The 72,089-nt window shown below is 43.8% G+C and overlaps 2 protein-coding genes across 3 annotated transcripts; both read right to left on the bottom strand.

Annotated features, from left to right (window-relative positions):
- Positions 1-26,401: 26,401 nt before the first annotated feature.
- Positions 26,402-41,674, bottom strand: donson (DNA replication fork stabilization factor DONSON). Of its 2 annotated transcripts, XM_030087160.1 has the most exons (10): positions 40,994-41,674; positions 40,305-40,490; positions 40,040-40,218; positions 39,891-39,966; positions 39,716-39,818; positions 35,055-35,127; positions 34,857-34,979; positions 34,592-34,790; positions 32,295-32,364; positions 26,402-27,072 (listed from the first exon to the last, which is right to left on the bottom strand). In XM_030087160.1, the coding sequence occupies exons 1-10, from the start codon at positions 41,549-41,551 to the stop codon at positions 26,795-26,797; spliced, it is 1,845 nt and encodes a 614-aa protein (XP_029943020.1). In that variant the 5' UTR covers positions 41,552-41,674; the 3' UTR covers positions 26,402-26,794. The 2 variants fall into 2 exon arrangements, with proteins under 2 accessions (XP_029943020.1, XP_029943022.1); XM_030087162.1 differs by lacking the exon at positions 34,857-34,979.
- A 7,402-nt stretch (positions 41,675-49,076) lies between these two features.
- On the bottom strand, positions 49,077-65,926 carry runx1 (RUNX family transcription factor 1). Its single transcript, XM_030087159.1, has 8 exons — positions 65,552-65,926; positions 63,814-63,965; positions 63,634-63,744; positions 62,680-62,836; positions 55,629-55,733; positions 55,271-55,492; positions 50,965-51,111; positions 49,077-50,889 (listed from the first exon to the last, which is right to left on the bottom strand). Exons 1-8 carry the CDS (start codon positions 65,577-65,579, stop codon positions 50,342-50,344), a joined length of 1,470 nt encoding a protein of 489 aa, XP_029943019.1. The 5' UTR covers positions 65,580-65,926; the 3' UTR covers positions 49,077-50,341.
- Positions 65,927-72,089: the final 6,163 nt, after the last annotated feature.

The following is a 72,089-nucleotide window of genomic DNA, read 5'->3' as shown; positions in this document are numbered from 1 at the left end:
GAGTTCAGCACAGGTGACACTGTGGATCTCAACACATCAACATATTTGAGATTTTAGCATATGTAGCTTAAGTCCTGGACCTGCGGCCACCTATGGAGGATGTAGAATTTGATTTTGTAAAGATCTTTACCAGGCAAACCTTTGCTTGCAATCAAGCTAATGTCAGCTGCTTGGAGATTATATTTAACATCACTGACAGCACAGCATGGTCACTGTTGCTACTGGTACCCGCTAAACGAGGGGCAACTTGATCCAGGCTGCGTGAGGTGGCTAACAGCTAAGCTAACAGTTGATGAGATCCTGGTAACTAAGCTATCAGCTTGCTGCCAGCACGCAGAGGTTTTCAAACGGGTAATTGAGGCAGTTTAGGACGAGCTGGATAAAAATTAATGGACGATGTTACTGCCTCTGCGAAACAGGTGCCTCAGATTTTCAAAATCGTCGGGCGGGTCAGATATCATTTGGCAAGCGGGCAGCCATATTGCCAAACGCTGCACTAAGTAGTGGTGACACGGGGTTACGTTTTTCAAACATAGCATTGAAAAATCTTTGCTGTGAATCACTTACCGTTTGTGATGTAGAAGGAACCCGTGGAGCAATACTTTGAAGAGCAGCCCGTTCACCGGCCATTACCGCTCTCTAATTCGCCAGATGGGAGTTCACCCGCCATGTCTCTGTCTCTTCCCCGCTGCTGCTGTGGGCGGGGCTTCGTGATCTGAGGCTTGTGATCTGAGGCTTGTGATCTGAGGCTTGTGCTAGAGGCGTGGAAGACCTGCCTACTTTGCATAATTTCTAAACATTTAGATTAAACATTTAGATTTAGATTTAGCATTTAGATATAGATTTAACATTTGAATTTAACATTTAGATTTAACATTTAGATTTAGATTTAGCGTTTAGATATAGATTTAACATTTAGATTTAACATTTAGATTTGGATTTAACGTTTAGATTTAGATTTAACATTTAGATTTAGATTTGGATTTAGTGTTTAGATTTAGATTTAACATTTAGATTTATATTTAGATTTAACATCTAGATTTAGATTTAGCATTTAGATTTAACATTTAGATTTAACATTTAGATTTAGATTTATATTTAACATTTCGATTTAGATTTAACATTTCGATTTAGATTTAGCATTTAGATATAGATTTAACATTTGAATTTAACATTTAGATTTAACATTAACATTTAGATTTAACATTTAGATTTAGATTTATATTTAACATTTCAATTTAGATTTAGCGTTTAGATTCAGATTTAACATTTCGATTTAGATTTAACATTTCGATTTAGATTTAGCATTTAGATATAGATTTAACATTTGAATTTAACATTTAGATTTAACATTAACATTTAGATTTAACATTTAGATTTAGATTTATATTTAACATTTCAATTTAGATTTAGCGTTTAGATTCAGATTTAACATTTCGATTTAGATTTAATATTTAGATTTAGATTTAGCATTTAGATATAGATTTGACATTTAGATTTAGATTTAGCATTTAGATATAGATTTAACATTTGAATTTAACATTTAGATTTAACATTAACATTTAGATTTAACATTTAGATTTAGATTTAACATTTAGATTTAGATTTAGTGTTTAGATTTAGATTTAACGTTTAGATTTAGATTTAACATTTAGATTTAGATTTAGTGTTTAGATTTAGATTTAACATTTAGATTTAGATTTAGATTTAACATCTAGATTTAGATTTAGCATTCAGATTTAACATTAACATTTAGATTTAACATTTACATTTAGATGTAGATTTAACATTTAGATTTATATTTAGATTTAACATCTAGATTTAGATTTAGCATTTAGATTTAACATTTAGATTTAACATTAACATTTAGATTTAACATTTAGATTTAGATTTAGCATTTAGATTTAACATTAACATTTAGATTTAACATTTACATTTAGATTTAGATTTAACATTTAGATTTATATTTAGATTTAACATCTAGATTTAGATTTAGCGGCCATTACCGCTCTCTAATTCGCCAGATGGGAGTTCACCCGCCATGTCTCTGTCTCTTCCCCGCTGCTGCTGTGGGCGGGGCTTCGTGATCTGAGGCTTGTGATCTGAGGCTTGTGCTAGAGGCGTGGAAGACCTGCCTACTTTGCATAATTTCTAAACATTTAGATTAAACATTTAGATTTAGATTTAGCATTTAGATATAGATTTAACATTTGAATTTAACATTTAGATTTAACATTTAGATTTAGATTTAGCGTTTAGATATAGATTTAACATTTAGATTTAACATTTAGATTTGGATTTAACGTTTAGATTTAGATTTAACATTTAGATTTAGATTTAGATTTAGTGTTTAGATTTAGATTTAACATTTAGATTTATATTTAGATTTAACATCTAGATTTAGATTTAGCATTTAGATTTAACATTTAGATTTAACATTTAGATTTAGATTTATATTTAACATTTCGATTTAGATTTAACATTTCGATTTAGATTTAGCATTTAGATATAGATTTAACATTTGAATTTAACATTTAGATTTAACATTAACATTTAGATTTAACATTTAGATTTAGATTTATATTTAACATTTCAATTTAGATTTAGCGTTTAGATTCAGATTTAACATTTCGATTTAGATTTAACATTTAGATTTAGATTTAGCATTTAGATATAGATTTAACATTTGAATTTAACATTTAGATTTAACATTAACATTTAGATTTAACATTTAGATTTAGATTTATATTTAACATTTCAATTTAGATTTAGCGTTTAGATTCAGATTTAACATTTCGATTTAGATTTAACATTTCGATTTAGATTTAGCATTTAGATATAGATTTGACATTTAGATTTAGATTTAGCATTTAGATATAGATTTAACATTTGAATTTAACATTTAGATTTAACATTAACATTTAGATTTAACATTTAGATTTAGATTTAACATTTAGATTTAGATTTAGTGTTTAGATTTAGATTTAACGTTTAGATTTAGATTTAACATTTAGATTTAGATTTAGTGTTTAGATTTAGATTTAACATTTAGATTTAGATTTAGATTTAACATCTAGATTTAGATTTAGCATTCAGATTTAACATTAACATTTAGATTTAACATTTACATTTAGATGTAGATTTAACATTTAGATTTATATTTAGATTTAACATCTAGATTTAGATTTAGCATTTAGATTTAACATTTAGATTTAACATTAACATTTAGATTTAACATTTAGATTTAGATTTAGCATTTAGATTTAACATTAACATTTAGATTTAACATTTACATTTAGATTTAGATTTAACATTTAGATTTATATTTAGATTTAACATCTAGATTTAGATTTAGCATTTAGATATAGATTTAACATTTGAATTTAACATTTAGATTTAAAGGGATTTAAGGCAAGATTTGTGAAAAACTACACATGCATTTCCGGTTTATTCAATGCTAATGGGTCGTGAAGCATTAAAAACCTAAAATAACAGGCCAATCCGCGTATCTGTCTGTTGCCTTATACAGGCTGTGTGCCAAATAATTTGTTGCTGTTCGGGGTCCGAATTTCCCGCGCAATCGTGGGGATGTGACGTAAATTGACGCTGTATGCGCGCTGCCGACAGCTCTGGAACAGGAAGAACATGGCCGCCGTGGACACGGACTCAAACACTGCTGGGATCAGGGGCGGGCAGTGTTGCTTGGTGACTTTCTCGCTAAATCTGGCGACTTTCCAAAGCCTCTTTTCGACTTTTTTTTGTCAAAAGTAACTAGCGACAAATTTAGCGGCTTTTTCTGGTGCTCTGGAGACGTGACAGGACGTCTCCGCTGTTCTCAGCAAGCAGCGGTGCTGCGTGAGCCCCTCCCCCGTCCCAAAGCACTCACAGGCGGCCAGTCTCAGCAGCGCTCCCTGCTGAGTTGGGGCCGATTGGGTAAACGGCCCGGAGCTGCTCCACGGCGGCGACGGGAGAGCTCCAGCAGCCGCGCATACGGTGCAGTTACACAGCTGACAGCAGCTGTCAATCAAACTCTGACACTCAGTGCCTTCATTCAGTGACTGTCAAAAGCTGATGGGAGAAGCTAACAGCTCCATGTTAGTGGATGGTAAATGCTAATAACTCCATGTTAATACATGGGAAATGCTAACAATTCCATGTAAGTGGATGAGAGATGGTAACAACTCCATGTTAGGGAGTGACAGAGGCTAACAGCTACATGTAAGTGGATGAGAGATGCTAGTGGTGCTAAAAAAAACCCATGTTAACAGATGACAGATGCTAACAGCTACATGCTAGTAGATGGAATGCTAACATTTCCAGTGAAATGAATGGAAGATACTAACAGCTACATGCTAATAGATGAGATGCTAACATCTTTATTTAAAAGGATGGGAGATGCTAACAGTGCTAAAAAGAACAATGCTAACGGATGACAGATGCTAACCAGCTAGTTATTATTCCGTCGTGGAAACAAACTCAAATTTGACCCCCTAAACATGCACAAAAACGCACCAAAGTTGGCACGCACATCCATCCAGACTGGTGAAAAATTTTATGAAATAGAAAAATTTACCCCATCTGCTCTCTAGCGCCACCTACAAAAATGAAAATGGTCGCCACGGCCAGCAGGAACGTCGTAGAAAGATCAAACCAACACTCATGCATTTCTCTCATCGAGGTTTAAAAGGTTGCTGGAGTGTCAAAATAAGAGTCTCAATCCCCTTCAAAATAAAAGACAAAATTTTGCGAAAATGACTTTTCAAACAACACACATTGACAATTTTGGGTTCACCAGTGTTAATGACAGCATGTACTACTTTTCCAAAATAAAAGCCCAAAATTCCCTCAAAATAAAAGCCCTTTCACAACAGAAAATGAGATAAAATCAGGAAAATGGATGTTTACAGGGCAGCAAAACTCTCGGTGACCTGGATTTTGGCCAGCAAGGTACGAGGACGTCTCAGTCGTGGGCCGGCGAGGAGGCTCGGTCCCGACCAATGCCGCTTGCGGCTTTAATGAATCTTTTTTTATTTACAGGTGAGATAAACCCATCATCTTTTGTCTTTCTGCTGTTTTTCTTATTCTTTTGTGTGTGTGCCTTTCCCTTCATAGCTTACGGCTTGGGATGGGGGGGGGGGATGTTTTGTTGTTCTGTTGAGGGCCAGCAATACTCAGGACTTGTAGATTCTTGTAAGTTTTGTACCGTAACAAATTCTAGCACTTATTTTCTTACTTTTTGCTCATGGTTATGAGCACTTTTGGTAATATTCTTTTTCAATGTATTGTTGCCATTTGTACGGAGCCCCGGACATGACATGGTAAAAAAAAAAATTTAAATTGTGGCCACGAATTACTAATTCGTTCCCTCGAATTAATAAATCGTGCGCACGAATTACTAATTCGTTCCCTCGAATTAATAAATCGTGCGCACGAATTACTAATTCGTTCCCACGAATTACTAATTCAGCAAAATAAGAGTATAAACATCTGCACAGATCACCAACCTTACCTTGTTCCACAGAAACTGACAGCTTTCCCGTACAAAGATGGCCGACCTCTGCGGACGTCGTGGAGTCTGCCATGTTCATAAGATATCTATGGGCAGATGCTTCAGGGGCTCTGCCAATGACGTATAGAATTACCGTAATTCTATACGTCATTGGGCTCTGCGGCTTCTGATGACGTCTTCTATGGCAACACCACATGGACAAACTGCATTACGGCAGAAATCGATACTGTGTGTTAAGTTTTATTTATGTATTTACTTTTCATTACTAGCACAAATGTTTGCTGTGGATTGGGACCTTCTATCAGCTTATTGGTCATCTTTAATCATTCAGTACATTAGAAAATTATACAGTGTAATATATTCAGAGCGACACATCTTCAAGCAACATTTTAAATCCTCAATGCAGTGGTTTTAGGATGATTTTAATAAAAAAAAAAAAAAAAGCCTGTTTTGCTGAAAACCATTATTTTAGCAATGAGTCCATAAAGATATTTATTGAATACACTCTTATAACGCAAGAAAAAAAATGTCCCTGTTCATCTATGCTTTTCAAAGTTGGGTCTGGGATGGAAGCCATGAAATTCACTTTGATATATTTTATTGTGGCTGTATGCCTGGCCCAGCCTGGCTGGATAACGCGGTGGAAGGCGTGAACTGAACCTGTCCTGCCCCAGTCCCACAGCGCTCCAGCTGAGCGCTGGACACACACATTTTGAATGGCCTCAGCAGACTTCAAATGAGCCATTTTAATTGCGAGTATTCACAATTAACTCCAGGATTGGGGTGCGATTAATCACAATTAAGAAATTTAATTGTTGCCCAGCTCTTTAATGAAATACTGACATCTGTGCAATTGTAGAAACTGATTTGTTACTTCTTGTACATCAATTACTTTCACTCACTTGTAAAGACATTTCAAACACACCAAGCACAGATCATCATTCAGAAAAATATCAGGAGAAAGTCTATGGAGTGAAATTAATGCCAAAACCTCTCCAACACAAAAGACGTGTTTTATTCACAGCCGATGATTCACACACAAACACAGTGTGTTTTGCAAAAGCAAAATGTCATTCACAACTAATGCACTCAGGTTTGTCCATCAAAAAAACGTTCCACAAATTAAAAAAATATATATATCTGCACTTACATTAAAATATTCTTTAAGTGCAAAATAAAATCTTTCAAGATTAATTTTTTTTTTCCGAGTACAAAAAACAATTCTGCGGGTTGGAGAAAAAAATCTGCAGGTTGGAGAAACTTTTCTGCGGGTTGGAGAAACTATTGGCTCCCCAGCGTCACGTGACTTTTGGCAGTGATTTTGCACCTTCCTGATTCGCATCCGCAGGACTTAGGATTTATTCACAACTGCCAGTGTTGTGTAATTTGCATGCCACAACAGGAGGTGGCGCTGTGCGCGTTCACGTTTACAGTGTTTACAGTAAATGATCATGTACTGTGCTTCAGACAGAATTAAACACAAGGAGAAATGGACCAAAACAGAAAGGCGATGGACTGTATGAAGACCAGCTGGACCCGGTTCAGACCCGGTTGGGCTCACTTACCGCTCCTGTTGTGGAAAAGGCTGCCTGGAAGTGAAATGTCCATCAAAGCATCGCAGCAGCACGGCGCTACAGGCTGTCAGGGCACAAACTTTTGTCTGGATTCAGTGATGGCATTTTGTCTTGAAGAAGACAGTAATACTACAGCCAGACACAGTAACACTACAGCCAGACACAGAAACACTACAGCCAGACACAGAAACACTACAGCCAGACAGACTCACATCTTTGTGACAGCTGCAAAGTTTTGTGACTTAGTTGTGTGGACGCCGGTGGACTGCAAGGTGCACAATGTTTTCCTTCATTTTATTTGCAGTGTTATTTGTTTATGCACAATCTAATCGTACTTTATACAGTTGCAATGATATTTGTTTGCACAGACTTTTACACCTTATTTGAACTGTAACTGTAACTTTAACAGTGTGTTGCACTACACAAGAAGGTTGGTAATAAACAGAAGACTTTGAAACCAGAAATGGTGACATTATTGCAGCATGGGTAAATGGCACAGTCTCACAGAGGATTTCCCATTAAAATGAAGTTTCATAAATAGCTACTGAGCAACAATATTTAATTTCACCATAGTCTTATTAACTTATTAAAGCAGAGGCTGGTTTTTGTCACCATATGAGCAGTAACAGGTGAGGAGGTTTACCTGTCCTGACAAAATGAAATGTTCAGGATAAATATTAGAATGAAGCAGAGGAAGACTGTTAGCCATCAATTTTATTTACAGAAAAACAGAAGTTGGCCACATATAATCAAGATAAACAAAACAAGCGGTTCATCTCAGCACACATGGACTTAATTTCACCATTCATTCGTTTACAACTGACACACTGCTCATTCTCCACCATGTCGTTCTGTTGTGGAGCTTGATACACATCAGGTGTGTGAGGTTCAGGTGTTGCAGCTGCAGTAACTGCCGTCACAGTCTCCTGTCTCCTTTTTCTCCGTTGGAATCTTTCCGCAGCTTTCACCTCCGTGTGTTGAGATGTGATGACAGGTGCGCAGTCTGGATGAGGTTCATTCACTTCATCAGCAGCTCTCCTGAAAAACACACTTGCCCATTATGACTTTTAACATGAGGTCAGTTACAATGTACTCTCAAAGTCAGTCTCCTATGAGTGAGGACAATTATGATATAAATTCAACAGTAGAGGGAAGTGGAAGTGGAGGAAAGAGTGTTTGCTTTGCCACTACTGCCCTGAGCTAGCGTGGCTAACGCCAGCCCCAGACAGCAAGACGACATTGAATAAACGTTGATATTTCATCAGAACCATCAGAATGGTTGATATCAATTTTTCAACCATAAATAAACATTGAATCATCATTGCAATATAGATGGAACCTGATGTTGATGACTATGACATGGAAACAACGTTGATTTATAATCGCTGACTGTGGTTGATTTAGCATCTATATCTGGTTGATCTGGTGATGACACCACTGTTGATAAACAGTTGAAGAATGGTTGACCTCAAAAATACATTGATTGAAAAACCATCGATTTATGGTTGACAAGGAGACTGCATGCAAGACAACATTGAATAAATGTTGATATTTGATCTGAGCTGTGAGACTGGTTTATATCGTTTTTTCAACAATAAATAAATATTGACTCATCATTGCAATATAGATGGAACCTGATGTTGATGACTATGACATGGAAACAATGTTGAATTATGATCGCCGACTGTGGTTGATTTAGCATTTATATCTGGTTGATCCTGTGATGACACCAGTGTTGATAAACAGTTGAAGAATGGTTGACCTCGAAAATACATTGATTGAAAAACCATCGATTTATGGTTGACCAGGAAACGATAAGCTTGCCCGGGAAATATGATCGAAAAATAGATGATGTATTGTTGCCTGGGAGATCATCGCCTGGACACTGAAGCCAAAGCACCAGGTAAGCAGACATTCTTCCATCTATTGTCAAAAATCTGGGAATTTCTATACATACGCCGAGGTTATTGTAACAAATCTGTGATCCAGTTTCGATTTAATTTGTAAGCTGTGCGATTCGAGGCAAACTGTAGGAGTATGGAGATTCTGTGCCTGTAACAGTCCACCGGCAGCTGTCGGTTGCCCCCTCCGCCCGTTGGGAGCACGGCTTCGCAGCGGGGCATTCGGGGGACCCTGTCCCGCTCCCCATTCGGGACCAGCCGGAATGGTTAGCGGGACCGGGTCAGCTGATCGCCCAGCCTGTCCGTGGCTGCCAGCACTGCTATCTTAAATCCATCATCAGTTGTGGTGTTCTGATGATCTAAGGGCCCGGTCACACCGCCCGAACTTTGCTGGAGCGTTCCTGGAGCGGTGAAAAAAATTAATCACCGCTCGTAACCGTTCACCACCGTTCACCACCGTTTAACAGAAGTTGGCCCCGTTAAAGCCACGCCGTGTACGCTCGGCCACCGCTGATGTTACCGGAGGGGCCCTCCCACCGCTCCGAAAGTTTTGAGCTGCACAAACGTCCACCCCCGCTCCACCAACGCCCAGTCCAAGCTTGGCACCGCTAGACGCAAGTTCGTGGACGCTCGGGTCCGCCAGGCCAACGCAATCTAGGACGCTGGACCACCGCTGCTTCGCTGCGTTGCCCAGGCGGTGATTAAACGTTGCACAAACGTCTGTGGAGCGGTGGGAAGCGTTCTCCGAGCGGACACGGGGTTGGTGGAATAGTGGAATGGAATAATAAATGAAAAAGGTTGAAGTAATATATATAAAACAGTATTTTTTTCACAGTTGTTAACACCAGAACAGCCAAGACGTTCTGACAGACCGTTTGGGTTTTTATAATTCTAATAAATCTGTTAAAATAATTCCCCTGTCCTCTAATTCTTTGACTTTTCCTAAATATGTGTCTTGTATGTTTTTCTGAAGCAAATAAGGTTTCTGAAGCAAATAAGGTCCTAACAATGACACACATAATATTACAAAGCATTTATACCTCCAAAAGATAAAGAAGACGCACTTCGCGTTGCTTTTTTTCTGCGATTGATTTGTTTTGGTTCATATGCGCGCATCTGAACAGGGAGCTAGCTCTGACAGCAGACAATCGGCCAAAAATATCAACCAAACTCTCTCTCTCTCTCTCCCCCCCCCCCCCAAAAAAAAAAAAAAGACAATAAAAAGAGGCATAACAGAAGCTTCAGCAATGATACAGGAGGTCAGTGAGGGGGAGTCTGATGGCGGAGACGTGTCGGACAGTCCAGCAGAACCTGCAGTGGCGCATGAAGCGCTAAGCTTCACCTCCAGGTATAGAGAATTACTGTAGGCTGCTGTCAGTTTACAACTAAATAATAATAACATAAAATGGTGTGAAAAAAAATAAACTAATGTAATAAATCTCTACACAACAGTGAACACGGTAGTTGGAGCACTGCAGCGTCTCCAGAGGTGCCAGTTACAGATTCAGGTAAAATATTATATCCTCCATCAAAGTACAGCAAACCAAGTGTTTTTCGTTTCCAAAAATTAATTTGAGAACGAACATATTTTATGAACAAATACCTTTGTCCTGTCGAGCCTGCAGTCCCAGAATCAAATGAACAGGGTCAGACAGACTGTATGTGTGTGGTGGTGGTGGTGGTGGTGGTGGTGGTGGTGGGGGGGGGGTGTCCGTCCTGGTGCGCAGCCAGGGAGACTTATTTTACAAATTTTAATATGTTCTTGATTACTATTGACGGTTAATAACACAACTGTTGTGTGTGTGTTGTTGTGTGTGTGCGTGTTTATCAAGGAAACGAGTGCGCAGAGTGTGAGAGGTGACGCTGCGCAAATGCGCTGTAAAAAGTCAAATAAATTTTAAAACCTGATTTGAGGCATTAATACAGCAGACATGAGGCATTAAAAGGTTTGCTGATCCTCTTGACTTAATATTTTGTTCATTTATGTTAATTTCTAATACATTAGATTACAGAAAAACAACCTGCTGCTGTGCTCCTGCGCAAAAACACAAAAAAATGTATGATGGTCTGGCTGATCGTTGCAGCCTTTGGAGGGGGTGTAACATCAGCGGTGGCCGCCGAGCGTTTACTGCGTTGCTTTAACGGAGGCCAACTTCTGTTAAACGGTGGTGAAGGGTTACAAGCAGTGATGGATTTTTTTCACTGCTCCAGGGACGCTCCGGCAAAGTTCAGGCGGTGTGACCGGGGCTTTAGCTTGTTCCATGTGTATTAGCATATCTGGCTTCGTCCGAAATCTTTGCTTGATCTTGCTAGCTATTTTTGTGCGTGTGTGTGTTGGTGTGTGTGGAGTAGCCACTGTCACTACCCGATGTAAGGTCTCACTGTTAAAAACCCCTTCTTAAAAAGCAGGCCCGCCCACAGCCGGTCAACATCTCCAGATGCATTTATGAAATGTGCAGATGCATTTTGCAAATTCCACAGACACACTATGTATCGTTAGAAAGCTTAAATTCTCATGAATCCGTTGGTATAAACCACTTTCAGATGTGATTACCACAGCGGGTAATATAAACACATTTGTCCAACAAACAGCAAATAAAGTAAACAGCGCAACTCACCTTTGGAGGCTCATAACTGATCATAGATGAAAATATTCCAGCAAAAACTGAAACAGTCCAAACGTATGCATCCAGACAAAGCTAGAAAGTATAGCATTTTGTCCAAAACATGTCTTGAAAGAAGCAAATAATCCAGAATTTGACGCGCCTCCGCGTGCACGTCCCATAATAATCCATAATTTTATCAGATCTATGCCTGTCTATCTATTCCTTGGACTGCTCTGTTTCGTCCACACTCCCGAGCCAAGGTACCGCAGCCGCACACGGACTAAAAGCTCGCTGCGCGTCTTCTGAAGCTCTCTGGCGCCCCCCAGGGGAGGCGCGCCTCACACTTTGAAAACCGCTGGTTTAAGTGATAAAAAGCAGATATTGTACGAGCACTTTTATTTTTCAGAGCTTTAAACACCATTATATTTTCTGAAAGTTACAAGGTTTCAGACATTCTGTTGCACTGCTTCTCTTCATTTTCAGTTGAAATTAAAGCAGGCTATGTAACATTGTCCACACGTCCCTCTATTTTGTTCTTCGTGTAGGTAGGCGTGGGAAAAAAAATATTTAAAAATGTGAGGACCAAGCAACAACCCAAGGTTCTCCCCTGAGAACCACACAAAAAATATTATGTGCAACCCTGTATCTAGACCAACATTAACATAGAAAGTTGCAATTCCTGTGGAATATGGGTGTGAATGCTGTGACTGCAATTTCAAAAGAATCATGAAAGAATTGAAAGGTTTATGATTTTTTTTAATTAAACAAATCATCCAGCATTCAGACAGACAGAGAATATTGACATGGGTGAGCTCAGGTTGATCAGGCATGGCAGATGACGTTGGAGGCTGTTGGTAAGGAGGTGGAAAGAGTGAAAAGAGAGCAAATCTGGAAAAACAGACAACCCCCCCCCCCCCCCCCCCCCCAACCCTCCACCAAGATAAATTTTTTTTTTTTTTTTTGGGGGGGGGGGGGGGGGGGGGGGGGGGGTTGAATACAGGTGCACATTCTGGCAATGTTTAGCAACACTAATGTTTGCTTTTTCCTTTCTCTTACAGATCAAAATAGAAAACAAACTTCACTTCAAGAGAAAGCAAAAAAAAAAGGTAACGAAAAGCAAAATGGAATCACGGTGGACAAAGAGACGTAGGGTTTTGTCTATGGTAAAGGCTTGTGAGTCAGAGATACTCAATGACTTTGAAAAAGCCAACACTGAGGTGAAAATTTCACCAGTAGCCAAGGGCCAGGCAGCTACAGGAGCTGTGAGATCAACAGTGGGTGAGAGCCATGCATCATTGGATGCTGCGCCTGAGTGCACATCAAATTCCAAGCATAATCTTGATCCAGATGATCATCACTATCAAGAAGATGATCATCTTGATCATGACGATGATCGTCTGGATTGTGATGATGATTATCTTGACCGTGATGATGATCATGACACTGATCATTTTACTCATCACCATGATCATCATCAACATGATGAAGATGTGGATCATGTGGATGATGATCCCCCAACAATACAAGTCTTAATCTCAAGCCTGAGATTCTGGGCCTCAACATTTTCAGTATCATTAGTGGCACTGACTGCTCTCTTGAGCATTTTGCGTGCATTTCATCCCGAGTTGCCAAAAGATGCTCGCACAATTTTAAGGACACAAGGTGAAATACAAACAATAAAAATAGAGGGGGGAGAATATTATCATGTTGGCCTAGCCACAGGATTGATGTCAAGACTAAAGTCTCTGAAGCTGCCTGATAATTTGTCTAAAATTAAGCTCCAGTTTAACATTGATGGTCTGCCACTATTCAAAAGCAGCAAAGTTCAGTTCTGGCCTATCCTAGCAACAACTAACCTACATTTGAGTAGATCCCCATTCCTTGTCGGCCTCTTCTGTGGCTTTAGCAAGCCAAAAAGTGTCTTTGAATTCCTGGGCCCATTTGTTAAGGATCTTGCTGACATTCTAAAAAATGGAGTTGTTCACAATGGGAAGCAGATACTGGTTGAAGTGTGCTCATTTGTGTGCGATGCCCCAGCTCGGGCTTTCATAAAAAATACTAAAAGCCACAATGGTTACTCTGGATGTGACAAGTGTTTTCAAGTTGGTGAATGGCACAACAAAATGACCTATCCAGACACAAATGTCAAATTGAGAACGGACACAGACTTTAATTCTATGATTGATGAAGACCACCACTTGTGTCAAACACTGCCCCCACTTGCTGGTCTGGTGAAGACGGTGACAATGTTCCCATTAGACTACATGCATCTATGCTGTCTGGGGGTAACTAGGAAGTTGCTGTATATTTGGATTAAAGGCAGGTCACTCGCCACTAGGCTGCCCAGTAAAACAATTGAAGATATTTCCCTAAAGTTGATGAGACTAAAACCTTATACACCTGCTGAATTTTCTCGCAAACCCAGGCAACTGTCAGAAATAGATCGGTGGAAGGCAACAGAGCTGCGGTACTTCATGCTTTATGCTGGCCCAGTAGTACTGAGAGACATAATTCCTCTTGCAATGTACAACAATTTTATGTTGTTTTCAGTGGCCATGCATCTACTTTTGTCTCCACAGTCATCTAAACAGATAATTGATTTTGCTCAAGAACTGTTAATTTCATTTGTGAGGCACTTTGGGCAGTTGTATGGCAGAAATGAAATAACATATAATGTACATCAGCTGACACACTTGGCAGCAGAATACCATCTCTTTGGTCCATTAGACAACATATCAGCCTTTCCATACGAGAATTACTTGGGTCAGCTGAAGCGCCTGTTGCGCAAGCCTCACTTGCCTCTACAACAAGTGATTAAAAGGCTTTCAGAAAAACCTGTGCAGACCACAATCTCTGTCAAGACAGGACACAAATTCATGCATCCTCACCATGACGGCCCACTGACATCTTGCACTAGACATGGAGAGCAATACCGCAAGCTCCAAACAGAGAAGTTCACTTTGTCATCCAAGTCTGGGGATAACTGTTTTCTGATTCTTGACGACATTGTACTTATTGAAAACATTGTCAGGATCCCAGAGGCTCAAGAGACCTTTGTCATCTTTCGAAAGTTCACCAACAAAGAGTCCTTCGCCCAGTATCCGTTTCCCTCTGAGAGGATTGGGGTGTTTACAGTTTGGGGGCTGAACATGGCAGTCAGTGTGGCAAAGCTTCAGCATATTGTCAAAAAGTACATACTTTACCTTGACAAAACACAATTTATTGCTGTCCCAATTGTCCATACCAATTAATAAAGACATGAAGTTTCCAAAAATTTCATTTGATCTGTCTGATAATTAATGAAATCGGTTCCCTTTTTTTTTGCTTGTGTGTTCAATAGTCTGCCTCAAGATGAGTGAGAGGACAAACAAACAATGGTACATAGTTAAATTTAGTAGTGGTGCTGTAGAAATTATTCCAAGCACTTGGATTGATGGGGATGAAGTGTTCTGGCCCCCACTCAACCCCAAGGACACCAATAAGCTCCATTCAGTCATCAGAAACAGGGAGCAGCCAAGGCCTGGATGGCAGATTCATAAGCCTGTGAAGGTCCTCAGCAGCCATGGTGGGTTTGACTCAGACGTCTGCACACAGGTCCATGTTTGAATGATATGAAAAATATTGATTACATTATATTACATTATAAACATTGTCGTCAATAATATTAAAATACTACAGGGCCTACACAGTATATGAATGTAATTTTTTGTTCTTGACATTAACTGTACCTGGATGTTGTACTGTAATGTAGGTGACCATGCTGAGGCAAACAAATGGCTGTCCAGGTATCTCAGCGGAGACTGTGACACAACAGACATTCAGTCCGAAGACGAGTGTACTCCTCAGCTGAAAAGAACAAGAAGGTGATACGATCTGTTAAAGTTAATACTGTTTATTGATGTACTAGCAGACACTTCTGTCCACAGAAAGGTGTTAATTGAATCATTTTTGTTGATGTTTGGGCCAAAGCCTTCGGTTTCCATGCCTAACAATTAAATGTATAATTTCCTCACTTTTGTCGAGGGGTTTGCAAATGCTCAACCTTTCACATATTTCATGTTACCTCTGTGGCATAAATGTAAATGTGCAGTTCAGGTTAAGCTTCATTACCCCTTCTGTAAACAAACAGCCACTTGATTTTCTAAACTGAATGACTCCACAAAACATGCTAAATGTGGAACATGCAGATTAATTTTCACTGAAAAAGCAAATGCCAAACTAACAGTCGTGGGTGTAGCCAGATTAGAAGTGTGTTTGAGGCAAAATATAGCCCATTTGGAAAACAATTGGTTTACTAACAACCACTATCTATCCGCATGCCTGATGGTTGCCCAAACCCTGGTAGAAGTGGTCGAGGGGGAGTTTGACTAGTACTTGTAGTCCCCAAAAAAAAATCATTTAAAGCTAGCTTGAGTCTCGAAGTTCTAAACGACTGCAGTGAGAACCAAAGAATGCTCAGCAAGCTTCCTGATTGGCTTACAGCAAGATGGAATAGGAAAGTCATTCAGATTGAAGAGGAATGTGGTTCATTTCCAACATTCAGCAATTTTGTTGACTTTGTCACAAGAGAGGCCAAGATAGCATGCAACCCGGTGACATCGCTGCATGCGCTCAAAGCAAATGACTCGGAGAAAGTGAAACTTCCTAAAGCTCGAACTATTGGAGCAAAGACGTTTGCAAGTAATGCAGAAGAGAAGACAGATACAAGCAAATGCATTTTCTGTGAGAAATTAAACCACAAAATTCAGACATGTCGAAAGTTCATGGAAAAGCCAATATCTGAAAGAGTGAAGTTTGTGCAGTCAAAAGGACTGTGCTTTGGATGTCTCAGTTTTGGACACTTTTCCAAGAAATGTGAAAAGAGAAGTATTTGTAATAAATGCAAGGGAAAACACCCAACATGTTTACATGAAGAACGAGACAAAGAGTTGAGAAAGAATGATGGTGACAAAGAACAAAAGGAAGCCAAACAACCTAAAGAACAAGTTAAAGAAACATCAAGCGAGGCAATCTCAAATCGTGTAATCCAGACTGATAATAGTGATCTCACTTCTACAATAGTTCCAGTTTGGTTGTCCACTGCAAGCAACCCAGAACAGGAAATGCTGGTTTATGCCCTTCTGGATAGTCAGAGCGACACAACATTCATTCTACAAGAGAAGGCTGATGCTTTAGACACTGAGAAGAAAGATGTACAGCTAAGGCTTTCCACATTATCCTCCAAAGACGCGGTTGTTCCAAGTCAAAGGTTATCGGGGTTAAAAGTCAGAGGCTTCTACTCATCAAAGAGAATCCCTCTTCCCAACACATACACAAGAGAGTTTATTCCTGCCAATACAAGCCATATTCCTACACCCAAGACAGCAAGAGCATGGCCACACTTAGAACACCTCGCTGAAGAAATCGCTCCACTAATTGAATGCGATGTTGGTCTGCTTATCGGTTACAACTGTTCACAGATGTTGATACCCAGAGAAGTTGTGTCAGGAAAAGACAATGAGCCCTTCGCTCAAAGGACAGATCTTGGCTGGACAATAGTTGGAGGTGCCGATCCTTGTGTGGATTATGGAGATGCTATTGGATGCAGCCACAGGATCATTGTCAAGGAAGTGACACCCATCTCACCATCTGATCAGCTGTCAACGGAGGTGCATTACATCTGTCGCACACAAGTCAAGGAAGTAATCACACCATCAGATGTGATTAAAATACTCGAGTCTGATTTCAATGAAAGGAAAGTAGAAGATTCTCATTTCTCACAAGAAGATTTGCGCTTCATTTCGTTAATGGAAGAAGAAGTGAAAATACAAGAAGATGGTCATTGTGAGCTACCGTTGCCGTTTAAAGAGGACAGACCAAAACTACCGAACAACAAGAGCTGTGCAGAACACCGACTCAAGTGTCTAAAGAAAAGATTTGAGAGGGATAAACAGTATCACAAAGACTACACAAAGTTCATGAGTGAAACCATAGAGTGTGGAGATGCAGAGAAAGTGCCACTTGAAGAACTGGAACGAAGTCCAGCCTGGTACATACCACATCATGGGGTGTACCACCCCCAAAACCGGGAAAGATAAGAGTGGTATTCGATTGTTCGGCGAAATATGAAGGAGTCTCTTTGAATGACCACCTGTTGACAGGACCAGAGTTAACCAACACACTGGTTGGAGTCCTGTGTAGATTTCGTAAAGGTCCAGTGGCTGTGATGTGCGACATTGAACGCATGTTTCATCAGTTCAGAGTCAGAGCTGAAGATCAAGACTACCTTCGCTTCCTCTGGTGGGACAATGGAGATTTCCACTCCACTCCATCTGTCTACCGCATGCATGTGTGTACACCTGTTTGGGGCTGCCTCATCACCGGCCTGTGCCAACTTCGGCCTCAAGTACATTGCAGCACAAGGTCGAGGTCAGTTCGGTGAAGAAACCATAAGATTCATCGAGAGGAACTTTTATGTGGACGATGGTCTTATCAGTTTTCATTCAGAAGAAGAAGCAGTCCGTTTGGTGCATCAAGCGAAGCAGCTCTGCAATTGTGGACAACTACGGCTTCATAAGTTCATTTCAAATAGCCAGAAAGTACTCGATTCTCTTCCTAAAGAAGATTGCTCAGAGACGATGCAAAACCAAGGCCTCACACTTGGTGAGCAACAGATTGAAAGAGCACTAGGCGTCAAGTGGTGTGTCGCCTCAGACCATTTCCAGTTTCGAGTGGTTGTAAATGAGCGTCCACTCTCCAGAAGAGGAGTGTTGGCTACCGTAGCTTCCGTCTACGACCCACTCGGGTTTGTGGCGCCTTTTGTTCTACTTGGCAAGCAAATACTACAGCAAATGTGTCGTGACAAGGCGGACTGGGATGAGCCACTTTCAAGTGAACTCAAGCAACGGTGGGAGTCCTGGTTGTTGGATCTCAAGAACCTTGCCGATGTCAAGATCGACCGTTGTTACATTCCCAAAGATTTTCAAGCAGTTCAGAAATATGAACTCCACCATTTCACCGATGCAAGCGTTGCAGGATATGGAGTTTGTACCTATTTAAGAGCCATCAGTGAATCGGGACAAATCCACTGCTCTCTTGTATTTGCGAAGTCCAGAGTGGCACCCACGAAAATAACTACAGTACCAAGGTTGGAGCTGTCTGCAGCAGTTGTTGCTGTACGCACAAGTGACATGCTCAAGACTGAATTGGAGATCGAAAATGCAGAAGAATTCTTTTGGACGGATTCACAAGTTGTCTTGGGATACATCAACAATGATGCCAGACGCTTTCACATTTTCGTTGCAAACCGCATTCAACGGATCAAAGAGAGTACTGAACCAACACAGTGGAAGTATGTTCCATCAGAAGACAATCCTGCGGACCATGCTTCCCGTGGGCTAAAGGCAAAAGAGATCATCGCTTCGAACTGGTTTAGAGGATCAAATTTTCTCTGGCAGAAAGAGCTTCCCAGCGGAGAGGTTAAGGTGGGAGAACTTGACAATGAAGACCCTGAAGTACGCAAGGTTGTTGTACATCACACAGCAGCAAAGATGGATTGTCTGGCAGAACGTTTTCTCAAATTCTCCAGCTGGCCAAGATTAGTCAAAGCTATTGCAAGACTCATCAGATTTGTGAAAGAGTTTAAGAACAAACAAACGAAAATCAACGAAACAACAAGTCTTCAAGAGAGACAAGAAGCTGAACTAACAATCATTGCCATTGTACAAAGAACAGCCTTCTTCAAAGAAATCAAAGAGCTTCAGTCCCAAAAGGAGTTGACTAAAGACAAGACGAGTCGGCTGTATCGACTCAATCCCTTCCTGGACCAAAGAGGCATCCTCAGAGTTGGAGGTAGATTAGAGCAATCCACTTTACATCCATGCATCAAGCACCCAGCTATACTACCGAAAACGAGCCACATCACAAGGTTGCTGATTGATCACTATCATCAGCGAGTGCAGCATCAGGGGCGTGGCATGACAATAAACGAACTCAGAGCAAACGGCATTTGGATACTTGGGTGCAGTCAAGTAGTATCATCTGTTATCTACAGTTGTTTCAAATGCAGGAAATTCAGACGAGGAACTGAAGAGCAAAGGATGGCGGACCTACCAAATGAGAGAACAGAAACAACTCCTCCCTTCACGTATTGTGGTATGGATTGTTTTGGCCCGTTTTATGTGAAAGAAGGAAGAAAAGAGCTGAAGCGCTATGGGCTGCTGTTCACATGTTTATGTTCACGTACAGTGCATATTGAGTTACTCAAGGATCTATCGACTGATGCCTTTCTCAACTCACTCCGTGCTTTCATTGCCCTACGAGGAAATGTGCGTCAGCTTCACTCGGACCAAGGTACCAACTTCGTAGGAGCAAAACGAGAGTTTCTGGGCGCAATTAAAGAAATGGATCAAGAAAGCCTGAAACAACTCGGTTGTGAGTTTGTCATGAACCCTCCCTCTGCCAGTCATATGGGTGGAGTGTGGGAGAGGCAAATTCGTACAATCAGAAGCGTGTTGACCTCAATTCTGGATCAGTCATCACATACATTAGACAGTTCATCGTTAAGAACCTATTTGTATGAAGTGATGGCCATAGTAAACAGTAGACCCATCACACCTCACCTACTTAATGACCCTACTGGACCACAACCACTAACACCCAATCTTCTTTTGACCATGAAGTCGTCAGTCATACTGCCACCACCAGGAGACTTCGTCAGGGAAGATCTGTACCATCGCAAGAGATGGCGTAGAGTTCAATACCTGGCCAATGAGTTCTGGCACAGATGGAGGAAAGAATACCTGTTAAGCCTACAACAAAGACAGAAATGGCAGAAAACACGAAGAAATGCAAAGATCAACGACATAGTGATCATGCAAGATGACACAGCCCCCAGAAACCATTGGAAGCTCGCTAAAGTCACAGCAGTGTACCCAAGTGAAGATGGATGTGTACGCAAAGTGCAGCTGTTAATCAGTGATGATGCATTAGATGACAAAGGAAAGAAGCTCAGTAAAAGAGTGTACTTGGACAGACCTATCCACAAGACTGTCACCTTATTAGAAGCAGAATAGTCCCACTCATAGGTTAATAATAGAAATCACAAGTGATTTGGTGGGAGTGTAGCTGCCATCAGAGACAGTTGGTATATTTTTTGGTTTATTATTTAATCACTTAGGTTAAAGAGGCTTAAAAATACACAATAAATAAATCAGTAAGTTAATTTAGATAAAGTTCATTTATTTTGTTAAAATGATCTTGTAAATTAGAGAGGAACCTATTTTTTGTTCCGTGTTCGGTTGCTCGTCGGACCACATTAAGGGGCGTACGCATTTAAAGCCACAGGCGGTGCTGTGCGGGAGAAGGCTGCAAGAGACGGCGGCTCAATATGTTTATTTAAAGACAACAAGCGTCTTTTCTTTAAGGAAGGAGCCATTAAAGATCATCTTTACCCCCTCATGAGTTAATGAGGCCAATGAGTTCTGACTGTTACTCCCCTCGAGTTCAAAATCAAGCGTCAGGAGTTCTTTGGTTTCAAACAGGCATTGTGAAGGCGGTTAAAGCAAGCAACGTGTTCAATAAATGCCTGTTTGAAACCAAAGAACTCCTGACGCTTGATTTTGAACTCGAGGGGAGTAACAAACACTAAGGAACTTTCAGTTTTAGTTGATTTTGGCGGCGCCAGTGGACAAAAGTGGTAGTGTTTTGCCTGACCGAATACTACAGTTCCCATGAGGCCGAGCACGTGGTGTCGTAAATTGCTGCTCCCGGTGGCGTGCTGTCGGACTGAACTCGCCTACATTTGTTTCCAGTGGCTGTGTGAAGGATGGATAGTGACGAGGTAATGATCTAAATGAATCTAACGGTGGCTAAACAATGTTATATCGTGATGTGACGCATGCCGTAAAGCAGTTCGCACATTTGGAGCTTTTTAGTGTGCAGGGTTCCTACCACCCTCCTCACAGCTGCTCAGTCCAAGTGAAGCAACACTGACGCCCTCAGCCCGTGACAGAGGGTCATTCAACTAGTTGTAAGTCGAAGTATCATCACAAAAGATATTAAAATGTTTTATTAAGGTTGAAAAGTTCCTTAGTGTAGGTTTAAAGGGTCATGTTTTTTGTTTGTTCAGGAAATTCCTCTCTCTTTATACGTGTGTCTTTATATGTGTGTGTGTGTGTGTGTGTGTGTGTGTGTACACATCCATATGTGTGTATGTGTACATAATCAAAATTATTTCTCCTTTGTGGACTTATAGGCCGAATCCCAGGTATTATTCAGAATCTGACAGTGGTGAAACCCAGGAAAGACTCCCACAAGCCCCCAGAATTCTGTATCCAGGTAAATGTGCGTGCGTGTGTGAGTGTGTGTGCACGTGTGTATAATGCATGATTTGGCAGAGCATTAAGAATCTGATTATCATCTCGTATCATCTCCTCACCTCCAACCATCCAATCAAATCTAGCCTCATCTTCCCCCAAAACATAGGAGACCCTCCAATTTGGTTGTCTCTCTGAGGACCTCTTTCAGAAGAGTTCTGTCTCTGGCACCTTCATGGAAGAGTTCCTAAGCCAAAGTTTGCTGGCCTCACCAACTGGAATGCAACTCCCACAGGAGTCATCTCCTGCAGGTATATTTTAAAAAGAAACATTTAAATATCGCAATTTTGGAAATTTTAAAATTCAAACGTGCTAAAAACCCTGTGAAATGGTCTGCTTTCTATCCTCATATTAGTTGCGGATTCAAGGGACAATGCACAGCAGGCCTTAAAAGGCAAGTGCAACAATGTTATTTCATCTTTCCTCTGTGCTTTTCACTAACAATAAGCCGCCAACCTTCAATAGTTCAATTGACAAATTGCACATAAACTAAATATTTTAGTTTATAGGCAAAATTAAGAACATACCTGGGATCAAACATGTGGGACCACAACTCATGTCACCACTGAACTGAGATAGCAGAATTGTTAATGTGAAATACTGTCCTTGGAGGGCGTTTCTTCTCAACTACATTTACACTGTGGAACAAAATGTGTTATGTGAGCTGGGTATGGTGTAGTTATGTTGGCAGAAAAAGCAGATCTGCAGAACTGAGAATACTGAAACAGATCTTTTACATATTTTCCTACATCTAAACATGACTGGCATTTCTCTCTCTCACCTTATATTACACATACAAATAGTTAAATTGTTGTTAGATTGTTTATAAGAAAGTTAAAATGAATGGGATTCCAAACCACTAAATTGTAATACAGGGTGATGAAAAAAAAAAAAAAAAATTAGAATATTTCTACATATTACTGAAATTTCTAAATTCAGTGGGGTGGACACTTATAGTGCATGTTTTTCAACAGATGTGGCGATGAGGAGACTCCTTACTGCTGTAAGTGAGCTGACCAAAGAAGTCAGGGACCTGCGGCAGGAGTTCCGAGAATTCCGCCAGTCCTGCAGGTGTGGCCAGGCTCTAGCGCCAGTGGGACCTCAGCCGGGGGTGCCCTTCGGCTTGCCATTGTGCAATTTAGAGGCACTAGACCAAGCAGAGGCCGCTCTGCAAACAGAGGACAACCAGGGAGCAATGGTAGGTTTATATCCACATTTTAAGTAATGGAAAACTCAAGTGATCCACAATTAAAACAATGAAAGTAATAAAATACATGTACATATGTTCAATAATGACAGTATTTTTATATTAATAATTAGGCCTATTTGAATTTGTATTTACTCTCAAACGTATTGATTCCACATTAAAGAAAAAAAAGGAATTACAATGCCAACACAATCACTTTCACAAAAATGACACTTGTGGTTTTTTTTTTTATACTTCTTGTTTGTGTAATACATACCTTTTGTTCTGATAGACTGTACTGCTTGCCAAAATTGGAGGGACCACTGTGGAGCTCAAAATCCGGAGGATGCTGGCATGGACCCTCACAAATGAGCTAGCTTCTGAAATCAACCGGGCTGGGAAAAAAAACAAGGATCCATCCAAACAGAAGCGCCCCTTCAGAGAGCTGGCTCTCTCCAAGTGCATGTTTGGTGAGTACTGTAGATTATTCAATCGCTTTAGCCTATCAGCAGCAACAGTTCTCTAACAAATATGTAATGCCTGGGGCCTACTGTTAACTCGAGCGTATTTGAAAATAGGAATATTAATTAAATAAATCTCAAGAAACTAAAATTACACTGTAGTAGCTAAGCCCAATGATATGCTACTGATGGGCTTATGTGACAAACGCGCCACGCCGACTTACAACTGTGGTCACATCAGCCGTCTCTCGTTTTCGCATGGTCAAGCCAGCCGCTCCAACATCTTCACTGCCCAGGGGCCTCATGTACAAAGACATGGATGTCCTACTAAAACATGGCGTACGATCAAATCCAGAAAATGTTGTTCGCACAAAAAAAAATCCAGATGTATGAATCTGTGCACACGCATGAATTCAAGCACATGTATTTCCCAATCAACGTGGAATTGAGCACACATATTGGAGTACCCAACCCCTCCCTAACCACGCCTTCAATTACATAGGCAAATCATGTTTAAATAAGACATGAGATTCCTGCCTCTGCACAATCAGAAAATTAAAATAGAAAGAGTGAGATGATTTAAAAAAAATTCATGAAAGCACATTTGATGCACTACTCACCGAAGTGTTGCACTTAAGATGTTGGAGCGACTGGCTTGACCATCCCAAAACGAGAGACGGCTGACGTGACCGCAGTGACTTGCAGTACTGTATTACTGGAACTCTGTAGCTGTATGGGGCTGCACAGTGGCGTAGTGGTTGGCCTTGCAACAAGAAGGTCCCGGTTCAATCCCGAGGTGGGCCTGGGATCTTTCTGCATGGAGTTTGAATGTTCTCCCTGTGCATGCGTGGGTTTTCTCCGGGTATTCCGGCTTCCTCCCACAGTCCAAAAATATGCTGAGGTTAATTGATTATTCTAAATTGCCCATAGGCGTGAATGTGAGAGTGATTGTGTGTCTGTATATGTAGCTCTGCGACAGACTGGCAACCTGTCCAGGGCATCCCCTGCCTTCACCCGAGTCAGCTGGGATAGGCTCCAGCACCCCCCGCTACCCTAATGAGGTTATAAAGCTGTGTATAGAGAATGGATGGATGGATGTAGCTGTATGGTTACCCATTTCCTTATTTGCTTATCGCATGTCCACAGAAAATGTACCTTAAATCCACTAACAAAACACAAAACTTCAACAACTTTCGAGCTGGTGTTGCAGTCAGAAACCGTTTGTGCTCTAACCTGTCAAACCACCTGGCACATCATGTGTAGGTGGTCGCTCAATCAGTGTCCGGTGGACACACAGACATAAACAATCAAAATAAAATGGCAAAATGGCCATAGCATACGCATTTGCTTTTTCAGCGGCTAACTTTGCATTTTCTTTCTCTTTTCTGTTTAGATGCTCTTGTTCTGGAGGGAGGAACAGCCACACAATTTGAGTTTGCACAGGTGGTGCAGAAGTGGCTGCGCTACGCACCGGATAGGGCAGGGGGGACTGGACGCTCTAAGTTGCCTATGCAACCGACTTCTTAAGACTGTTCTTCTGTTTTGTTCTTGTCATTGGTTGCTGTAGAAATAATTCTGGAATTCCTGAAGAAGTTGTTTAAGGGAAGGTGGGACATCACACACGACAATGCATGCACGCACACACGCACACACACACACACACACTCCTGAAGTTGTTCCTTTTTCGTTAGTTTTGTTAAAAAGTTCAATTAGCATAAATTGCAATAAAATTTATTTTGTATTTTAAAGTCATCTGCTGTAATCATTTGATTATACAGTAAAATGTTTTAATTACCTTTCCACATCCTGGCTGTAGATAAGGCAGCACTTTTACCATTTAAAATTAATTGAAACCACATTGATTTATAGTTGAGTAGACATGTCAATGTTGTTTCAATGTTCTCGATGGTTGAAATACCATAGAAATACCATTGGTCTGTGGTCAGAATTCAATGTTGTTTCAATGTTAAAAAATGGTGCAACATGATGTTGAATCAACATCAGATTCCAACGTTGATTCAATGACTTATAGTTGAAAAAATAACATTGATTCAATATAGTTTCAATAACTGCTCGCTATCTGGGGCAGCCAGCTAACACCACGGACACCACAACATGGGTTAGCTCCGGCAGTGACAAAAATGACATGTACCCACGAAGATAATTTAATTTTTCATCAACAATGACCACAAACTCACCTGTTGGCTGCTCAGGGCGCGTTGTTCTGGGGCGACTGACTCACTCGGTTGTGGTCCTGGCTGGTTGTGGATGGTGCTATGCGTTAAACGGCATCAACAGCGCCACCTCCTGTTGTGGCATGCAAATTACACAACACTGGCAGTTGTGAATAAATCCTAAGTCCTGCGGATGCGAATCAGGAAGGTGCAAAATCACTGCCAAAAGTCACGTGACGCTGGGGAGCCAATAGTTTCTCCAACCCGCAGAAAAGTTTCTCCAACCCGCGGAATTTTTTCTCCAACCAGCAGATTTTTTTCTCCAACCCGCAGATTTGTTTTTTGTACTCGGCAAAAAAAATTAATCTTGAAAGATTTTATTTTGCACTTAAAGAATATTTTAATGTAAGTGCAGATATATATTTTTTTAATTTGTGGAACGTTTTTTTGATGGACAAACCTAAGTGCATTAGTTGTGAATGACATTTTGCTTTTGCAAAACACACTGTGTTTGTGTGTGAATCATCGGCTGTGAATAAAACACGTTTTTTGTGTTGGAGAGGTTTTGGCATTAATTTCACTCCATAAAAGTCACATCATTTCAACTTCAATCAATATGGCCACAATGCTTTTTGTTGGAAATTATATATTTATTTTGATCATTTACAAGTAAGAGACAATAAAACAATGTAAAAAAATAAACATAATAATGTTAGTACTAATGAAGATAAATGACGCACCAAACAGCTGGATTATCTATTCCTTTCTTGTGAGACACTTCTGAGAAGCAGAACGCTGATCAGAGTAGAGTAGGACTCGAACCCCACCAATTCCATGAAGAGGGAGGATCCTGTCAGAGTGAAAGTGAGGTTCTGATATGTGGACTGGATCCTGAACAGACCGAATCAGCTACTGGTCAGATAGTTTGATGAGGCTCTATCATGTGGATCTGGATGAACGACTGATCGGTTGCTGGTCTTAAGGTTGGATCAAGTTCTAACGTGGATCTGGATGGGGAGTATGTCCTGTCAGTTCTTCCAGCTGTAGCGGTTCTGACTCATCTTGATGTGTGTCAGGGCCGTCTTCCCCAGGCTGGAGGGCTGCAGGAGCTGCTGGACACTGTCAGGATGGAGTCCACAGGAGGACAGGTCCTCAGGTCTGGGCGCTGGTCCCCCCTGCAGCTGGGTGCCGGCTGTGTTCAGAACAGCAGTGGGTCTGTGGGTGGACAGAACCGACCAGAACTCCCCTTTCTGGGAACGCTGGAGAAGCTTCGTGATCGTATGAAGAGAGGAGGGCAGGACCGGTCCTGCAGCAAGAACAGTACAGACCGTCTGAGCGACTGCAGGGAACAGTACAGACCGTCTGAGCGACTGCAGGGAACAGTACAGACTGTCTGAGCGACTGCAGGGAACAGTACAGACCGTCTGAGCGACTGCAGGGAACAGTACAGACCGTCTGAGCGACTGCAGGGAACAGTACAGACCGTCTGAGCGACTGCAGGGAACAGTACAGACTGTCTGAGCGACTGCAGGGAACAGTACAGACCGTCTGAGCGACTGCAGGGAACAGTACAGACCGTCTGAGTGACTGCAGGGAACAGTACAGACTGTCTGAGCGACTGCAGGGAACAGTACAGACCGTCTGAGCGACTGCAGGGAACAGTACAGACCGTCTGAGTGACTGCAGGGAACAGTACAGACTGTCTGAGCGACTGCAGGGAACAGTACAGACTGTCTGAGCGACTGCAGGGAACAGTACAGACCGTCTGAGCGACTGCAGGGAACAGCAGACCTGCCAACCTTGGCGAAATTTTTTGAGTACCACTTGCCAGGACGGTTGTCGACCGGGGGGGTGGGGGGGGGGGGGGGGGGGGTCTTTAATTTGTTTATTGACAAAGATTTAACAGATGTATTTCTCATACACATTACATTACGGCTGACCTTGCACGCTGTCCCCAGAAAAGAGCTTCAAAATGCTGCTACATGTCCTTTAACTGAGCATTTTATGCTGTGTGCGCATGCGTGCGCGTGTGTGCGCGTGTTCTATTACTAAAACCTTTATAAAGTCGTCAACACGGTGTTTCAAATTAACTGGATTCCTTGTTACCTGGTGACTGACTTCCTTTAGCACTTCCTGCTGCTGCTGCTAGTAGCAGCAGATGTTGAAATCAGACTCATAAAAGGTCTGACACGGCTTTTTGTCTGGTTTTTAACATCTATCAGCAACAAGGGACGAGAAAGAAACCCAGTCGCCAGTTAATAGGTGATCAGTTATTCCAAAACACCGGCTCCTCTCCGGTTTCGCGACACTCCTCCTCCGCTAGTTAGCTGCTGCGTTCAGGTGACTAGAGCTGCTGCGGAAAACTGAGACTCGGTCGTTAACACGAAAGCAACAGTGACAGCTGGACTCAGGAGACACTCAGGAGACACATGAAGGAAGCGTGGACAATTCGCACAAAGGAACGGCTCTCAGACAGCTGTGAACGGCTCTCATCATTCACTTGAAAGAGCCGTTCAAACGAACGACTCGTTCATTGAACGTCGCAGCACTACGAGGGTAGCACATGTGTTTCCTCCCGGTTCCATAGCTGCAGCGCACCAGCCTAATTTACCGGTATTTTTTTCAGCGTGACAAATACAATGTGTGCCGTGACTGTGTGACAACACACCGAAACGCGTGACACTTCAGAGCCCTGCTGCTGCATCGTGTTGTCAGACATGAGAACGTCCACGGTCCGCATTAATAACAGCGCTCACAGACGTCTGCAGCTTTTTGTGTAGTTTAATGAGGCGGAGCGTACCAGCGTATTTTGATGTCAAATTGCGTAGCTGCTACACAAAATGCGTACAGGTTGGCAGGTCTGGAACACTACAGACGGTCAGGGAGCGACTGCAGGGAACAGTACAGACCATCTGAGCGACTGCAAGGAACAGTACAGACGGTGAGGGAGCGACTGCAGGGAACAGTACAGACGGTCAGGGAGCGACTGCAGGGAACAGTACAGACAGTGAGGGAGCGACTGCAGGGAACAGTACAGACGGTCAGGGAGCGACTGCAGGGAACAGTACAGACGGTCAGGGAGCGAATGCAGGGAACAGTACAGACGGTGAGGGAGCGACTGCAGGGAACAGTACAGACGGTCAGGGAGCGAATGCAGGGAACAGTACAGACGGTCAGGGAGCGACTGCAGGGAACAGTACAGACGGTGAGGGAGCGACTGCAGGGAACAGTACAGACCGTCTGAGCGACTGCAGGGAACAGTACAGACGGTCAGGGAGCGACTGCAGGGAACAGTACAGACCGTCTGAGCGACTGCAGGGAACAGTACAGACCGTCTGAGCGACTCGAGGGAACAGTACAGACCGTGAGGGAGCGACTGCAAGGAACAGTACAGACCGTGAGGGAGCGACTGCAGGGAACAGTACAGACGGTCAGGGAGCGACTGCAGGGAACAGTACAGATGGTCAGGGAGCGACTGCAGGGAACAGTACAGACGATCAGGGAGTGACTGGGGAGAACAGTACAGACGGTCAGGGAGCGACTGCAGGGAACAGTACAGACGGTCAGGGAGTGACTGGGGGGAACAGTACAGACGGTTAGGGAGTGACTGGGGGGAACAGTACAGACGGTTATCGAGTGACTGGGGGGAACAGTACAGACGGTCAGGGAGCGACTGCAGGGAACAGTACAGACGGTCAGGGAGTGACTGGGGGGAACAGTACAGACGGTCAGGGAGTGACTGGGGGGAACAGTACAGACGGTCAGGGAGCGACTGCAGGGAACAGTACAGACGGTCAGGGAGTGACTGGGGGGAACAGTACAGACGGTTAGGGAGTGACTGGGGGGAACAGTACAGACGGTTATCGAGTGACTGGGGGGAACAGTACAGACGGTCAGGGAGCGACTGCAGGGAACAGTACAGACGGTCAGGGAGTGACTGGGGGGAACAGTACAGACGGTCAGGGAGTGACTGGGGGGAACAGTACAGACGGTCAGGGAGCGACTGCAGGGAACAGTACAGACGGTCAGGGAGTGACTGGGGGGAACAGTACAGACGGTTAGGGAGTGACTGGGGGGAACAGTACAGACGGTTAGGGAGCGACTGCAGGGAACAGTACAGACGGTCAGGGAATGACTGGGGGGAACAGTACAGACGGTCAGGGAGCGACTGCAGGGAACAGTACAGACGGTTAGGGAGCGACTGCAGGGAACAGTACAGACGGTCAGGGAGTGACTGGGGGGAACAGTACAGACGGTCAGGGAGCGACTGCAGGGAACAGTACAGACGGTTAGGGAGCGACTGCAGGGAACAGTACAGACGGTTAGGGAGCGACTGCAGGGAACAGTACAGACGGTTAGGGAGTGACTGGGGGGAACAGTACAGACGGTTAGGGAGCGACTGCAGGGAACAGTACAGACGGTCATGGAGCGACTGCGGGGAACAGTACAGACGGTCAGGGAGTGACTGGGGGGAACAGTACAGACGGTCAGGGAGCGACTGGGGGGAACAGTACAGACGGTTAGGGAGCGACTGCAGGGAACAGTACAGACGGTCAGGGAGTGACTGGGAGGAACAGTACAGACGGTCAGGAAGCGACTGCAGGGAACAGTACAAACTGTCAGGGAGTGACTGGGGGGAACAGTACAGACGGTTAGGGAGCGACTGCAGGGAACAGTACAGACGGTTAGGGAGCGACTGCAGGGAACAGTACAGACGGTTAGGGAGCGACTGCAGGGAACAGTACAGACGGTCAGGGAGCGACTGCAGTGAACAGTACAAACGGTCAGGGAGTGACTGGGGGGAACAGTACAGACGGTCAGGGAGCGACTGCAGGGAACAGTACAGACGGTCAGGGAGTGACTGGGAGGAACAGTACAGAGGGTTAGGGAGCGACTGCAGGGAACAGTACATACGGTCAGGGAGCGACTGCAGGGAACAGTACAAACGGTCAGGGAGTGACTGGGGGGAACAGTACAGACGGTCAGGGAGCGACTGCAGGGAACAGTACAGACGGTCAGGGAGTGACTGGGAGGAACAGTACAGAGGGTTAGGGAGCGACTGCAGGGAACAGTACAGACGGTCAGGGAGCGACTGCAGGGAACAGTACAAACGGTCAGGGAGTGACTGGGGGGAACAGTACAGACGGTCAGGGAGCGACTGCAGGGAACAGTACAGACGGTCAGGGAGCGACTGCAGGGAACAGTACAAACGGTCAGGGAGCGACTGGGGGGAACAGTACAGACGGTCAGGGAGCGACTGCAGGGAACAGTACAGACGGTCAGGGAGCGACTGCAGGGAACAGTACAGACGGTCAGGGAGCGACTGCAGGGAACAGTACAGACGGTCAGGGAGTGACTGGGGGGAACAGTACAGACGGTTAGGGAGCAACTGCAGGGAACAGTACAGACGGTTAGGGAGCGACTGCAGGGAACAGTACAGACGGTCAGGGAGTGACTGCAGGGAACAGTACAGACGGTCAGGGAGCGACTGCAGGGAACAGTACAGACGGTCAGGGAGCGACTGCAGGGAACAGTACAAACGGTCAGGGAGTGACTGGGGGGAACAGTACAGACGGTCAGGGAGCGACTGCAGGGAACAGTACAGACGGTCAGGGAGCGACTGCAGGGAACAGTACAGACGGTCAGGGAGCGACTGCAGGGAACAGTACAGATGGTCAGGGAGCGACTGCAGGGAACAGTACAAACGGTCAGGGAGTGACTGGGGGGAACAGTACAGACGGTCAGGGAGCGACTGCAGGGAACAGTACAGACGGTCAGGGAGCGACTGCAGGGAACAGTACAGACGGTCAGGGAGCGACTGCAGGGAACAGTACAGACGGTCAGGGAGCGACTGCAGGGAACAGTACAGACGGTCAGGGAGCGACTGCAGGGAACAGTACAAACGGTCAGGGAGTGACTGGGGGGAACAGTACAGACGGTCAGGGAGCGACTGCAGGGAACAGTACAGACGGTCAGGGAGCGACTGCAGGGAACAGTACAGACGGTCAGGGAGTGACTGCAGGGAACAGTACAGACGGTCAGGGAGCGACTGCAGGGAACAGTACAAACGGTCAGGGAGTGACTGGGGGGAACAGTACAGACGGTCAGGGAGCGACTGCAGGGAACAGTACAGACGGTCAGGGAGTGACTGGGAGGAACAGTACAGACGGTCAGGGAGCGACTGCAGGGAACAGTACAGACGGTCAGGGAGCGACTGCAGGGAACAGTACAAACGGTCAGGGAGTGACTGGGGGGAACAGTACAGACGGTCAGGGAGCGACTGCAGGGAACAGTACAGATGGTCAGGGAGCGACTGCAGGGAACAGTACAAACGGTCAGGGAGTGACTGGGGGGAACAGTACAGACGGTCAGGTAGCGACTGCAGGGAACAGTACAGACGGTCAGGGAGCGACTGCAGGGAACAGTACAGACGGTCAGGGAGCGACTGCAGGGAACAGTACAGACGGTGAGGGAACAGACGGTTAGGGAAGATGGTGAATGGTCCAGACGGTCTGTCACTGTCAGTACCTGTGATCTCCAGACTGCTGATGTTCTGGTAGCTGAATTCCACCTGGCTCTTGACGTTCACACAGCGGCTCTGAAGGTCAAAGGTCAAAGATTTAGCAGTTCTTGGTTGTATTTGGATCAGTGTTGTTTTTGGCAGCTTATTTTGATTTAGTCTTATGGACGAATTGCTGATTACTTTTAGTCACATTTTAGTCATTTCTACTCTTGATAATTTTAGCCTAGTTTTGAACCAAACAGGTTTCAGTCCAGTTCTAGTCATTAGAAAAAAGGCTTTAACAACACATAAGAAAAAAGAGACACAGGAAACTGTAAACGAAACATAATAAAATGTACTTAAATGGCACAAAACCAACAGAAGACACTGATGACTTTGAACATTAAATAATAAACTGGAGGAGTGTGATGCAGTGAGCTGCTCAGAATGAGAGGACTGATGGGAGTTTTGCTATTTTTATAATGTCCATGCTCATATAAAGGCTGAGATCTTTTATTAAAACTGCTCTATTCTTTTTCTCTGTTACTTATTTGAACTGGTAAGAGTAAGGGTGAATTCCAATTCTCCCCTTAGCCCTCGGCCTTGGCCCTAACCCTTTGTTTTGCGCGTTCACGTGAAGTGGCAGAGGTGTCCCAATTCTACTTCACAACCCGTCAGACTGAGGGGGAGGGCAAAGTGCTCGGGCTATCTGGCCCTCGAAACGGAGATTTTCCAGCGGCACACTAGAAAACGAGGGCTATGTGAAATTTTCCACAATGCCCTGGGAAATGCCGGCAAAATGTTGAAGAAAACATCCGCGGCAGCCAAAGAAATCTACAAATGTGAGTATTTTTTGTTTAAAAAAAAAAAAACGCTATTTTAAGGTCGCTGCAATGTTATGTGACAGCTCGTTAGCGTTAAGTGCTTTTGTTCATGTAACGTTAACAATTACCTTGTTTTAATGTCTGGACGACCATGACACGTTTTATTTATATTATCGTAGCTTGCTTTTCTGCTTTGAGTGTATAAGACACCCGAAAATATGCCATTTGTGCTCCGCTAGTAAACATTATCGGAGCATTATGCAGTTTCACAGACTGTAACGTTAACATCAACGAGCACCGCTGGGATAATGATTGATGAAGAATGAAACATGTGGGTTATGAACGAATAATTGAAAAAAAATTTAAAAAATGTTTATTTTGGTTGTTGTGCAATATTGATGGTGGATGTTCATACACTAGGGTTGGGCGCTAATAAGGTAATACGGTGTACCGGCGGTGTCTTTCCAAAGCAACGGTATCAGTTTCAATACCGTCATTGAAAAAAATGGCAATGCACTTAATAAGATAAGGATTAAATATAAAATATAATTTATTCAATGCCTAAAAATGATTCTTTGTCCAGCAGCACTTATATGTGGTTGAATTTTCAGTTTTACTTTCACAGTAGTTTAATTTTGGAGACTTTTAATTAAGTTTATGAACATGACGTCATCACCTGACAGTGCGAGCGCGAGAGACAGAGGGAGAGAGATGGCGAGTCACACACCGAGTGACCTGGTCCCAAAGCAGACCAGGACTGCAGCAGACCGGCAGTATTTCGGGTTCTGAGCTAACGAGAAGGGAGAGCGGTGTGCTGACGAGGCAATTTGTAAATTGTGCAATACGAAGGTGATTGAATTTAATTGATGTGTGCGCGGTGCATTCTGCGCAAAAGCTGTTCTGGACGGTCAGGTTAATTTAATTGTCTGATGTAGTATTTACACCTTTTTAGAAGCTGCTCTTTTTTGTTATTAAAAGTTGTTCAGGTTGCGATTTTAATTTAACTGATGTGTGCGCGGCGCATTCTGCGCAAAAACTGTTCTGGATGGTTATGCTATTTGTTTGTTGTATTTGCACTTTTTAAGCTGTTGCTAATAAAAGTTGTTAATATTTTGCACATTGTGTTGTTGTTCTTTCATTATTAGTGTTTGGTATTCCGTTTCTGAACGGTGTAGGGACAAGCCAACAGTTTGGTGATGCTGTCTGAGCCTTGAGTTATAATTTTTTAATTAGTCACGGTAATACCGGATACCGGGGTAAAATGTGGAGACAGTATGACAGTATCAAAACTTGGATACCGCCCAACTCTATTACACACAGCTTAATCCTTTCACATGTTTATACTATTTTATTAATTTTGGAGCAAAAAAAGTTAAAACTGTTGCTGGTAATGCCAATTGCATAATAAAATGCATTCTTTATAATTTGTATGAATTATTATTGACATTTTTATGCAAGTGCAAGTGCTGCAGTTGTCTTGGAGACCAGAGGAATCTGACCTTCAGCAGGTGCATGCTGGCTCCTCTGAAGGCCACCGGGGACAGAAGGGTGGGGGGCAGCCCGGCCTGGGACCCCGCCGCCGCCACCAGGCTCTTGGAGTTGATGAGGAAGTTGATGAGGGTGAAGGTGTGATGTCCGTCCACCAGCGCCACAGACTCGGGCTTGTGGTCCAGGGACACGGCACGGTTCTCCTTCTGCCTGCACCACAGGTTAAGGACTGAGACTCACTGACGAGGAACCAAGAGCAGCTGTTCAGGAGGATACAGCTGCATCAGGAGGCCTTCAGGCGTCTTGATCTTGTCCTGCACTCCCATCTCCTTCAGCCAGTCAAAGCTGCCGTCCTCATCTTCTCCATCACTGCTCTGGAGATCTGCACCTTCCTGCAACCTCCAGGACGAACCACACACACCCTCCAGCACGCTCCTCAGAACTCCAGTGGACAGACATTCCAGCAGCACCTACCTGTCCTCCTGTTCTTCACGCTCTCGCCTCCTCTTGCTCCGCTCCTCAACTAAAGGAACGCTGAACTCGATGCCTGAAAGTGCCAACAGCCTGATTACATGTCAGTGACAGGGTTCTCAGTGTTCTCAACCCTGAGTCTCATTCTTCCCTGTGAGGGTCAGGACTGGAGGACTCATCCACATCAAACACTCGCTTTATGTTTTCACTCAAGACCTTTCCTGAACTGGGGCCATTATGGACAGATTCTCTTTGCTCACCTCCAGGCACCCTCAGTGAGAAAGCACTCCAGAAGCCAAACACAAATGATCCCACGGTCAACAGCATGGCTTAATATCCAGCTCTGCTGACAGACACCACTTTCACACTGCAACTAGCGGGTCGACCCGTGTTTTCGACCCGTGTTTTCGACCCGCTAATAATCGCCTTTTGTGTCCTTTCACACTGCCTGCAGACCCGCGTCTAACCGCCTGCTGGCGAGCCGTGTCGCTGCGTCTTCCCGCGCTGATAGTGTCCCACGTTGATGACATCATCAGCGCGACGGAGCAAAGCGAAAGTAAACAATGCAGCGGAACACAGTCCCTGTTCCTTGTAGACCAATCTCCTCTTCCCCACGGATCCAGAGCAGCTCTCTGGTCTCGCTATCTTGCCAATACTGGATCATCTTGACGAAAGAAATCTCACGCTGTGTCCAGAAACAACAACTAGCGCGCTAACGTAGCCACGCTGCGTCGACGTCATCACGTAAGTTACTGTGTCGACTCGCGTCTGCCTTTCACACTCCCTTTCGCCCCTCCCACTAGAAAGCCGGCAGTAGCGACCCGCTAAAAACCCACGTCGACTGCAGGGTTGAAAAACCCGGGTCTAATGCCGAGTGAACACTTTCACACTGCCATGAGGACCCGGTTAATTAGCGGGTTTAAACGGGTTTTTTGGCCAGTGTGAAAGGGGTAAGAGACAGACCAAAGCACCGACGCATCAAACTAGAAACACATCAAAGCACCAACGCATCAAACCACCGACGCATCAAACTAGAAACACATCAAAGCACCGACGCATCAAACGAGAAACACATCAAAGCACTAACGCATCAAAGCACCGACGCATCAAACTAGAAACACATCAAAGCACTAACGCATCAAACGAGAACAGGGATTAAAGCAAAACAAATATTCACACTCACATACTCATTCATGTACAGTTCATATTCCCCTGCAATATGCTGCACTACACATCAAGAATGACACCTTTTTCACACAATAGTTTCCCAAATATTTCAAGAAAAATGGTTAAATTCTGTATTAGTCCCTCAGTTTCTCTAATACAGCGTTTAAGTTGTTTTGAGCGGATTATTTATCGTTTGCTCTTAACTTAATTGTTTTGTTCTATTCAATCAAACTGATGCTTTTTGCAGGGCTTGACTCAGTTTGTAATGCAGTCAAACAAGTAACCATCTACAAATCTTTTCTGTTCAGGTTTTTATCCTCAAGAACAGGACAGAATTAATTTAACTGTTGTTAATTTAACTTTTAAGATCGCTTGTACTTTTGTGGACACTGGATTTGTGAAAGGCTTTAACAGACTGGATATACCTTGCATTTTTTTGTTTTATTTATGTTCTGTTTGTTTCATTGTTTGTTCTTTTCTCCCATCGAGAGTTGATGTGAATTTTTCTGTATAATAATAAAAGTTGGTTTAAAAAAAAAAAAAAAAAAAGGAGCTCACCGATGTCAGACCGCCTCCGGAGGGCAGCATGATGATCCAGAAGCGATGCCGGCGCCTCGCTGCAGCCGGAGCTGACTTCCTCATTCCAAATAATACAGAGCAGCCATGGTGGTAGGCGGAGCATCTCAATCTCAATCTTTATTTGTGAAAACACTTATCATATTCATAAAAACAAAAAAGACCAAAACCCGCACACACACACACACACACACACAGGACTGTGGGACAAACAGCAGAAGAATCCTGTGTGTGTGTGCGCGCACGCCATAGCACATACTGATCCATGGTGCGGGTTTTGGTCTTTGGTCACCATCGCTGTTCTGTATTATTTGGAATGAGGAAGTCAGCTCCGGCTGCAGCGAGGCGCCGGCATCGCTTCTGGATCATCATGCTGCCCTCCGGAGGCGGTCTGACATCGGTGAGCTCCTTTTTTTTTTTTTTTTTTTTTTTAAACCAACTTTTATTTTTATACAGAAAAATTCACATCAACTCTCGATGGGAGAAAAGAACAAACAATGAAACAAACAGAACATAAATAAAACAAACAAATGCAAGGTATATCCAGTCTGTTAAAGCCTTTCACAAATCCAGTGTCCACAAAAGTACAAGCGATCTTAAAAGTTTAAAAGTTAAATTAACAACATAAGAGGAAGCATTACAATGTATTATTATAACAACAGATACTTGGAGATATCTTCATAAAAGACATTGCAATTCTCATCAGTGTCCTTAAGTATTGACAAAGAATGTGTATAATCCTTCAGTTCGATTTTGAAGACCGTTAGAGAAGGATTTTTGTTCTGCCATTTATTTTTGTGTATATGATATTTGCACATAATAATTACCAGATTGCATATTGTAAAAATTTCTTCAGGTAAGTTGTAAACGCCAAACAGTATTTCGACACATTCAAATTGAGTAATAATTGCTATTTTTGATTTCAGCCAATTTGTTACGTCTTTCCAAAATTCTTTTATTAATTTGCATGAGAAGAACAAATGCTCAATTGTTTCATTTTCATTAGTACAAAAACAGCATGGCTCCACCTCGAAGTTGAATCTTTTTTTAACGTATAAGAAAAATTAAATTCAATCCTTTATCAAGAATTGATTTAACCTTTAGGGACAACACTGTATCATCAGCAAATTGGCTTATTCTGTATTCATTGCTGCAAATTTTTATTCCTTCTAGAGCTTCATTACTTATTACTAGATAAGCCAATAGTTGAGTGCAAAGAATGAATAATTTTGGTGAAATTGGGCATCCTTGTCTTATTCCACAGGATATTTCAATTCTTTTTGTAATGCCTGGATGTAGTGTTACATAACTGTAAATCTGGTCATAAAACATCTTAATTATCTTACAAAACTTATTGCCAAAGCTGGATAATTGCAGAGACTGTATAAGAAAAATCATGTTCAATAGAATCAAAGGCTTTGAAAAAAAATCAACAAATAAAATAATACTGTCTGAGTCTCTAAGTGTCTGATAGTCCAGCATGTCCATGGCTAATCTGACATTGTTGTGAATGTGTCTGCCTTTAATGAACGCTGACTGGAATTCATCTATCAATTTATTCAAGATACCTTTGATCCTATTAGCAAATGCTAAAGCTAGAAGTTTATACTCATTACAAAGAAGTGTAATTGGTCTCCAATTGTCAAGTTCCATTGGATCCTTATTGGACTTTGGCAGCAAGGTTATCAAACCATTTTCATTGTTGGGGACAATTGACCACTGTTGATACAATCCAGATATGCGTGGTGTCATTCGTCACGCGAATGCAGTCTCGTTAAACGCGTCCAGTGGAAACACACCGTAATGACCTGCCACACACTGGACCGCCGCTACTGCGTCATGGACGTTTCATTTGTGCATTAGCGACACCAAAGCCCCGCTTCTCTAGCCAGCTGAGAAGTGGGTTCTTTTTTCATTTTTTATATTTTCTGGTTACATTGTCCCCTCATACCAGTGGACCCATTTGCACTTTTTTTTTTCCCATCACTGGCGCAGAATGGCTGAGAGGAGCTCCAGATCCTTCTCTTGGGGGGGGGGGGGGGGGGGGGGGGGGGCAGTGGTGAAGCCGCCCTCCTCTGTTTCTGATTGGCTAATAGCAAGGCTCTGGCTGGCTTTATTGGTTTACACCAGCGTCATTAATTCCATAGTCAAAACTCAATCACAAAAAATGCACGTGCAACTTTTATTTCCCTCCCTCTTTTTCCAACTGATGGGAATCCATCTACAGAGGGAGAACTTTAATCCCTGAACTAGAAACACATCAAACCACCGACACATCAAAGCACTCCCCGCTGCAGAGCTGGACTTCAGGCTGTGAGCTCTCAAAAGGCTTGTCTCAGCACCTTGGAGCAGGCTGGAGCTGAAGGTGGAGCTTCGGAGGACTGTGTGGCACTGCGGCTTCACAGGGAAATGAAGCCCTGGTTAAAACACCAGCAGCTCTGAAGCAGGTAACCTTCATCTGCACTGGTGTCCCCTATGCTAAGAGCTTTTCAGATGTGGTGGAATCCTACGCCACTCGGGACATGGTTCTTTGACACTAAAAACATGCTTCTAACACACCAAACCTGCTACAAAGTCACAAACCATTCCCTCCATTTGGCGTTATTTTGGAAGTGAAGTGTGTCAAAAGAAGGCATACAGGAAGAATCATTTGCTTTGGTGCTGAAGTTTCACTGTACTTCCTCAAAGTGAAACTTATTCTTGGCCGAACTGTGATGAGAGGCAGGTTCTGTCACTTCATAAATCTCACAGGGAATTTTGCTTTCTGAGTTTAAGGTTTGCAGCTGCACCTTATTTCCAGTGGGGAATACCTGAAATCATTGACTCCGGCTTCTCTTTTTAAGTTTCACAAAAAGCAAGTCAAGTTTCCAATGAAACAAGCAGGTGGTTTTTGCTTGAAGATGAAATGGTGAGGCTCTTACCTTCAGCCTTCATGGCCTCTCGCAGGCCTCTGGTTGTTGGAGAGATTAAGGCCGTGATACTGCTGGACCCTCCAAGACCTGCAGCCCTGAATAACACTGTGAACTGCCACCGACAGGAGCCGCGCTCAGGATTCATGAGGGATGAGGGGGGAAGCCGGGACATGCCAGCACTCACCTGGTAGGAGCAAAGGTAGAAGTATGGACAGAGTCTGGACTTGAGCAGGCTGTAGAGGGAGGACAGGCTGAGCGACCTGAAACACACAGCAGCTCCTCTGTCAACGCGTGGGCTCCCCCTCGGCCCGCACACACTCACGCCAGGCTCACCACTCCCTCCTCAGACTCTGCTGCACGGCGCCGTCCTGAGCCCAGGGCCGGTTCTGCCCGCCGAAGCTCTTCTCGGCATTGATCCGGGGGAACATGGAGAGCCAGGGCAGGGACGGGTGCTGCCAGTACACCAGCGCCTGCTGGAAGGCGGCGCGCAGCTCCGAACAGGACCGGGGATCCTGCAGAGACAAGGACAGGACGGGACGGGTCCTCTCACGGTCTGTCCAGGAAGGGAGACCTTCCAGACCCAGGCGGGGAGTTGTACCGAGAGGCTGCGAGGCAGAGGGCTGAACCGAGCCCTGCAGTGCTGGTGCAGACCCAGGGCCTCCTCCTGGGCCCGGGGCTGCTCGGCCCACGACAGCGAGTGGGGCGAGGTGAACAGGAGGCGGGTCTTCAAGCTCCAGTCCGCCGGGTACTCGCTTCGGGAGGAGGCAGCATCACAGCCAGGGTTCTGCAACGTGAACGCAAGAGGAAACTGTAGAACCACGGAAACACTGCTCTCTGCCCAGACACAGCTTTAAAGATGTGAGTCAGACCAGGAACCAGGTTCCCACAGTCTTGTTTTCAACTGAGAAAATTCAACTCCAATTCCAAGACTGGTGGAAATCCCGAATTAGAAAAACAACTTTTCCAACATGAGCTGAAAAACAGGAGGAAATGAGAGCTGATGGAACCTTTCCCAACCCTGCTCTGTCTCACATTTAATAAATGGTCCTGCTGTTTTTTATTCACACGAGAATGCTGCATGTCTAGCAGACCTTCAAATGCTGTGAGGGACACAGAGGGAGGAGAGGTGGAAGTGTCTTGGATCAATCACAACACTCATTTAAAATGTGCTGGAAATGACAGTTATCTACTGGAGCTCATCACATCTCCACGTGACCTGAAGCCTTAATGTGGACTTCAGGAGGTCCTGACACTTGTTCCTACTGTACTGGAAGAACATGACAGTACCGTGCCGTGGATGTTCTCCTGAGGTCCCGGGTCCTGGTGGTCTGCCTCCAGGGACCAGTCATGGAGGTCCTGAGGTCCAGGTCCCTGCTCCAGGGGCCCCTCATGGAGGTCCTGAGGTCCAGGTCCCTGCTCCAGGGACCCCTCATGGAGGTCCTGAGGTCCAGGTCCCTGCTCCAGGGACCCCTCATGGAGGTCCTGAGGTCCAGGTCCCTGCTCCAGGGACCCCTCATTGGAATCCAGAAGCTGCAGACAGTCTCTGAGCGAGGACTCCTCGTCTCTCGCGCCATCTGCTTCGGCCACACGGTTCTTCTTAGGACTACGTGGACTTCCCAGATTCGCGAACGGGTTCCTTCGTTTCGCCCCCCTTCTCGTGGGGGGGTTTCTCTGGAAAGAAAGTGGCCCCGGGGAGAACGGGCGTGGGCAGGCCGTGGAAGACCCGTTTAGTCCGGAGCTTTCTGTGGGTCTGGAGGAACCTCCAAGTCCGGATCGTCTCCTCCTCATTCGGAGGACTTCAGCAGGTCGCTTGAAGCTCGGGGAGTATCCAGCCTGTTGAGGCATGTCGAAAAGTTCCACTGGGCAAAGGCTGTAGATCCTGGAAAAGGTCCTGGACCCCGGAAAAGGTTCTGGGTTCTGGAAAGTTGTCGGGTTCTCTCTTAGCAGACTCTCCTCTTCCGCTCTATACGCAATTGGCGCGCAGCGTGATGACGTTTGGTGCGTTTATATACACTGGGGAAACTGACGACTTCACGGTGAAAATGTTTACAGTTTTCCCTCTAGGCTCAACGAAAGCAAGGCGGGATGGTTTAGTTTAGTTTTAGGAAGTAGAAACAATGTATTGAATAGTTTATCCATGTCATACTTTACAGTTACTGCTGTAAAGAACTAGAGCTGTATTCAGAAGCTTCTCCGATGTCCCACACACGGAGTGTACTTAAACGCCACACTGCACTTTTTCTAAGGAAACTTTATTTACAAAAGAAAAACCACATCAAATCTCGAAACGTTTGAAGGAAATCAAAACACAAATTACATTCTGCTATATACATTGAAATCTTTAAACAAGAACAAGTTTTATAAATTAAACACTGTGGATTTTTCCGCAATGTAAAAAATTAAATAAATTAAACATTGAAAGCCATTTCATTTAAAGCGATACTTCAACATTTTGGCAGATTGGCCCATTTAGCGCAATTCCTTAGTCATTTCGAACAGCATACTTACTTTTTTTGTGAGGGTGAGCTGTTGTTTATTCAGAGGTGAGTCGGGGAAGGTTTTCAGGACGGACACAATGGAAGTGGATGGTATTTTTGTTCCTCCTCATCATACTCATCGAATACAGAATCCAACAACCCCAAAACACTTTGGTGGACATGTTATAATCCGCACATTCACTACGCTGTGGAACACCAACTAATAATATTGTAGCGTTACGACCCTGAAGCTAATACTGGGAACTACTTTTTCTTTTGAAATCACTACGCCCAGACGCCATGTTTAGTAAGTAGTAAACAACTCAATCTGGTAATTTTGCATTAATATTTCACAGCGTAGTGAATGTGCGGATTATAACTAGAGGTCGACCGATTTATCGGCCGGCCGATATATCGGGCCGATATTTGGACATTTTTCTCCATCGGCCATCGGCCGTATTTTCTTTTACAAAGCCGATTTTTGATCCGTTGTATAAAATGACGCAAATTTTGATCAGGCACATGTGCGGGCAGCTAAAGCTGCCCCTCAAGAAAGGACCCCTGTGGCACGCTGCTGCATTCATTTCTGTCAGAGCGGAGTGTGCTCGGTGGAATCCAGGCTGTGGAAAAAGCCTGCATCTGTTGCATCTGCAGTGAATAATGGATTTGTTGAACATTTCAAGGTTTTTGTGGCTCTATGGCTCCAGTCTGCAGCAGATCAGTGTTTACTGCAGAAAAAAAGTTTGGCCGGGGAGCGCGTCGTGCCGCGGTGCTAACGCTGCTAACGTTGCTAACGCTGCCGTGTTCGACTGTCAGAGAGTTCTTCTCCTTCTTCTCCTTCTTCTTCTCCGTTGTCCGGTCGCTGCACAATTTATCGCGGGCAGGGCGCCCGGACTGAAAAGGTCTGGAAGAAACCCTGCATATTGTTAACTTCAAATGCTACTTTGTGATAAGTTTTAGCAGTAGAGATCAGCTGGTCTAAGCTGACTTTACTTGTGCGTGTTCAACCGTGTTGGTGAAAACACATCACTACTGTAGTTAACAGCAGAACAAAGTAAATAGGAGGAAATGGCGAGAGTAAAAAAAAAAAAAAAGTAAATAATCAATCATGGGGCTTTTTCTGAAGCATGTATTAGCTATCCGCAAATTCCTCCACATAATGCATGACCGGAGTTATGTTTTCATTTGTATGTATGGCTTTTTTACAGCCTTGTTTCTGACTACTTTTGTTCAAATTATATTAAAGTTTAAATTTTTTTTTTGACACTTTAAGAAGAGTGTGGATGTTTACTACTGCTTGTCACATTGTGTGTTTACTCAGACAAAACATTTCATTGTTTTGAAAGTTGAATAAATGTTCAGAGGACTTGACACCACTTGTTGTAATAGATTTTTTAGTTGCTCAGAAATTGCTGCGTTTCACAAAAATGTGATATATATATATATATATATATATATATATATATATATATATATATATATATATATATATATTTATTAAAAAAATCTTCCTAAATATCAAATTGGAAAAATCGGCTATGCATATCGGCATCGGCTGCCCAAATTTGGAAAATATCGGCATTGGCATCGGCCCCCAAAACACCCATATCGGTCGACCTCTAATTATAACGTGTCCACCAAAGTGTTTTGGGGTTGTTGGATTGTGTATTTGATGAGTTTGACGAGGGGGAACAAAAATACCATTCACTTCCATTGAGTCCGTCCCGAAAACCTTCCCCGACTCCACTCTGAATAAACAACAGCTCGCCCTCACAAAAAAGTAAGTATGCTGTTCGACATGACTAAGGAATTGTGCTAAATGGGCCAATTTGCCAAAATGTTGAAGTACCGCTTTAAAGCAAGGACAAAAATAACAAAATACTGCAGAAAGACCATAATTCTAACTTGAAGGAAGTTATTAATGTTCCACAAATACCGAATGGATTGTTCACAATTGATTAAATTATTTCATAATACAGTTTTTCTCCACTGGTTTGACTCATTCAGAAGGATGTGGAGGGTGACAAACAGTTTTCCTTTTTCCTGCTTATTTTACAGAATGTTTTCTTTTATGCTTAGAAGGTACTTTGTGTGTAAATAAAGATAATTACAATTACAGCAATGGGTGAAGTCAAAACTTGAATCTTTTTCTGACCTTAAATTCAAGATGTGTTGTTAGCTAAACAGAACTCTGTGTGTGTGTGTGTGTGTGTGTGTGTGTGTGTGTGTGTGTGTGTGTGTGTGTTTGTTGCATGTGGTTTTGGCGATAGAAAAGAAATCTTTTCCATCATAATGTCTCCATCATCTCACTATCATGAAAGGTCATAGGTTATATTTGTAAAACTTTAAAGGTGCCTTAAGGAGTTTGCACGTTTTATGCGAAACAGCGCCCCCTGCAGGCCTTGGGCGTAATGCAGCTTAGTGAAAAACTCGTGCCTGTGGCTCGCGTGCAAGGAAGAGGGGAACTCCGTCTTCGCTCGATTAGTAGCGCTCAAGTAAGATTTAAGTGTCTTCTCCCTGGTGGAGTCTGTGTGGAGCTGTGGCAGTGCTAGAAGCCAGTCTTTTCTTACTTTCTGGAAGATCCTGCTCAGTTGTTGCTCACTAAGCATCTGGCGGAGTAATGGCGGACATAATGAAACCTAACCAGCCAGAGTGCGCATTACGTCATTCCTTTCAAATTCTCCCCCAAAAAATTGTGGAGCCGGACCGGCACTGTGACTTTCAAGTGATAATTTAGCGCTGTTAAGAGGTACTAGTAATGAATATGTCAGGGCACATTGTACACATCATTTAAAATGTGGAACATATTTATGGTGGAAAATAAGTATTTTTAAGGTTGTAAAACTCCTTAATGCACATTTAAATCTTTTTGTGTTTTATTTAGTGTGTTTTCAACAGAACGAAGGAAAAATGTCTTATAGTAAGGTTGATTTTAAAGTTGTTGGTGTTTTGTCATCATTTATTAAGTATCACGCTGCACAAAAACTGGTGAGGATACAAACCTTCAAATCTCCCACTGCTCTGATCTGGGGATACATCAACAGCAGGAAATGAAAGCATGTTTTGAGTCCATCTGGAAATTATTTCCATTTGGAAGCACATTTCTACACATTACAGCCTGTCTGGTGTGTCAAACACAATCCTTTATCATAGCAGAAGACCAGGAGCGAGCTCATGTCCTGAAATAACCAACCTGCTGTAACCAGGAGATGGCAGTGTTCACCAGGGTTTAACCAGGCGGTCGGTGAACGGCCCATTTTCTTCTTTAGGTCACGTGCAAAAGTGTTGAAAAAGGAACCTGAAGGGCTTGCTCCATCCATCCCTGAACCCATAACAACCACCGGTGCTCTATCGCTTTCGTAGACTCTGACAAGAACATTGTGCCAAACATCTTAAAATTGTCCAAGATAAGATCAGAGATGAAACCAGGATTCATGCAGAAGAGGCATATTCCTCATTAGTTTGGGATTTAACTGTTGACTCATCCTAATGTCTTGATAATAGTTTGATTCTTTTCTTAGATTTCAAAAGGCATTTGACACTGCAGAGCACAAATTTATCTTTAGGACAATTGAACGATTTGGTTTGGGTGGTTTTTTTTCTCTTTCTTTTTTAAAATGTCAAAACATACCAGAAATGTAACAGCTCTAGCAGATTGTTGCAACAGTGTTCGATGGTGCTAAACTCTGTCGTGAATTTAATATAATCTGCCCAAAGCTCCAGCATGAAGAACACCTGACCATGTTCGATAGTAACTGCTGGTAAGTGCAAGAAACGAAGGATGGGAAATAGAAAGTTGCAGCTGTTAATTGTGACAAATGTGCTTCTGTCTAGTTTGTAGACTGTTCTCAAGGCCCCACATAGTCATTTAATGCAAATCTCTTTTAATTCATGTATTAAGCAGTTGAAATTGTATTTTTCTAACAGAAATCTGATCTTAATCTGTAGTTGCCACTCTTTGTCATCCATCTAGGAAAACCTATTCACTTTTGCATCCAAAATCTCCAGGTTGTGCATGTTGTCCAAATATTCATCTGGGTGATCAGGAGGCTGCACGAGCTGCAGAGGAGGATGGAGCCCGACTGGGCCACTCGGGGCTCTGCTAAGCCACAGGCAAAGCCTGAAAATTCCTTTCCAGATATCCACTAGCAAGGGATGCCATGGACATCCCATGGCTGACGGAGTACAACCCCACTGTGAACTGGTTCTGGAGCGCCACCTGCAGGGTAAGCTGCTTCCAAGCATCACCTTCTCAACCTTCATTTGTTCTTGTGTCCACTCCTGGGAAACCCCTGATGTGTCTTCAGTGTCCCGGGTCTACCGTGCTTGTGAGTGTCCTATAGGCTTGGTTCCTGGCACCAGACCATGTTGTGGCAGATTGTATTCCCTGTTCTCTGTCACCACTCAAGAACAAGGCCACGCTTGCCGAGGGCAGCAGTCCGCCCTCCTCATCTCCCCCAGAGGTGGGGTTCTTCTTCCTTGAAAAAAAAAAAAAATAAATAAATAAATAAATAAATAAATAATAATAATACAGCAGTCCGTTCCTGAATTGCCCACCTTGAGCTGAATAAGATAAACAGGTATCCTGTCACACCTTTCAACTTGTGATGGGAGTCAAGGTCCTCACTAAGTTGGAAGTCTGCAATGTGTCTCACCTTGTGCAGATAATACAAGGAGATGAGTGGAAAACCTCCTTCAACCCCCCCACCAGACATTAGGAATACCTGGTAATGCCTTTTGGTCTCACAAATTCATCAGCTGTCTTTCAGGCCTTTTACAATTACGTCCTGATAAGTATGCTGAATGTCTGCTTGTTCGTCTGTTGAGAGGACGTCAGGGGGTAGAGTCCTGGATCCTTCAGTGTCTGTGTTCGTCTATTGAGAGGACATCAGGGGTACCGTGAGGGATCCTTCAGTGTGTGTTCGTCTATTGAGAGGACGTCAGGGGTACCGTGAGGGATCCTTCAGTGTGTGTTCGTCGATGCAGTGCCCTCTCTTGGCCAGCTGCCTCTGCTGCAAATGCAATTGGTTTACCTGCTGAATTCGTCATTCAGCCTGGGTTTGCCTTATTTTACAGTTTCTTTTAAGCCACCTATGCAATTTTGTAAAAAAAAAAAAAATGTGTGTGCACAGCTGATAGTTGAATTCACTTTTCCATTTGAGCCAACATCTATAGACTTGTTTGTTAATTCTTGTCCACATTGTTGCAAAACTGATAATCAAACAGTGGAGTTCTGTTGTGTTCATGGAGTCTGAATTTCCAGATAACACAATGGACAATTAAAAAAAATGCAATATTTAATTCACATGAAAATTATGTGTTAAATTATGGAAGCCTTAAAAAATAAAACAAACGTGTAAAAGAAATATCCTTATTTACTTTATCAACAAAATGTATTTGAACATAACACTCCAATACTTTCTTATTGATTATCAACACGGTGAACTCCAGTAAACAGCTTTTAATGTGCAGATGCACTACCAGCTCTTTTGATGACATTACTCACTTAATGGGAACAAATAAAAGTCAGTAAATCAGTCGAACACCGTCTTTCAAAACATACCAGAGGCGTCTTACACCTACAGCACAGGAAGTAGGTGTGCTGGGCGGCAGCTGCAACATCCAAAAACGCATTTACCTCAAAATAAATAGTTGAAATAAAGTGAAAATAATGGAAATGCTCAAAGATTCACTGGAGACACTGATAACTGTGATTTGTTGCTGTCACTGATGTTTTCATGGTCAATATGCAACTTGTGTCATGCTAGTCACATGACCACACATCAGGTCAAGTGTCTCAAATCATGACTATCTTGTACCTTACTGACCACTGATGGAAATGGTGCAAAAAACAATTTTAGTACAGTATTTGGGAACAAAACAGCTCTGTTCTGTTCTGTGAACAGCGAAGCATAAAAATATTAAGGACAGGCTCACATGATGTGGGTGGGTTAAAGTGCCGTTCGGTTTTTGTCTGCAGTCATCTTTAAGAACTGCTCTGTGTGTCCTGATTTCCTTTTCATTTTTAAGCAATACAAATCCTAACAAACTATCCTTACGTTTGTTTCTATTGGTCTTTTTGTTGCTTCACTTTCTCAGCTTGACATTGATCAGGATGTTAAAGGACCTATATCATGCAAAATCCACTTTTTTTAAGGTTTTCAGCATGCCACATAGTTGATTTCCCTTTGAAACCACCCCCAAAATGTTATTTGCCTTCATCCATGCATGTCTGAATAATCTCCTTCAGTCTGCTGCTCTCTACAGCAGCCCCTCCCTTCGGGTAGAAAACAGCTCGTTTGAAACTCTTCAAACCTAAGTAAGTCATAAAAGTAGAACTCCTCCCACCACTCTTCTCCCAGCCCACCCCCGCGCAGACAACAGCCCACTCTCCTCTGACCAGCAGCAGCTGATTCGCATTTTCCACTGAGGAAACACCCCGCCCCCCCTCGCAGATAAACTTTAACCATCGTCTGAAAGCAACAATCAAGCAAGAGCAGGAGTCTGAAGGGTCTGAAGGGTCTGAAGGGTCTGGAGGGTCTGGAGGGTCTGGAGGGTCTGAAGGGTCTGAGGGGTCTGAAGGGTCTGAAGGGTCTGAAGGGTCTGAAGGGTCTGAGGGGTCTGCGCTTGGTGAGTTTCTAACAGGAAAAGACGTTTTCGCGTGTCTTTGCGTGTAGAGAAGCTAAAGCTAAAGAGCTAAAGCTAACCCTTAGAGAAGCGAACACATGACGTATTTGTTTTGAAGCGCTGATTGGTTGAAGTAGCTGTCAGTCAAAGTCCACAGGGGGAGAGGCGGGATTTTCAGTAAAACAGAGCGTTTTCTCTTCCGGGTTTCTGAATTAACCTCCAAAAATCTTTAATTTCACACAAAATGACTTTTCCTTAGCGCCAAAAATAAACTATTACCATGTTAATGCCAATCATAGGGTTTGGATGAGCTAAAAAAGCAGGATACAGGTCCTTTAAACAGTATTTGGAGATTTGTATGTGTTTATTTAAGTTTAGATCAATACTGCTTTACGTGACTGAAGATTTACTGCAGGAGTGAATAAATAAACACATAAAGAACTGGACAGATGACAATAACACAAAGAGACCATTTAGTGAGCAAAATGCAGGTGAGGTTATCAGCTGAGAGGAGGAAAAGTTTCTGTTGAACTAAACGAGGCCCTGTACTGCAGCATGCATCGTCAGGGTGGAACCATAACACCCTGCTTCACCTCAACAGGGACGTGAGCTCCCTATCTCACTCTCCTGACACACCCAACAGAAACCAATGACACCAAGTGTACATGAACCAGCGACACTCTACATTCAATGACTGCTGATTGGTCAGTGCAGCTTGGGACTTAACGGTTGAGTGACGAAGAACAGTATTCAGTGCGATCATTCCTGAAACTAGATATAAAAATTCAACATTTGTACAATTCAGTGCTCTTGTATAGCTAACAAATGGAAAAGCACTTTTCGAAACAGTTTGTAGCTACGTGGTGTAAACTGCCACTTTTTTCTTTTCTTTCCTTCCTTCGAAGTTTTCCTGTAAAAGTGCTGACTTGTGGAAAGAACACCTCACTCCATCGTCCTCTTACAGTGTAATAAAAGCATAGCACAGGTTTGAAGTTTGGCAGGCATAACAATTTACATTAACTTAAGTGAAGTCAACTTGATTCATGCTTATCGGCGTCTGCCCTGACACCAGCAGAGGGTCGTCACCAGAGGTGGGGCCTGAGAGACCGGGTGCCCCAAGTGCTAATACATGTACTGCACAGAAACCACAACAATGGGCATTTATGATGCAATTATCAAACAACGACATAGCAAACCCCCTTGGGGGGCCCCCTGCATGGCCCGATCTGCCTTCAGCGCTGACTGCGTCGATCGAGCCGCAAGGTTGTTTTTTTTTGTATAATATAATTATTGATAAGCCAGGGCTTTCCAGGATTTCTGTTGGTCCCTGAACCTGAATCTAATAGAAGGGATCAGGGGTTCTCAAAGTTTTTCAGTGTACATATCAAATGTCCCAGAAATTGTGTGCAAAAAAAACTTTTTTTTTCTTTTTTTTTTTTTTGGTATGCACGGATGGGGTGGGAGCCCCATGGATTTTTTTGCTTGGAGCCCCCAAGGACCCTTCCTCCACCACTGGTGGTCCGCTCCGTGCTCAGTAAGGCCGCCACACAGCCTCAGCAGCAGTCATGTTCGTGGGAGAGCCACTGTGACTGGACTCCACTTCCACACTCACACCCTCGTTCTGGTTGGGTAATGAAGGATGCAAGATGGAGGAGCCCGTGGAGGCGTTGGTGCACGGCGGGAGGATCCTCGGCGGAGAGCGAGAGTCGCCGCCTCCCCCTCCCCCGGCCATCATGGAGAACTGGTAGGATCCGGTGGCGGTTGAGTAGTAGAGATGGTACGGTGAGGACGTAGACTGGAAGGGAGCATTCTGAGCTTGATGTGGGGCATTTGCAGGGTAAGGAGGAGGGAGATAGGTGTGGTACCGTCCTGATGGAGTGGTGGCCATTGCCGTTGCCATAGTGATACCAAGGGCACTGTTGGAAACGGGGTTGTGGGATGGTGTGTAAGTGAAGGCTGTTGCTGTCGGAGGGTAGTGCACCCGGGGGTCAGAGAAACGGGAGTCCGGCAACGACGGAAGGGAAGTGAAAGGTCGTTCCAAAGACATTCTAGGGTCACTGAATGCTGTGAGGTCAGGACCTGAGAGGTGGAAAGGGTCAGAGGTTACAACCTGCTCTGGTCCTGGTGTGTAGTCCATGTATACATTCAACTTACCTGTCAGGCGGGAAGAGAGATCACTGAGGGAGGAGCGACCCGGAGAGAGGGGATTGGCTGTATGAACGGAGGGCGTGGCTATCTGGCCAAGGTAGGGGTACGACTGATCGTAGGACCAAGATGGAGATGACTGCATCTGTCTGGAGTCTAAAAGACAAAAAGACACACTGATGCTGAATAACGTGTGAGGACAAACTACCACATTTAGGCATTAAAGTCCGAGTTAAGCAAAACCAGCCTTTTTCTTCTAAACACCTTGAATAGGTCATACATGTGTTTCTTTACAACATATAAAAGCCATTCCTCCATGTATGATTTAATTTTGGAGGTAGACTTCACAGACCTTTTTCAGCGCTTCTGTGTTCAGGATTTAATGGGCGGCTCAGAAATCAGGGCCACGTTACGTAACGCGGCCCTCATTGGCATAAATCCGCCCCCCGGATGATGAAACGATATAAATACATGTAGCGCATTAGCATCGGTGGTTTTCCCGCTAGCTTTTGAGTCTCGGATAGCATCTCGTACGCCAGTTTGCAGCTAGTTAACCAGTCAACCAGTCAGCTAACCAGGCATGTCCCCTCCACGTGGCTCGTGCATCTTTCCTGGTGCCACAGTGTGCAGGGTAACGATGCCGTTAGCTAAATAAAGCCCTCGTCCCCGGTCGGGGGGTCAGTCTCTCTCTCCGGGCCCGTCACTGCGCCGCGAGGTGCAGCCTGGTCCGGGAGGCCTCCTCCCCGGGGGTCGCGAGGGTTCCTCCGCGGGGCGGTGTCCGCCGCCGCTGCGGAAGGCAGGTCGGTTTCGGAGGGGGTCGGGTCGGCGGTCGGCGACTTTGGACGCGCGCCGGGCCCTTCGCGCGGGTCGACTCGGCTAGCGCCTAGCAGCCGCTGCTCCGGCGGATCACCATACCTTACGGAATTTGCATACCCGGTATGATGGTTTGACCTCTCATACGCTGAGCTTCCTGGTCGTGTCCGCGGCTGCGGTGCTGATAATAGTGGACCTTGGTCCAGTTATCGTCTCTGTCCCACATGCACACACCCTCCCAGTGGAGCACAAGCCCAAATTATCATGAAAAAGAAGACAAAAAAGGAAAAACAAAAACCACGAGGGAAAACGAAACTTAGTTTAGAACTGCGGACCGGGGGAATCCGACTGTTTAATTAAAACAAATAAATGAGCATTCTGATGGAGACTGAGGAACGAGGCTGAGCACTCTCAGCATCTGACTCAGTCAGTTTCTGGCTCTGATGGCTCAAATTGGTGGGCTGGGTCCGTCTCATGAGGCTGTTAGCGCTAGCTTCCATCGTCATTGTAGATGTCACTGTCGCAGTTACACGGAGGCGGCGCCCTTCCTGCGTGTGGGCGTGGCTCCAGCGCTTCCAGCTGACACGCCCCCAGCATTTCACAGCAGAGAGAAGTGTTTGTTTTTCCATGATTTTGAGACCTTATTTTATATACTTAGCAATTTTTTAAATCATTCAAATTTGGATCAGTGGTTAATGACACGTTTATGCAGTGTGACAAACTCATAACACAAATTTATTTCTGCTTAACTCGGACTTTAAACCTGCATTAAGGAGTTTGCACGAAACAGCGCCCCCTGCAGGCCTTGGGCGTAATGCAGCTTAGTGAAAAGCTCGTGCCTGTGGCTCCCGTGCACGGAAGAGGGGAACTCCTTCCTCGCTCGTTTAGAAGCGCTCAAGTAAGATGTAAGTTTCTTCTCCCTGGTGGAGTCTGTGTGGAGCTGCAGTGCTAGAAGCCAGTCTGTTCTGACTTTCTGGAAGATCCTGCTCAGTTGTTGCTCACTAAGCATCTGGCGGAGTCATGGTGGAAAAAACGAAACCTAACTAAATCAGGCCAGCCGGAGTGCGCATTACGTCATTCCTTTCAAATTCTCCCCCAAAAAATAGTGGAGCCGGACCGGCACTGCAACTTTTAAGTGACAATTTAGCACTGTTAGAGGTACTTGTAATGAATATGTCAGGGCACATTGTACACATCATTAAAAATGTGTAACATGTTTATGGTGGAAAATAAGTATTTTTAAGGTTGTAAAACTCCTTAATGCACCTTTAAATTCAGTGTGTTCCAACGACGATCAGCAACAACAGGGCAAAGTCAACACACTTTTAACACTCTCATCCTGCATTAAGATGATTCACTTTGTTCTCTTCCAATGAAACAGCAGAATGTCTGTTGGACATGCATTTGGATTTCCAGCAGACATGGTGCTGGTCCCAGGTCCCCACTTTATCTCAGGTTTGGAAGGTTTTCTGTGAACTGTTGAAGTCTCTCCTCCACCTATCTATCATCCGCCGTTGGTTTTGTTTGTTCTACTATTTAGATGCACTGAGCTCCACATGACGTCCTCTGCAGCTGTTGAATAGACTGATACTCCGCATCGAGATCGGCCCATTCTCGGCCTCCAGGGCTTGCCTGAAAGATCCACATCTGAGCTCAGGGCAGTGCTCAACATGCAATGGGATTTTCCCAGAAAGACCCGATTTGGTGTAAAATCTGGATTTTACAGGACTGGAGTGAAAGGGCCCTCAGAGATGATTTTTGTGTGGAATCTGCTATTGGGTTCAGCCGTGATTCTTGACAAGATCAAGTCAAGGAAAAGATAAGCTGATGTATACGTGGGTTCTCCACAGAACCCTGCCCAGGAATGTCAGGATAGGCTGAGAACATTTGACATGCTGGGCACACAAGGAACCATAAACATGGTCACAACATTTCTCTTCCTGATGAGGCCGCTGATGCTGGCTGGCCCAGGAAGAGGAAGCTGCGGCCCTAAAGGAGGAAGTTGTGGCTCTGGAGGAACCACCTCCAGCCTGAAGGACACGTTGGGAGAGTGAAATGAAATGAAAGGCTGTGCTCATGATGCGAGGCACACGCTGTGCAGAGAACCTAACGTGCCTACGCTGCCCAGTGAATATAGTCACCATATGTCACAAGCATGTGAGAGACTTTTCAGAAGAAGCACAAATGGCTCATGAGAGAATTTGAACAGTAAAGAGAAGCTCAAAAGCAGCTGCTCTGTCTCTTTGTTTCTGATAGAGTGCAGCGAGATCTGTAGAAACCATCTAATAGGAGGTGCCAGGACAGGAAGTGTGGTGTCACATGAGGAAGTCAGTAAGCCGAGTAAGCCAGGCTGTCAGTGTGACAGAGCTGGGAAGACACCAAGGATCCGGTCTAACACCTTTATGTTAGCAGTGGTGGAAGACAGACGAACAGATCAGGATCCTGATGTCTGCTGATGACACCTGTGGGATGAGGACGATGAAGAGGGTTCCACGGGGACTGAGCAGAATGGACAGGATGGAGAATGAGGACATCAGAGGGACACTCATGGTGGACTGCTTGGTGTGGGAGTTACAGAAAAAAGATGCTGAGGATGAAGAGGTGAAGAGGAAGGTCGATGAGGAGAAGGATAATCCGTCTCAGAGCTGGCTCTCAGGGTTCTGCCAGAGCATGTACTTGTTTCTCTAAAAGCTGGCTTGTTTGTTGCTTCATTAAATGAGCTTGAAGTGGAACTGAATCAGATGACTGGTTGATAAAGAGATGGAAGAAATGAAGCAATCAATGGAAGATTAGCAGACTGATCACATCCAGACGTTCTGTCCTTCAATGTGTGTGTATCAGTGACTCCATATACTCAAAGGAAAATCCATCCATGAAGTCATTTCTCTCTAAACACAAACATGGTTTTCTGCCTCTTTGACAGACGGGAACAGTGAAAGCTCATGAAAGGGAATAAAGAACAGAGCAAAACGGCATGTGGAGTATCTGACAGAACAAAGACGTTCATGAAAGACAAACTGAGTCAGAAGTGAAAGTTTGCTGTTGGGCAGGATGGGAAAGAAATGTGGAAGTGAAAATCAAACAAGGAATGATAGACTTTCCTGTTCAACTTGGATATTTCAGAAAATACAGAACCTAAGAAGCACTGAAAGCCAGTTCATGGCTTCATGGGAAAATGTGTTTTTCTGTTTGTTTGGAAAGGTTGTTTCAACTGTACGGCATCCTCCTTCTTTTACTTTTAGATCCAAATCAAACTGAGAGAGTTCTTTGGACTTCAGCAACTGAACGGGATTCGGGTAGCTGTGGCTTAGCATCAAGTACAGAATGAATGAAGAACGTCACTGTAAAGCTGCCTCCAGTTCACTGAAAAAAAACCAATACACTATTATTATATTATTTTTATGTTGGAATTGTCATAAGGTACAGAAGTTTATAGATATACAGATCCGCTGCTTGAGCTTTGCTTTGAGTTTTGCTGTCAGGTGAACTTTGACCCTCATACCTGCAGTGATCTGAGAGTGCGTGGGGCTGGAGAAGCTGGTGGAGCTGAGGGCGGCGGGCTGCCGGCTGCTGGCGGAGGGCTGGTGGTGGTGGTGGTGGTGGTGGTGGTGGTGGTGAGGAGGCGTCACCCTCATGGAGCTCCTCCTCAGCTGCTCCAGCTCCGTCAGCCTCTCGGAGAAAGCCAAAGAACCGGGTTTGACCTCGTCCATCTTCTGCCGATGACCTGGAGGGATTTTACTGGTGGTCACTATGCAAAGCAACGTCAAGTTATCACTGCTTATTGTCTTTGATCTGATAGCTCTCATTGCTCCATTTCCTTCTTTGGCTGAATTTGAACGGTAATGCAGTCTTTGACTCACGCCGCGGCTCTCGGGGCCCGTCCACAGTGATCTTTATGGCTCTCTGGTACGTGGCCACCTGAGGAGGGTTAGTGAACACCGTGATGGTCAGAGTGAAGCTTTTCCCTGGAAAAAAGAGAGGTAAGGAGCTCTTCAATACAGCTTGTAGATCACAGTCCAACTCCAGACTCAGAATGTTTCAACCACTTCTTCTGGCCGTTCATTACTCAGCACAGAAATACATCACAACAGAAGTTCATTGTTAAAGAAACAGAATGTATAAACATCATCATGTGCCTAAAATAAAAACATTCTTTCTTCTGGAAGCATCAAAGACTTTTTTGGATTGATCTGACACAATATTCTAATGTGTTCTTTTTTAATGGTTTCGAATCTGAAATATTCCCACTTCCTCTTCTGCTCAGTCTCTGTTGAGTCATGTGACTGTTCAGCATTAAATCACAAGAGGGCTAGGGTGGAGAAGTAACACACACACACACACACACTCACACACACACACACACACACACACACACACACACACACACACACGAAATAGGAATTTGTGAAAAAAAGGTGACTTGTTTCTCCAGGTCCTCATGAAGAACTGTGAGTTTTGAAAACAGAAAGCAGCAACTTGAAATGCTTTAAAGATTAAATAATCAAGGCTAAATGGTTCCCATTTATGTCTGGCTTGCTACATTTGGATGAGAACAGTTCTTGGATTAAATTCAGCGGGTTCTTCCTATGTTTGCGTTGGCCTGGAAAACAGAGTGACCCTGCACACATGAAGAGATAAGTTAAAACATTTGCCTGTGACTGATTTAGAGTACCTGTGGTCTTGTGTCTGTTAAACACAGACTGAATGGGCTGAAGGAGGAAGTAGTGCGATTACTGTTTTATTTAAATTTACTTCCCCTATTTCATCCAAAACACTACTGAACTATTACCCATGTGAGTCCAAGTCTGACAAGTCCTCAAAGCACGGGACCAGAGCCACAGATGACAGTTTTGGCTGGAATGGAGAGCAACACTGGCAGAAGAAAGGGGTTCCGTTTGAAACTATTGAAATTCATCAGTTGGTTCTGCTGCTAGTCCCCCTGAAGAGGGTTCTGATAGTCCACCAGTAGCTGGTTCTGTTAGTGGTCTTCCAGAAGGTGGTTCTGTTTGCACATGTGGCTCTGTTAACAGTCTAACCAGAAGGTGGTTCTGTTAGTGGTCCCGAAGCAGACGGTCCTTTTAGTGTTTCTCCAGCAGGCGGTTCTGTTATTGATCTCCCTACAAATGGTTCAGTTAGCAGTCCTCCAGCAGGCGGTTCTGGTCGCGGTCCCACTGCAGGTGGTTCTTTCAGTGGTCCTCCTGCAGGAGGCTTTGTTAGTGGTACCCCAGTAAGTGGTTCTGTTGCTGGGAGTCAAAGTCAAGGTGTGAAAAACCAAGAGTCAAATGCCAGGAGACAAAGAGCAAGAGTCAAAGACAAGGAGTGGAAGACCAGGGGCCCCATTTATCCACCATGCACACACAGATGTGTGTGTAATGTGTGTGTACAAGCTTTTCCAAGAAAAGTATGGGATTTATCACTCTGCACTTATAAATGTGTGTAAATTTAAGCACAACTCTGACCATGCGTACACACAAAATCCATCTTTGAATAGAAAGCACTGGACAGAGAAATGATATACACACCTAGAACCACTGAGAGGAACATGAAGTGACCTTAGCCAGGACCAGAACCACTGAGAGGAACCTGGAGTTACTTTAGACAGGACTACAGATGTTCCGATACCATTTTTTGGCTCCCGATGTCGATACTTTGACTGTGGGTATCAGCCGATACCGAGTTCCGATCCGATACCAGTATATTATCTGTTAATACCACGCCACTCCTGCATGACTGTCACATGGTTATCATTGTGCTAAGGCCTGGCTCAGGTTAAATCCTTTGTAAAACATGAACCAATACAGCAAATTCAAGCTATTTATTTTTAAATAGAAAAGTATAAAAAAACAGCAGTGCAAATGCAATTCAACTAGGGCTGCACGATTATGGCCAAAATGATAATCACGATTATTTTTGTCAATATTGTAATCACGATTATTCATCACGATTATTCATTATGTTATGTAAAACATACCTTTTTATTGCACTTTTTTTTAAACAAACAAGTGTCGAATTGAAGATGTGTGTCTTCAGCACTTCAGCGAAGTCTGGTGTGCATGCGCACATAATTGAAGATGTTTTAATTAGAATCTAAACAACTATTTAGAACCATGTCAATGTTGTGAACGATCGCTTTCCCTTAGAAACGAACATATAGACGCGCCGACTGTGAGTTTTTACAAACGTTTGACCAGACCTCTGTTCTGAAAAGAGCCGGATTCTGACTTTGGAACCTGAACGCCTCACAGCTGAGCGACCGTCACTTGCTGCATTCTAACCCCTGAGAGCAACACGATGATCACTGAACAACAAGATGAAGATAAAACAAGAGAACAGTAAACAGCCACGCTAAACCCAGAAATGAAACCTACCAGAACAATGATTCCCTCGTTCTCTCCAAGCCGCCGCTACGCCGCTCACATCCTGAACTGTCCGTCAATAACAGCTTTTCCCGTTCTGTCCCAGACGCTCAGCGTTTACATCTTCTTTCCACCGGTACAGAAGTTGAGATGCGTTCCATCGACTGATGTTTGAGCATGAAGGAATCCTTCAAAGCCAGCTAGTTCGTCGGTGGCTAACAGCTAAGCTAACAGCTGACTGAGACACCGCAGTGGCGTCCATCAGCAGCTACTTTTACGGAGTGTCCCTGAAGGCAGCAGGAGCTACACGGCTCAGGTTGTTCACTGACGCAGAGGGTTTCAGGTGTTCCACAGGTAATGACGGCGGGTTAGGAGGAGCTGCGTACTGACCGGTGAATGGACGGTGCTACTGCCTCCGTGAAGCAGGAGCCTCACATTCTCTAAATCATCTGGCGGGCCAGATATTGTTGTTCGCGGGCCAAAAGTGGCATCGGGCTGCCAGCTGCCGACCGCTGCAGTAGATGATGCTCCTTTAGGAGGCGCTAGCAGCTCCTGGCCTCCAGATGCCTCAGCACTGTCTCTGCCTGCTGCTCTCCACATTGTACTGTCTGCGGGGTTCGCTCGCTTGCTGTTTAGGCGGCGTAATGATGAGGCCCTAACCTCGGTCGCCCCCTGGTGGTTGGCTGATTGTTGGATTAAAAAAGTGCTTGATTTGACACGCAACAGAGCCCGTTTTTTCAATTTAAAAATTGCGACGATCATCTAAATTTAATCGCAGCAGCCAAAATCGTGATCGTGATCAAAATTCGATTAATTGTGCAGCCCTAAATTCAACTAAATAAATCTAGGAATAATTATTTTCAATAACTTAAAGTGCAGCCACAATATGTTTAAATTAAAAGGGAATTTAAATAGAACAATATAAAACAGCAGTGCAACAGTAATTTAAAGGTGCATTAAGGAGTTTTACAACCTTAAAAATACTTATTTTCCACCATAAATATGTTCCACATTTTTAATGATGTGTACAATGAGCCCTGACATATTCATTACCAGTACCTCTAACAGCGCTAAACTGTCACTTGAAAGTTTCAGTGCCGGTCCGGCACCAGCATTTTTTTGGGGAGAATTTGAAAGGAATGACGTAATGCGCACTCTGGCTGGTTAGGTTTCGTTTTGTCCGCCATTACTCCGCCAGATGCTTAGTGAGCAACAACTGAGCAGGATCTTCCAGAAAGTCAGAACAGACTGGCTTCTAGCACTGCAGCTCCACACAGACTCCACCAGGGAGAAGAAACTTACATCTTACTTGAGCGCTACTAAACGAGCGAGGAAGGAGTTCTCCTCTTCCGTGCACGGGAGCCACAGGCACGAGCTTTTCACTAAGCTGCATTACGCCCAAGGCCTGCAGGGGGCGCTGTTTCGTGCAAACTCCTTAATGCAGCTTTAAAGTCCGAGTTAAGCAGAAATAAATTTGTGTTATGAGTTTGTCACACTGCATAAACGTGTCATTAACCACTGAGCCAAATTTGAATGATTTAAAAAATTGCTAAGTATATAAAATAAGGTCTCAAAATCATGGAAAAACAAACACTTCTCTCTGCTGTGAAATGCTGGGGGCGTGTCAGCTGGAAGCGCTGGAGCCACGCCCACACGCAGGAAGGGCGCCGCCTCCGCGTAACTGCGACAGTGACATCTACAATGACGATGGCCTGCAGGGGGCGCTGTTTCGCATAAAACGTGCAAACTTCTCAGTGCACCTTTAATAAACAAATCTAAAAATATTTTTTTTTAATTAAGGTGCGAACATAATATAGTAAAATGAACAGGGCATTTAAATAGAACAGTAAAAAAAAAATAGTTCAATCAACAGCAACTATAAAGATTTCTTTCCAAAATGTTACAGTCCAAAACCAATCTATAAAGTTACATTCGAAAAATAAAAAATCCAAAGAGCAGAAGCTGCACACTAAACAAAAAAAAGCTTCTTTAATGGGCGCTGTACGTCTGTCACGTGATCCATTCTTCCTCGTCGGTCAAAAACATCAAGCTGCAGCGGCACGGCAAAGAACTGTGTCAGAGCTAACGACCAGCAGATGGCGGTAATGCAACCAACGGGATGCAAGCTGCCGTAAGACATCACAGAGGAAGAAGTGTCCGAGCTAACGGAGCTAACCAGTAAATAGATTACTAACTTAATTAATGACGAGGTATCGGATCGGTACCAGGACTCCAGCACTCACCAATGCCAGCATTATCAGCAGCAGTGGCGCAATTTCCAATACTGGTATCGGAATCAGAACAGCTCTAACCAGGACCAGAACCCCTGAGAGGAACCTGCAGTTACTTTAGACCAGGACCAGAACCAGGACCAGAACCCCTGAGAGGAACCTGCAGTTACTTTAGACCAGGACCAGAACCAGGACCAGAACCCCTGAGAGGACCCTGCAGTTACTTTAGACCAGGACCAGAACCAGGACCAGAACCCCTGAGAGGAACCTGCAGTTACTTTAGACCAGGACCAGAACCAGGACCAGAACCCCTGAGAGGAACCTGCAGTTACTTTAGACCAGGACCAGAACCAGGACCAGAACCCCTGAGAGGACCCTGCAGTTACTTTAGACCAGGACCAGAACCAGGACCAGAACCCCTGAGAGGAACCTGCAGTTACTTTAGACCAGGACCAGAACCCCTGAGAGGAACCTGCAGTTACTTTAGACCAGGACCAGAACCCCTGAGAGGACCCTGCAGTTACTTTAGACCAGGACCAGAACCAGGACCAGAACCCCTGAGAGGAACCTGCAGTTACTTTAGACCAGGACCAGAACCCCTGAGAGGACCCTGCAGTTACTTTAGACCAGGACTTCTCCTTCAGTTCCACAACAGACTAGTCTTCAGAACCTCCTTCTCTCACCTGCAGAATGTTTGTAAAGTGAGGAACATGTGGAGTCAGTGTGACGCCTGCATTTCTTCCCTCCAGAGTAGACTGCTGTCATTCTCAATTATCAGCAAGAACCGATAACTGCTTAAAAGACCTCAGTTGATTCAAAACACTGCAGTAGCGTTCTAACAAGAACTAGATGAGATGACATCACTCCAGCATCAGCGTCTGTTACATATGGAGGGATCCCTCCATACTGTGGTTCTCCCCAAGATCTCTTCTTCTCCCACTGGGTTTCTGGAGTTTTTTCTTGCCGGATGTGAGGGTCTAAGGCGGTGGTTGCTTCGTTTTGTCTCGTTACTGTAAATATTGACATATTACCATTATGCTTATTCACTGTTTTACTTTTACTGACCAATGTAACATCTTGAAGCCTCTGAGGCAGCTGCTGTTGTGATACTGGACTATACAAAAATACATTGATTGATTGATTGATTGATCCAGAATACAAATGAAGTCCTTCTCAACAACCACACTCCATCATGATCCTACTGATCCAGCTCTCATTTGGCTCTCAGAGTGCTGCTAACTGGAGGTTCCTAGGTTCTCTAACAGTAGAACGGAGGCAGAGCCTTCAGCTTTCAGGCTCCAGGCAGCCATGGGCTCCCTGTGAACACAGACAGACTGGGAACCAGTCCTCTTGAGGCTACAGGGACAGGAACCAGTCCTCTCGACCGGATGAGCTGGTCCACACCTCAACACTGTCTCAAAATGTTTCACACAAGTAAATAAGTCATTTTCAGCACATTCTGTAACTACATGTAAGATTTAAGGATGCAACACCAGTGTAAATTTAGCTAATTGTGTACTTCAATTGGTGCCAGAGCCGCCCGTGGTATAGGCAGGATAAGTAGATGCTAAGGGATCAGTCCATCAGGGGGCGCCGCCGCACCAGCAGCATGAATAGGAAAGGACAAAAGGTGTAACTTTCACTACTCTTGTATGAAATAAGCTAAGACGATTAGTGATTAACAGTATGGTAGTTATTATTATTTACCGTACTATGCTGAGTGGGAATTTGCTTTCTTTAAATTAAAAAAATGGTCAAAGACAAAGCTATCAAGTTTCTTGTGAGTATACAGTATATGCTGGCAAAGCAAGGCAGGCGCCACCTAAAATCCTGCCTGGCGCGCCGAATTGGCCAAGGTAAGGTCTAATAGGTGTGTGTGTTCCTCCTGCTATCCATCCATGTGTGTTTCAATAGGTAGGTAGGGGTGTGAGTGCGCGTGTGTGCGCGTGTGTGTGTGTGTGTGCGCGTGTGTGTGTGCACGTGTGTGTGTTCTTGTATTTCTATCCTTGTCGGGGCCAAATGTCTCCACAAGGATAGCAAAACGTGGAACGACGTGCCTTGTGGGACCTTTTTCCGGTCCTAAGTAGGAGAAACAGTGTTTTCTTGACCATGTTGTTGTTACTGAAAAAAGTAAAAGTGCAAAAACATTTCTTTAGGGTTAGGCTTTGTTGTGGTGTGGGTTAGGGTTAGGGTAAGGGTCAGGGTTAGGGGCTAGACATGAATGGGAGTCAATGGACGGTCCCCACAAGGATAGAAATACAAGACTGAGCGTGCACGTGTGTGTGTGCACGTGTGTGTGTGAGTGTGTGTGTGTGTGTGTGTACCTCTTCCACTGCGACCGACAAAACGCAGGTCGTTGAATCTGGCCACTTGGTTCTTGATGGCGGCCGTGGCGTTACGGAGCTCTGCGGAGTAATTCTCGTCGTTTCCAGCCATGACTGTGACCAGGGTCCCGTCAGGAATGTCGCCCAGGGACACCACCTGAGGCCAGGATGGAGGAAGGAAAGAACACGCCGTCAGCGCCGCGGCCCCGTGCGCGGAGGCCTTTCCTGCATTCCTGTGTGTGTGTGTGTGTGAGTGTAACTGATTTCCATATTAACACTGACCACACCAAACCAAATGAGCAGAGCAGATAACCTAAACCAAGCACAGAGCTCCTTCCTCTCGGTGCTGGAGGAGCAATAACTGCTGCCAGCGGGGGAGAGGACAGACGGGCAGGGCGGACATGTTTTTCACAGGCTGGGACACTTCATAATGAACATAATGTACCAGACACACACACACACACACACACACACACACACACACACACACACACACGCATGAGTAAGCGCTAATGTATTAAACTCAGTAAATCCATTTGTTGCGTGTTCGGAAGCTAAAAGCTGCTTTTGCACAAATGCATTTTGTGGAAAAGTGCAGGAAAACCATCCACATCCATATGAAACACTTCTGGTGGAGGGCCACTGCACTGTACATGTGAGAAACGCTCCGTCATGCTCAACAACTTTCCATGTAGTCAGTTTGATGAAGCGGTTTGTTTCTAAATTCAACACCTGTCACGCACCTCACAATTATTAAATCAGGTGAAAAGAGGAGGAAATAAAATACTAAAAAAACTATATTAACAGAATTTCTCTGTTAGTATTGTGACAACAAATACAAGAAAATACTGAATAATTATGGCGTTACAGTCCAGAAACGTCTGATATTTACAGTCAGCTCAAGACATCAATAAGTTAATGTGAGGTATTGATGAGAGTTAAAAGGTCTCCAACCTTGAATGCAATGGGGAGCGTCTTGTTGCACCTCCAGTGTGTGGGCAGCACCGAGCAGAGGAAGTTTGGACTGTCCGTCTTCACCAGCTCTCCTGGATGATCCGAGATGACCTGGAACCATCAGCGTCGGTTAGCTTCAAATCTGTCCCGTCAGCGGGCGGTGCTCCTGCCGACTCCTACCTCCACCATGCCGCGGTCGGCCATACGTAGCTTGCCCACCAGAGCGGCCCCGCCCGCGGCCTCTTGCGCTCCGAGCGGCAGGGCCTCCGCCATCTTCCCCCCCGAGGCCAGCGTGCTGGATGGAGGGGTGTAGCGCCGGCCCGGGGCTGGATCTGAGAGCCAGACAGCAGAGCAGGAGGTGACCACAGAGCCCTCCACTTCACTTCACCTGCTCCAATTTTCACACCTTTTCTGGAAATTAGGACATTTCTTTTTTCCTTGAGATTTTTTATTTCAACTTCAGCACACACACACACACACACACACACACACACACACACACACACACATATATTTATATATATATACATACATTTGGGTTTTTTTGTTCTTTATGTATGCATGGAAAGGTTAATATAATAGCACCTTTACACACACACACACACACACACACACACACACACACATATATAAAATACTAAAAACTATATCATGTTTGAAGGTAAATATATGAATGAATGAATGAATGAATACATTTATTCGAGGTACAGGAAAAGCAACACAAAATATATTGTACAATAACTAACACAAAATATGTGTGTGCATTTTTTCCATTAAGGTCACAATTACAAGACAATAGCCAATAATGTAGAAAAAATGTGAGCAATTTGGAAGTGTGAGAGGGGAGTAACAGTGTTTGATTCCAGGCTGAGGGAAAGAGCCACATGGAGCCCCATTCTGCTCTAAAAGATCTGAATAATCTTTACAAACTTTACATTTAGCATCACTGAGCTGATATTTAATGGCTATGTTTCCTTCATTTATTCTTTCACACACAGATTTTATTCTTATGATAAAAAACGTTCTGTAAGTTGGAGTGTAGACTTTTTTTCATGCTAATTAAGTGTGGGCTTTTTTTGTTTGTTTTTTTGGTTTTTTGGTTTTTTTTTTTTTTGAGGCGTGTCGATGTCTTTCTATGGCTCTGCTTTATGGAAATCAACTGAATCATCACATTCACACACTGAGGCAACAAGTACAAACTTCACCAGCTCCACACTCTGCAATTAGAACATTAAAAAGAAAAAATATATCAACGGAGACAAGTGGGAAAATAGATGATGAGAACAAACATGAATAAAATGATCAGATCTGCTGCTTTTCACTCACTCAAACAAAACGGATAACATATTATTATAGCATTACTGGACAAATAGAACGAGCAGCGCTGTATTTAAACCCGTGGAAAGTTGAATTTTAACTCAGCTTCGCCGCTTCTGCTATTAACAGTCCGTTTGATTTCTGAGAGTAAAGCGTTTTAAATTATGACTACAGCATAATTCATAATATAAAGTGAAGACTGCAGCAGCTCTGTCAGTAAAAATATTGAAGAAGTATTGTGTAACTAGTACCACAATCATGTTTTACAGTTCCGTGAACGTCTGCTGAGACACTTTCTTCTCTGATTCTTACAGTCACGACATATTTTAATGTTATTTTGTGTCGATAGATTTTTACATTTTTTTTTTTTTACATTGTCAGGCTCTAAAAATAAGAGTATACAGTACTTTGATGTGTGTGTGTGTGTGTGTGTGTGTGTGTGTGTGTGTGTGTGTGTGCGTGTGTGTGTGCGCGCGCGCGCTTCGGTCACTGCATTAAATAAAAAGTGAGGAACTTGGATGTTTGAATGAAAAGCTCCGTCTGAACAGCTCCAGCGGCGGACAGAGCGCAGCAGCCTCGGGCCGTTATCAGCACCCAGTACCGTATTTGGCGTCCCAGAGAAACACCATTTGTGCGTCCCGGTGGTCCCACAGTCTCCAGTCTCCGCTGCAAACCTCCCGGTTCCGTCTTAATATGTCCAATTCCGTCTTTCTCCGCCTCAGCAGAGCGTCTTTCTGTCTTAAAGCGTTAAATTCCGTCTTTTTCCGCCAAAACACAGCGTCTTTTGCCCTCTTAAAAAGTTAAATTCAGTTTTTTTCCGCCAAAACAGAGCTTCTTTTTCCCTCTTAAAAAGTTAAACTCGGCCTTTTCCGCCTCAGCAGAGCGTCTTTCTGTCTTAAAGCGTTAAATTCCGTCTTCCGGCTCGGTCCGCAGTCAGACGCAGATGAACGCAGGTTCACGAGACTTTCAGAGCAGCCGCGTGCGCTCCTCTGTGCGCGGCTCCACGCACCACGGCCCCGCACACACACGCAGGCTTTTACCGGCAGAGCGCCGCGGCCGCGCGTCACCAGCCGCCGGCCAATGGGAGGCGTCAGGGGCGTGACGTCACACCACTTTCCACCAATCAACGTGTTGTCCGTCCAAGGTTCAGTGGAGGAGTGAAAGGGAAGTGCCTGAGCCCTGATCGCGAGGAGGGTCTCAAGAAGTTCTGAAAACATGAAGGTTCTGAGAGGACCGGGAGCGAACACGAAGGTTCTGCTGGTCAGAACGTGAAGGTTCTGTGAGGTATTAAAATCACTGCATTTTACCGTGGGATCCAGATTAGTTGAGTATGAACACTTACTCTATGTGGGCGCCAGCCAAACCTCAGGGAGAACATGCAAACAGAACCAGACCAACGCCAGGAGCCGTCAATCTGAGGAAACCTGCTGTGACCATGAAGACCACAGCCGACAGGGGGCAGTAGAGGACCTGAGCCTGCCTCACACACACCCAGAGAACATCAGAGCTCACACTCCATGGACTCCACACACACTGTGTTCTACCACACACACTCAGAGAACATCAAAGCTCACACACACTCCATGGACTCCACACACACTGCGCTCCACCACACTAGTCCAACGCCTTCGGGTAATTTCTCTGTTTTTACACAGCTGGAGGGTTTTGCTGAATGAACATTCAAATCATGAGATTTAATTTATTCATTATGTAAGTATGCATGTATATATGTACTGAGGCAGAAATAAAAACAGACATAAATAAAATGGAAAGAATAAATAAATAAAAATAGAGGAACAAAATACAAGATTAGAAATAATGAAGACATAAATGGGACAGTGAATGAAAAAAGTGTAAAAAAAATAAATAAAATGTCTGATGAAAATAAAATTTGGGGAAAAGAAAATCTTAAAGTAAAATAATTCAGGAATAAAAATGGGCATAAAAATAATGAGGAAAGAAATTAAATAATCACCCAATAAATAGATGAATGTAAGTGATAATTACCAAATACATGCATTTTGAGTCACATTATATAGGTTTTCAATGAAAAAAAATCTTTTGTATGATTTATTGAGTCACTTTTCTATTTGTGTTTAATCGTGGCAGTTTGGGTGCTCCACACACACTGGCTGCAGCTCAGCAGCATGAATCCTAACAATCTGTGGCTGCTCTCTGACTTTACAGAATTATAATGTCAGAGAGAAAAACCTCACCATCTCTGAGCTTCTGGACATTTTTGGAATAAAAACATTGACACTGGTGATGACAGTAGTCAATGATATGTATTTCGATAAAATCAATGTAATCCTGTACACTGGAGCTCTGAGATGTTACTGAGTTCAGTCCTACTCAAACATTCATTTCAAACCTTTTCTTGTCTGAATTTTAGGCTAATTATATTAATATCAAGTATTTGAATTTAATCAATGGCTAAAATATACAATTATTGAATTTTATCAGTGATTAATAGATTCCAGGTGTCAGCTAAACTCTATTTTAGGCTGCAATCCTAAACAATCCTGACTCGCCTCAGTGCGGCTCTGCAGAAAGTCTCCTCTCAGTCTGGTTCTTCCATCTGTAAGTTGTTCTTTTTCTCTAATTTCTCTGGTTGCTCATTTAAATTTGTTAGAGTTATAAACGTGTCTTCAGATGACTTTGATATACTTTGTGCTGCTGAAATAATATGAAGCTGAAGTGAAGTGAATTGTAAACTAACAAAAGACAGGCTGCATTTGGAGAAGTTGAGAAGTTTCTGTGAAGTCGTCTTTTATGTTCACTTAAATAGTTACATCCATTATATTTGATTGAAAATTACCCCCCAAAAGTGAAGTTTTATTATATATGTGAAAAATGAGAAATGAGTTTATAAAGGTGTAAGAAATTTACTGTGAACAGTCCTGCATGCTGCTCACTGTGGGATTTGGAAGAATTTGAAAGAAACATTTCCTCTCCATCAACAATGTCTTGGTCAAGTTTTTTTTTTTTTTTTTTTTTTTTTTTGTCTCTCGAACTGAGAGGTATGGAGGAACAACTTCAGAGGGTGAGGCTAGTCCGTCACGACTTCCTGGATCCTGAGCCAATCATGTGCAAGTTCCCGAGGTTGCCAAAAAACAGGGCAGCATTCCGTATTTTGTGTTGGCTAAAGAGCAGCAGCTGGCCTGTCTGGAAGGCAGTGAGACAGCAGAAGCCTCAGCATCCTTCAAAAAGGAGAAGGACCAAAGGAGGAGGAGGAGGAGGAGGAGGAGGAGGAGGAGGAGGAGGAGTCCTCTCCTGAACTGAGACCCCAAGGTCAGGAGAGGGGACTTTCTACCTGGGACTGCAGTTCCAACTTCAAACACTAGGTGTCAATGTTATTATTTCACCTTTACAGTGTGAGCAGAATTAAAAACTGCTGGTCTTTGTGATGAAGAATCAGTAAATCTGTTGATTTTTTTACTGACTGGAGCTATGAAAGTGTCTGGATGTTGCAGTTAAAGCTGCCACTGGAGTTCTAGGCAAATGCCAATCTGCATTTCCATCCATCCTCTGTAGCCACAGGGGCTGATAAAAAATGTAATGCCTCTGCTCTGGACTGTCGGAGAGATGGGCGTTCTCCTCAGAAACATCCGTTTTTATCATGCCACAGCTTCTGGTCATCACGAGATCATCTCAGGCTCACTTTGAATAGAACAGAATTCTTTCCACATGTAGCTCTTTACATTCATATCCACTGCACCAAGCTTTCACAAAATGATTAGTGAGTTAGCATTCTTCCATTTGTGATTATTTGGATTCCATCTGATTTTCAGAAATGGTCTAATCTACAGGATAAAAACTCCTAAATAAGGTGAAATGACTGAAAGAGTCAGAATGGCCGAGTTTGTTTAAAATGGATAAAAAAGGTACAGCTACCAAGAAAACTCCAAAATACAACACAGGAAACAATGGCCAAATGAAAAATAAAATTAACAAATTGAAAAATAACTAAAATGGCAAAGAAATGCTTTATTCCAGGAAAATCAAAGGAAAAGCCAGAAAAAGGAAAGAGAATAAAGAAAATAAACTACAACTAAAAAGGACAAAGGAAAAGGGAAAGAAAGGGAAATGGAAGAAAAAAGGGGTCTGTTCCATCAGAAATAAAAAAAAAAAAAAAATCAGAATCTCTATGTAAAGAAATTGAGATGCTGCTGGTATTCATTCAATTTCTAGGGTGCTCATCCTTTTCAGGGTCATGGGTGCTGCAGCCAGCCACAGCTGCTGAGGGCTGAGGACCAAGCTGGTGCTTTCTCCGCTAGAGAAAAACGCAGCCAAGGAACAAGTGCAGAAAATCTGTAACTGATTGATTTTACGAGTTAAAGTTTACCATAAACCAGCCAATCACAGCTCCCCTGTCCACATGATGCGGTCATGTGACAGGCTGGACCAATCACATTTACATCCACTTTCAAATGTTCAGTACGGAGACGTCCTGTTGGAAGCCTTAAAACGCGATTTCAGAATGGGGGACACCACGTAAGCCCCGCCCACCTTTAAAACACCATCAGTGGTGAGGATGGGTTCTATCTGGACCCTTCGCCAGTCCAATCACAAGGACAGACAACCACACTCATTCACAACGAGGAGCAATTTTAGGCTCAGCAGTTGAACCCACCATGCATGTTTTTCGGACTGTGGGAGGAAGCCAGAGTACCTTGGAGGGAACCCACCCGCACACGGGGAGAACATGCAAGCGAAACTCAAAAAGCTGTTCGTTGAACCCAGGACCTACTGCTGCTCATGGCTGCAATCAGGGATATCGAGCCAGAATCTAAGCAACAATCAAACCAATTCACAACAGCCAAATGGCAGAGAGAGATATTTTCATTTAGTTACAGGAAAAAAGCCTTTTCTCTGTCCTGTTTCCTCACAACTGTTCTGCAAACGGGTTTTTCCAAAAAGAAGTATTTGAAGCAAGCTTTTCCTCATAGTTTACCCCGTGACAAACACCAGTGGTCCATGGACCAAAAAACCAACAGCAGCTGTTCTGCTTCTAGATCCTCATGCCAGATCAGACTCAGCCACATCCAGGAAGAGGGGAACCTGGGAAAAATGCTGATCTCCAGTAGCACTGTTGTTGTCTGGCTGCATGCTGACACACACTGCAACTCTTAAAAAAAGGAGTACCACTGAGATTCAGTGAAGTTCTAAGGCTCTGAATTACAGTTTTTTATGGTTGCATAAACACAAAAAACAAAAGAATCACATAACTATCAATACCTTACACTCAAGGAGCAAAACACAGGACCAGATTTTCACCACTATAGACACAAAGCCAGCCTCACACTTTTTGCGTAACAAAACACACAGTCATTTGCAGAACCCTAAACACACTTGTATACATCAGACACAGATGTATATCATGATGCCACTTCCTTGAAATTCCACAGCACTGATGAGCAAATCACCACAGCCATGAGCCATTTGGTTAAACTCCCACATCAGGTGTGCAAACACAGGATTGCTTTATTGTAGACACACCAATCAGGTTTGAGCTCGAAAAAATGCAACAGGTGAGAAACATCATTGGCCACAGGGCTAGAATTACTGTAATGTCCCAGGGCAACGTGGGGGGAACATCACCCTTTGAGCAGCCATTTCCCTAAATGGGGTCACCGTCATGCCAATATGGGCTCTTACAACACAGATCAAGTTATCAGATGTTTGGACAGACTGCACAGCCTCCTCTCAGGAAATAACCAGATGCTCCAGATCCACTGCAGGGTCCTCTGGGACCATGTGTCCTTCCACCACTCTGCTCTGGTCCAGAACTGGTTTCAGCACCACCCACTGTTTACAGTCCTGGACCTTCCTCCATACTCTCCATTTCTAAACCCCATCCAGGAATCTTTCTGGGCACGGCGGTGGAGAGTTTCTGATCTCCGGCTCCAGACTCAGACCCCCTCATCCAGGCCAGGGAAGAGGCTTGTGACCAAACTGACGCTGCAGCTGTGCGAGGAAGGATCCGTCATTCTAGACGGTTCTTCCCTCGTTGTCTTGCCAATGAAGATATTTCCTGTGATCTGGCCAGATCCAGCTAAGCCAAGAGATGTTTAGTATTTCATTTATTTTACTCAGATTTGTTTTTTTTCCCCTTCATTTTCTTTACATAGTTATAACCTGTAGTGGTAGTACAGTATTTTTATTTGTCTATTTTTTGGGTTTACAGAGTTGGAATATGTTCTTGTGATTGTTTATGTTGACTGAATGTGGTCATATGAAAAAAAAAACAACCGATTTTCAAAAGTCTGCAGCACTGATCTCACGATGTGTTTGAATTTACTATGTTGTATATTTGCACTTTCTCTGTGTACTTCACTACAGTCATCTATTCACTGAGCGGTCCAGAGGGAGAACTGCCAAAAGTGTTTAAAGTTAAACACTGCAGTGTGTGACTGGTTCAAACTAAGCCTTATGAAATGTGTGTGTTTCATATGGTAACATAGTATGGTTTTGATAAATGTGTATATAGCTTTTACAATAGTGTTTCATTTTGTACAGGATCTGAAGTGTTTTCCACATTGTGTGTGTGGTTGTGCTAACTGTGTGTAGTGTTTTGAAATTCCAAGCCCTGTTTTCAAAATTGTTTAAGCAATTGTAAAAAACTGTAATGTAAAAACCATGATAGAAGGACAATGGACATTTTAACATTCGTTCATTTACTGCCAGTCTGTCTCAGTGTCTTCGTCTTCTTCTCTTCAGTCTATCTCTGTACCCTCACCTGGGAGGTCCTGAAGGACAGACTGAAGTCCTCTGAGATCAGGAAGGTGGACCGGACCTGGACCATCCTTCAGGACCTCCCAGAACCAGATGCTCTTGTCCTCATTTAGGGTACAGAGACACTTCATCACAGTCTGTCCTTTACATTCTGTCCACTTCGTCACAGTTTCTCGACTTCCTTACAGTCTATCCACTTCTTTACAGCCTGTCCATTTCTCTGCAGTCTATTTACTTCTTTATATTCTGTCCATTTGTTTATTTTCTGTCCACTTTTTAAAGTCTTTCTACTTCTTTACAGTGTGTCCACTTCTTTAGAGTCAGTCCACTTTGTTCCAGTCTGTCCACTTCTTTGTAGTCTGTCCCTTTCATTACAGTCCATCCATTTCTTTACAGTGGGTTTA

Source organism: Salarias fasciatus, unplaced genomic scaffold, assembly GCF_902148845.1.
Source record: "Salarias fasciatus unplaced genomic scaffold, fSalaFa1.1, whole genome shotgun sequence".
NCBI lineage: Eukaryota > Metazoa > Chordata > Actinopteri > Blenniiformes > Blenniidae > Salarias > Salarias fasciatus.
Note: the sequence above shows the minus strand (reverse complement) of the source record. Positions and strands in the feature narration are given on the sequence as shown.

Coding starts and splice junctions, on each gene's coding strand:
- runx1 (XM_030087159.1), bottom strand. CDS start 65,579: ATGGTGTTTCTCTGGGACGCCAAATACG. Junction 62,837..63,633: donor CGCTCCCCATTGCATTCAAG/GTTGGAGACCTT, acceptor TCCTGGCCTCAG/GTGGTGTCCCTGGGCGACAT. Junction 51,112..55,270: donor GCACTCTCAGATCACTGCAG/GTATGAGGGTCA, acceptor TTTGTCTTTTAG/ACTCCAGACAGATGCAGTCA.
- donson (XM_030087160.1), bottom strand. CDS start 41,551: ATGCCTCAACAGGCTGGATACTCCCCGAGCTTCAAGCGACCTGCTGAA. Junction 39,967..40,039: donor CAGAGTCTGAGGAGGGAGTG/GTGAGCCTGGCG, acceptor TGTGTGTTTCAG/GTCGCTCAGCCTGTCCTCCC. Junction 32,365..34,591: donor CCAGCATGCACCTGCTGAAG/GTCAGATTCCTC, acceptor TTTGACCTTCAG/AGCCGCTGTGTGAACGTCAA.